The sequence below is a fragment of the Oncorhynchus mykiss genome, chromosome 2 (genome assembly GCF_013265735.2).
Source record: "Oncorhynchus mykiss isolate Arlee chromosome 2, USDA_OmykA_1.1, whole genome shotgun sequence".
Taxonomy (NCBI): domain Eukaryota; kingdom Metazoa; phylum Chordata; class Actinopteri; order Salmoniformes; family Salmonidae; genus Oncorhynchus; species Oncorhynchus mykiss.
This window is the reverse complement of record NC_048566.1, coordinates 97,717,952-97,789,142: the sequence shown is the minus strand read 5'-3', so window position 1 is coordinate 97,789,142 and position 71,191 is coordinate 97,717,952. Positions and strand designations below refer to the sequence as shown.

General features: G+C 45.4%; 2 protein-coding genes, 2 long non-coding RNA genes and 6 pseudogenes across 10 annotated transcripts; 5 read left to right on the top strand and 5 right to left on the bottom strand.

Annotated features, from left to right (window-relative positions):
- Positions 1-9,617: 9,617 nt before the first annotated feature.
- si:dkey-29p10.4 (tripartite motif-containing protein 16) lies at positions 9,618-22,575 on the bottom strand. The gene is made up of 11 exons (XM_036960337.1): positions 22,012-22,575; positions 20,296-21,256; positions 19,926-20,061; positions 19,611-19,706; positions 16,103-16,204; positions 13,618-13,764; positions 13,397-13,419; positions 12,085-12,230; positions 10,984-11,198; positions 10,266-10,388; positions 9,618-10,065 (listed from the first exon to the last, which is right to left on the bottom strand). The coding sequence occupies exons 1-11, from the start codon at positions 22,280-22,282 to the stop codon at positions 9,841-9,843; spliced, it is 2,445 nt and encodes an 814-aa protein (XP_036816232.1). The 5' UTR covers positions 22,283-22,575; the 3' UTR covers positions 9,618-9,840.
- A 5,767-nt stretch (positions 22,576-28,342) lies between these two features.
- LOC118943870 lies at positions 28,343-29,261 on the top strand. The gene is made up of 2 exons (XR_005039179.1): positions 28,343-28,394; positions 28,787-29,261. It is a non-coding gene; the product is annotated as an uncharacterized LOC118943870 (long non-coding RNA).
- LOC118944204 lies at positions 28,785-28,998 on the bottom strand (annotated as a pseudogene).
- A 2,218-nt stretch (positions 29,262-31,479) lies between the features above and the next one.
- On the top strand, positions 31,480-31,579 carry LOC118944211 (annotated as a pseudogene).
- Positions 31,580-33,415: 1,836 nt separating this feature from the next.
- On the top strand, positions 33,416-33,513 carry LOC118944208 (annotated as a pseudogene).
- Positions 33,514-34,870: 1,357 nt separating this feature from the next.
- On the bottom strand, positions 34,871-34,969 carry LOC118944218 (annotated as a pseudogene).
- A 7,357-nt stretch (positions 34,970-42,326) lies between these two features.
- LOC110512528 (mucin-5AC-like) lies at positions 42,327-56,948 on the bottom strand. 7 transcript variants are annotated; one of them, XM_036960217.1, is made up of 7 exons: positions 56,033-56,939; positions 54,323-55,283; positions 53,953-54,088; positions 50,175-50,300; positions 44,508-44,667; positions 44,306-44,377; positions 42,327-44,006 (listed from the first exon to the last, which is right to left on the bottom strand). In XM_036960217.1, exons 1-5 carry the CDS (start codon positions 56,301-56,303, stop codon positions 44,650-44,652), a joined length of 1,512 nt encoding a protein of 503 aa, XP_036816112.1. In that variant the 5' UTR covers positions 56,304-56,939; the 3' UTR covers positions 42,327-44,006; positions 44,306-44,377; positions 44,508-44,649. The 7 variants fall into 7 exon arrangements, with proteins under 7 accessions (XP_036816112.1, XP_036816119.1, XP_036816128.1 ...); XM_036960224.1 differs by having other exon boundaries at positions 42,327-44,003; XM_036960233.1 differs by having other exon boundaries at positions 50,205-50,300; positions 56,033-56,937.
- A 9,011-nt stretch (positions 56,949-65,959) lies between these two features.
- On the top strand, positions 65,960-67,151 carry LOC118943868. The gene is made up of 2 exons (XR_005039176.1): positions 65,960-66,283; positions 66,677-67,151. It is a non-coding gene; the product is annotated as an uncharacterized LOC118943868 (long non-coding RNA).
- LOC118944202 lies at positions 66,675-66,888 on the bottom strand (annotated as a pseudogene).
- A 2,218-nt stretch (positions 67,152-69,369) lies between the features above and the next one.
- On the top strand, positions 69,370-69,469 carry LOC118944209 (annotated as a pseudogene).
- The last annotated feature ends 1,722 nt before the right edge of the window (positions 69,470-71,191 follow it).

The following is a 71,191-nucleotide window of genomic DNA, read 5'->3' as shown; positions in this document are numbered from 1 at the left end:
GGAAGGTAGGATGGAGAAATTAATAGGAGGGAGGGAAGGTAGGATGAGGGGAGAAATGAATAAGAGGGAGGGAAGGTAGGATGGAGAAATGAATAGGAGAGAGGGAAGGTAGGATGAGGGGAGAAATGAATAGGAGGGAGGGAAGGTAGGATGAGGGGAGAAATGAATAGGAGGGAGGGAAGGTAGGATGAGGGGAGAAATGAATAGGATGGAGGGAAGGTAGGATGAGGGGAGAAATGAATAGGAGGGAGGGAGGGAAGGTAGGATGGATAAATGAATAAGAGGGAGGGAAGGTAGGATGAGGGGAGAAATGAATAGGAGAGAGGGAAGGTAGGATGAGGGGAGAAATGAATAGGAGAGAGGGAAGGTAGGATGAGGGGAGAAATGAATAGGAGGGAAGGTAGGATGAGGGGAGAAATGAATAGGAGGGAGGGAGGGAAGGTAGGATGGATAAATGAATAAGAGGGAGGGAAGGTAGGATGAGGGGAGAAATGAATAGGAGATAGGGAAGGTAGGATGAGGGGAGAAATGAATAGGAGAGAGGGAAGGTAGGATGAGGGGAGAAATTAATAGGAGGGAGGGAAGGTAGGATGAGGGGAGAAATGAATAGGAGGGAGGAAAGGTAGGATGGAGAAATTAATAGGCGTGTCACCCAATAACAGTCTCATCACATCCTCATCTGATTTCTGTTGACACTGTTCCACAGGTGGCCTCGGCCTCAGAGATGCCAGAGACCAGCTTTCGTGTCTGTGTGTGAGAGAGATATATATAGAGAGAGAGAGATAGAGACACTGTGGCACAGGTGAGGCCGGGTTAGTCAGATGCCAGGGACCAGAAGCTCACACGTTGCCATGCCAACACAGGGCAGTCAGGACACACACGTCAGAGCTGTGAAGGAATATCCCTCTTTTCCTAACTACGGCTACGTCCAAAATAACACCCTGTTCTCTACTTTTGTCCAAGGCCCATAGGACTCTTAGTTAAAAGTAGTGCACTATGTAGGGCAGGGATGGTTAACTCCAGTTGTCAAGGGCTAAAGTCACACGTTGTCCTCTATCCCTGGCTAACACACCATAATTAATACTAATTGCATTCTAAACCGATAGATCATAAATCAGATGATTATTGAAGTCAGGTGTGTTAGCTGGGGCTTGGGGCAAAAGTGTGAGACACTAAATCAGGCTTCCGAGGACTGGAGTCGCCCATCCCTGATGTAGGTTTTAGGGTGGCATTTGGGACGCATCCGAAGTAATGTTGTCTCGCGGCGAGGGGTGTGGTGGAGAGGGACAAAGAGAGCAGCAGGAACCTTGGTCCTACCAGACAGACTGCTATAATGAAGGACTTTAGCAGAGGTAGAAGAGACAAATGGGACAGAAGAGACAAGACAGAAGACAGAAGAGACAAGACAGAAGAGACAAGACAGAAGAGACAAGACAGGAGACAGAAGACAGAAGAGAGGAGACATAAGAGAGGAGACAGAAGAGAGACAGAAGACAGAAGAGACAAACAGGACAGAGGAGAGGAGACAGAAGAGACAAACAGGACAGGGGAGAGGAGACAGAAGACAGGAGAGACGAGACAGAAAAGAGGAGACAGAAGAGACAAGACAGAAGACAGAAGAGGCAAACAGGACAGAGGAGAGGAGACAGAAGAGGCAAACAGGACAGAGGAGACAGAAGACAGAAGAGACAAACAGGACAGGGGAGACAGAAGACAGAAGAGACAAACAGGACAGGGGAGACAGAAGACAGGAGAGACAAACAGGACAGAGGAGAGGAGACAGAAGAGAGAAGAGACAAACAGGACAGAGGAGAGGAGACAGAAGAGACAAACAGGACAGAGGAGACAGAAGACAGGAGAGACAAACAGGACAGAGGAGAGGAGACAGAAGAGACAAACAGGACAGGGGAGAGGAGACAGAAGACAGGAGAGACAAACAGGACAGAGGAGAGGAGACAGAAGAGAGAAGAGACAAACAGGACAGAGGAGAGGAGACAGAAGAGACAAACAGGACAGAGGAGACAGAAGACAGAAGAGACAAACAGGACAGGGGAGACAGAAGACAGAAGAGACAAACAGGACAGGGGAGACAGAAGACAGGAGAGACAAACAGGACAGAGGAGAGGAGACAGAAGAGAGAAGAGACAAACAGGACAGAGGAGAGGAGACAGAAGAGACAAACAGGACAGAGGAGACAGAAGACAGGAGAGACAAACAGGACAGAGGAGAGGAGACAGAAGAGACAAACAGGACAGGGGAGAGGAGACAGAAGACAGGAGAGACAAACAGGACAGAGGAGAGGAGACAGAAGAGAGAAGAGACAAACAGGACAGAGGAGAGGAGACAGAAGAGACAAACAGGACAGAGGAGACAGAAGACAGAAGAGACAAACAGGACAGGGGAGACAGAAGACAGGAGAGACAAACAGGACAGAGGAGAGGAGACAGAAGAGACAAACAGGACAGAGGAGACAGAAGACAGAAGAGACAAACAGGACAGGGGAGACAGAAGACAGGAGAGACAAACAGGACAGAGGAGAGGAGACAGAAGAGAGAAGAGACAAACAGGACAGAGGAGAGGAGACAGAAGAGACAAACAGGACAGAGGAGAGGAGACAGAAGAGAGAAGAGACAAACAGGACAGAGGAGAGGAGACAGAAGAGACAAGACAGGAGAGACAAACAGGACAGAGGAGAGGAGACAGAAGAGAGAAGAGGCAAACAGGACAGGGGAGACAGAAGACAGGAGAGACAAACAGGACAGAGGAGAGGAGACAGAAGAGAGAAGAGACAAACAGGACAGAGGAGAGGAGACAGAAGAGAGAAGAGACAAACAGGACAGAGGAGAGGAGACAGAAGAGACAAGACAGGAGAGACAAACAGGACAGAGGAGAGGAGACAGAAGAGAGAAGAGGCAAACAGGACAGAGGAGAGGAGACAGAAGAGAGAAGAGACAAACAGGACAGAGGAGAGGAGACAGAAGAGACAAGACAGGAGAGACAAACAGGACAGAGGAGAGGAGACAGAAGAGAGAAGAGGCAAACAGGACAGGGGAGACAGAAGACAGGAGAGACAAACAGGACAGAGGAGAGGAGACAGAAGACAGGAGAGACAAACAGGACAGAGGAGAGGAGACAGAAGAGAGAAGAGACCAGACAGAGGAGAATAAAACCTGAGAGAAAAACAGAAAGGAAGGTGATACACAGAGCAGGAAGAGGAAGAGGAAACAGTGGCTTCAGAGAGAACATTACAATAATGAAGTGTTCAACCATAGTACACTACTTCTGACCAGAGTCCCATGGATGCCATCTGGGACGAGGCCTGGCTGCAGGATGGCAGCCGACAGACAGCAGCTGTCTCAGACACAGAGCAGGGAGCGCACTGACACACACACACACCACACAGAGCTACGTGGCATCACAGCGGCCTACTAAGCGTCTCCTGGCAGCGCGGCACTGCGGTCTGTGAACACTCCCGAAGACACCACGCAGCTAACGGACACACTGGCTTTAATGAGCCACACGCAGTACAGCGCATTAGTAATGATTACGGTGCATCACTGTGCATCAACACACAAACTATTTACGAACGGTAGGAGTAATCATTGGATTGGCTGACGCATTGTGGATCACAATGAAGAAGGATGAGAAAACAATTAACATGGAACTCTACCAGGATAAGACAATTAACATGGAACTCTACCAGGATAAGACAATTAACATGGAACTCTACCAGGATAAGACAATTAACATGGAACTCTACCAGGATAAGACAATTAACATGGAACTCTACCAGGATAAGACAATTAACATGGAACTCTACCAGGATAAGACAATTAACATGGAACTCTACCAGGATAAGACAATTAACATGGAACTCTACCAGGATAAGACAATTAACATGGAACTCTACCAGGATAAGACAATTAACATGGAACTCTACCAGGACAAGACAATTAACATGGAACTCTACCAGGATAAGACAATTAACATGGAACTCTACCAGGATAAGACAATTAACATGGAACTCTACCAGGATAAGACAATTAACATGGAACTCTACCAGGATAAGACAATTAACATGGAACTCCACCAGGATAAGACAATTAACATGGAACTCAGTGGAGACTGCTACGGTCTAGTTCTAGTTAGTTCCTTTCTATCGTCTGGTTCTAGTTAGTTACTCTCTAACGTCAGGTTCTAGTTAGTTACTCTCTAACGTCAGGTTCTAGTTAGTTACTCTCTAACTCCTGGTTCTAGTTAGTTACTCTCTAACGTCTGGTTCTAGTTCGTTACTCTCTAACGTCTGGTTCTAGTTCGTTACCCTCTAACGTCAGGTTCTAGTTCTGTGGGGGGGGGGGGGGGGCAATGCAAATAGTCAGGGTAGCCATTTGACTAGATGTTCAGGAGCCTTATGTCTTGGGGGTAGAAGCTGTTAAGAAGCCTCTTGGACCTAGACTTGGTGCTCCGGTACCGCTTGCCGTGCGGTAGCAGAGAGAACAGTATATGACTGGGGTGGCTGGAGTCTTAGACAATTTTCAGGGCCTTCCACATGGAACCCATGTGCCTGATACCACTCCACTCATTCTGCTCCAGCCATTACCACGAGCCTGTCCTCCCCAATTAAGATGCCACCAACCTCCTGTGCTTCCAGGATAAAAATTGAATTAATTGTGACATTTTAAAAACTAAAAAAGTGTTGCCCTATAGGGCTGATAGAGAAATAGGTGCTGCCCTATAGGGCTGATAGAGAAATAGGTGCTGCCCTGAAGGGCTGATAGAGAAATAGGTGCTGCCCCGAAGGGCTGATAGAGAAATAGGTGCTGCCCTGAAGGGCTGATAGAGAAATAGGTGCTGCCCCGAAGGGCTGGTGGAGAAATAGGTGCTGCCCTGAAGGGCTGATAGAGAAATAGGTGCTGCCCTGAAGGGCTGATAGAGAAATCGATGCTGCCCACTGTTTTGTTAGTGTTCCAGGTTTCATACTGCTTGTATCTAAATCAAAACAGATAGTTGTATACGTCAGTTGTCTCTATAGGATACAATATGAGGTCCTAAACCTAGCATGAAAGAGCATCGTTGTAGCTTTGTGGACTTATATAGTAATAAAATAAACAACACCTCATGGCACAGTACTGACCAGAATAATAGTGAAGACATTAAAACTATGAAATAACACATATGGAATCATGTAGTAACCAAAAAAACAAAAAAAGTGTTAAACAAATCAAAATATATTTTTGATTTTTCAAAGTAGCCACCTTCTGCCTTGACAGTTTTGTACACTCTTGGCATTCTCTCAACCAGATTCATGAGGTAGTCACCTGAAATGCATTTCAATTAACAGGTGTGCCTGGTTGAAAGTTAATTTGTGGAATTTCTTTCCTTCTTAATGCATTTGAGGCCATCAGTTGTGTTGTGACAAGGTAGGGGGGTAAACAGAACATAGACCTATTTGGTAAAAGACCAAGTCCATATTCTGGCAAGAACAGCTCAAATAAGCAAAGAGAAACGACAGTCCATCATTACCTTAATGTTTAAAGTTTTTGTTATTTAACTAGGCAAGTCAATTAGGAACAAATTCTTATTTACAATGACGACCTACTCTCCCTACCCCGGACAAACCCGGACGACGCTGGGCCAATTGTGCGCCGCCCTATGGTACTCCCAATCAAGGCCAGATGTGATACAGCCTGGATTTGAACCAGGGACTGTAGAGGCGCCTTAAACCGCTGCGTCACTCGGGAGCCCTTTAACACAAGGTCAGTCAATACGGAAAATATCAAGAACTTAGAAAGTTTCTCCAAGTGCAGTCGCAAAAACCATCAAGTGCTCTGATGAAACTGGCTCTCATGAGGACCGCCACAGGAAAGGAAGACCCAGAGTTACCTCTGCTGCAGAGGATACGTTCATCAGAGTTACCAGCCTCAGAAATTGCAGCCCAAATAAATGCTTCACAGAGTTTAAGTAACAGACAGATCTCAACATCAACTGTTCAGAGGAGACTGCGTGAATCAGGCCTCATGGTTGAATTGCTGCAAAGCAAAAGGACACTAATAGGAAGGGACTTGTTGGGCCAAGAAACACGACATTAGATGGACAATAGACCGGTGGAAATCTGTCCTTTTGGTCTGGTGAGTCCAGATGAGATTTTTTGTTCCAACAACCGTGTCTTTGTGAGATGCAGAATAGGTGAACGGATGCTCTCTGCATGTGGTTCCCACAGTGAAGCATGGAGGAGGAGGTGTGATGGTGTGGGGGTGCTTTGCTGGTGACACTGTCAGTGATTTATTTAGAATTCAAGGCACACTTAACCAGCATGGCTAACACAGCATTCTGCAGCAATACTCCCATCCCATCCATCTGGTTTACGCATAGTGGGACTATCATTTGTTTTTGAACAGGACAATGACCCAACACAACCTCCAGGCTGTGTAAGGGCTATTTCACCAAGAAGGAGAGTTCTGCATCAATGACCTGGCCTCCACAATCACCTGACCTCAACCCAATTGAGTTGGTTTGGAATGAGTTGGAGCGCAGAGTGAAGCAAAAGCATTGTCCTAATAAATCGAATCAAATACCCAATACAAATAAAAAAACATTTTAGTTTGTTTTATAAATAATACGCATAGTATTTAAAAAACACGTCATGTACACAAACTCCAGACTGTGACGTGTGTATCGTTACATGGCAGATATCACCCCGTGTAAACAAATGTAGAGCAAGCAGGGTTTTACGCACGCCTCTAGGGAGAGGGAACGCAACACAGGGGTCTAGAACACAGAACCCTCCCTTGAGGTTCTTTAGAGAGCAACCAGGTCCAGTAGAGTAGCAGGACGAAAAACTGAATGTCACGGAAGAGGTACACTGAGAAAAACTTACCTGTGTGAAAGAGAGTATTTTTTAAAAAAAACTTTATTTAACTAGGCAAGTCAGTTAACTGCCTTGTTCAGGGGAAGAACGACGGATTTGTAAATTGTCAGCTCGGGATTTGAACTTGCAACCTTTCAGTTCCTAGCCCAACGCTCTAACCACTAGGCTAGCCTGCCGCCCCTCCACTCTAACCACTAGGCTACCTGCCACCCCTCCACTCTAACCACTAGACTACCTGCCGCCCCTCCACTCTAACCACTAGGCTAGCCTGCCGCCCCTCCACTCTAACCACTAGGCTAGCCTGCCGCCCCTCCACTCTAACCACTAGGCTACCTGCCACCCCTCCACTCTAACCACTAGACTACCTGCCGCCCCTCCACTCTAACCACTAGGCTACCTGCTCTAACCACTAGGCTACCTGCCGCCCCTCCACTCTAACCAGTAGGCTACCTGCCGCCCCTCCACTCTAACCACTAGGCTACCTGCCGCCCCTCCACTCTAACCACTAGGCTACCTGCCGCCCCTCCACTCTAACCACTAGGCTACCTGCCGCCCCTCCACTCTAACCACTAGGCTACCTGCTCTAACCACTAGGCTACCTGCCGCCCCTCCACTCTAACCACTAGGCTACCTGCCGCCCCTCCACTCTAACCACTAGGCTACCTGCCGCCCCTCCACTCTAACCACTAGGCTACCTGCTCTAACCACTAGGCTACCTGCCGCCCCTCCACTCTAACCACTAGGCTACCTGCTCTAACCACTAGGCTACCTGCCGCCCCTCCACTCTAACCACTAGGCTACCTTGCCGCCCCTCCACTCTAACCACTAGGCTACCTTGCCGCCCCTCCACTCTAACCACTAGGCTACCTGCTCTAACCACTAGGCTACCTGCCGCCCCTCCACTCTAACCACTAGGCTACCTGCCGCCCCTCCACTCTAACCCCTAGGCTACCTGCCGCCCCTCCACTCTAACCACTAGGCTACCTGCCGCCCCTCCACTCTAACCACTAGGCTACCTGCCGCCCCTCCACTCTAACCACTAGGCTACCTTGCCGCCCCTCCACTCTAACCACTAGGCTACCTTGCCGCCCCTCCACTCTAACCACTAGGCTACCTGCCGCCCCTCCACTCTAACCACTAGGCTACCTGCCGCCCCTCCACTCTAACCACTAGGCTACCTGCCGCCCCTCCACTCTAACCACTAGGCTACCTGCCGCCCCTCCACTCTAACCACTAGGCTACCTGCCGCCCCTCCACTCTAACCACTAGGCTACCTGCCGCCCCTCCACTCTAACCACTAGGCTACCTGCCGCCCCTCCACTCTAACCACTAGGCTACCTGCCGCCCCTCCACTCTAACCACTAGGCTACCTGCCGCCCCTCCACTCTAACCACTAGGCTACCTGCCGCCCCTCCACTCTAACCACTAGGCTACCTGCCGCCCCTCCACTCTAACCACTAGACTACCTGCCGCCCCTCCACTCTAACCACTAGACTACCTGCCGCCCCTCCACTCTAACCACACCCTCTATGATTTAGAGGAGCAGAGGAACACAAAGTTGTATCTGATGACACAGAGTCTGAGCTTGATAAACATATGAAGAATCTGGCAGACCAGTTTCATGGTGTCGGTGGCATCAAACCAACATCAAACCCAGAGAACTAGCCTACAAATTGGCACATCAAAACAAAATCCCAGACAACTGGTCAGGAAATGGAAGGGTAATTCAAATGTATTTATAAAGCCATGTTTACATCAGCAGATATCACAAAGTGCTGTACAGATACCCAACTTAAAACCTCAAACCGCAAGCAATGCAGATTATACTGAACAGAGATCTCTACACTGAGTATACAAAACATTAAGAACACCTTCCTAATATTGAGTTGCCACCCCCCCCCCTTTCCACTTCAGAACAGCCTCAATTCGTCAGGGCATGGACTCTACAAGGTGTTGAAGGCGTTCCACAGGGATGCTGGCCCCATGTTGACTCTACAAGGTGTTGAAGGCGTTCCACAGGGATGCTGGCCCATGTTGACTCTACAAGGTGTTGAAAGCGTTCCACAGGGATGCTGGCCCATGTTGACTCTACAAGGTGTTGAAAGCGTTCCACAGGGATGCTGGCCCCATGTTGACTCTACAAGGTGTTGAAAGCGTTCCACAGGGATGCTGGCCCCATGTTGACTCTACAAGGTGTTGAAAGCGTTCCACAGGGATGCTGGCCCCATGTTGACTCCCAATGCTTCCCACAGTTGTGTCAAGTTGTCTGGATGTCCTTTGGGTGGTGGACCATTCTTGATACACACAGGAAACTGTTGAGCGTGAAAAACCCAGCAGCGTTGCAGTTCTTGACCCAAACCGGTGCGCCTGACACCTACTACCATCCCCCGTACAAAAGCACTTAATTATTTTGTTTTGCCCATTCACCCTCTGAATGACACACATACACAATCCATGGCTCAAGACTTAAAAACTCTTCTTTAACCCGTCTCCTCCCCTTCATCTACACTGATTGAAGTGGATTTAACAAGTGACATCAATAAGGGAACATAGCTTTCACCTGGTCAGTCTATGTCATGGAAAGGACAGGTGTTCCTAATTTTTTGTCCACTCAGTGTATTGATGCTTCTCATTCCATCACATTTGAAAACAATGAAACATAAGAATATTTAAGATTATCTCTGCGTTGAGATTTCTCTTTGCGATCCTCTATTTGATTAACATTTATAAAAAGTTTTAAAAAAAAACGTTTTATTGCTTACACAAAAAAGGTATTTATGATCTATAGAAAACTTATCTTCCCCACTGTGCACTATTCTAGTGAGCCTGTCTGGAACAATTCCATTCTCTAGCCTCAGTCATCAGCGGTTTACAGAACAAAATAGTGGCGGATTGACCCCTTGTTATTGTTTGAATCACAGATTGCCTTTTAAAAAAAAAAAGATTTATAGAGAACTGAATTACCCGTGTAACTACTCTGACTTAACAGATTCTGCCTGGAACAGATCAGGGATGTTGAGCTGGGTTTTAGACACGGCTAGTGCAGGATACAATGGTTCACTGAACCTCTGTTTAAAACAATGGAGCAAGCTCAGAGCGCCCCCTTGTGCCACTTTATAGAACGACAGGCTACCTTCCTCGAAATCCAGCAACACCCCAACCCTTCCCAGTCCGCCGACCTCCACAGGGACAGCCACCTTCGGAATCAGAACGAGAGAGAGAGAGAGAGAGAGAGAGAGAGAGAGAGAGAAATGTATTGCAATGCGGCAACAACATCAACAAAAATGTTCCTAGGAATTTCTCTTGGTGTTGTACATAGACGCTTTCATAGAGATCTGATTCAATTCTATATGTGACTTTTACGGAAGCATCCACATCAGCGATCACATCCACATACCTTGTCGTGCAGGGCTTCTATCTTCCCCTTCTCACTCAGCAGGCACCAAGAATAGGGGTTGAAGCCGATACGGCAGGTGTCTTTCTGGCCCTTACGGCCGATCTGACCCTCGCAGACTCCCACCTGTAGATAAGCGCAGGGGACTATGACAACGCTGTACTAGATAGTGACATTTTATTTTGTGGGGGGGGGGGGGGGGGGGCATTTGATTTAGCTAAATAGTGCCAACGAAGGGTTTCCGTACATGTAAATCAATGATGTCCTCTTGACAGGGCTCAGTTAATGCAATAGGGAATGTGAAAATGTTGTGATGTGTTACTAACTATATGCTATGTGATGTTTTACCTAATCTCCTCTTGTAACATATTAGAATAATATGCCATTTAGCAGATGCTAAGAAACTAACGGTAATCTGCCTGTCTATAACCTCCTCTGACCTTAAACGGTGCACCCTCTGACCCTAAACGGTGCACCCTCTGACCCCTAAACGGTGCACCCTCTGACCCCTAAACGGTGCACCCTCTGACCCCTAAACGGTGCACCCTCTGACCCCTAAACGGTGCACCCTCTGACCCCTAAACGGTGCACCCTCTGACCCCTAAACGGTGCACCCTCTGACCCCTAAACGGTGCACCCTCTGACCCCTAAACGGTGCACCCTCTGACCCCTAAACGGTACACCCTCTGACCCCTAAACGGTACACCCTCTGACCTCTTACCTTCCATTTGCCCTCGTCTTCCTCCACCTCCACCTCCCAGTACGCACGGCCTCCCTGCAGGGGTTTAGAGGCCAGGACCTGGGGAAAGGAGCTAAAGCGAGCCCCCTGCTCCGGGTAGGCCTGCTGGACCTCGCTGTAAGACACCTTCCTGTTCTCCTCAGAGATGAGCAGCTTGGGGTGGGCTGTGTCCGGGTCCAGACGGGGGCTGGCGCCATCTGCACAGAACACACACGGGGGGCATGAGCAGAAGAGGTGTGTCAGTCAAAAAACGACCCATAGTCATTGGCATTGTGTCTAACAGAACTTGTCTGGGGTGCTGTGATTGATATAGACAGGCAGATTTTGAATGGTTTCGGATGGCAGATCACTAACCCCAATGCCTTAACCTAAACCCTAATGTTAATCCTAACCTTAACCTATTTTAATAGCCTTGGTTGAATATCCACTTCCTTTTGAGTAGGGAGCTGGTATGGTGTAAGGTAGCGTTTCCCAAACTAGGGATTTTTAAAACGGGATCGCGAGAGAAACTATGAAATTAAAATCGTGCTTGTTTAATAGAACGTCAGTCACCTCAGATAGCCGTGCTTTCTGTTTCCTTCCTACAAAACGTGTCTCAATCCTTTTTGAACGGTCGAAGCTACAACATACTATGACCCCTTTCACTGACAGATAAGACTCTGACGAACACGTACGTGTGTCTTCAGTGTCCTTCTACAGGGACCAAGCCGCGAAGGACAGAGTGGACAAGACCAGGCACTAAATCAGACTCGGGGTTTAAAGATCATTAACAACGTTCATTTCTAAACAGAAAATCAGGCAAAAATTATTTGCCCTTGTCTTCTGAACGTGCCAATACCTTTTCTGATGCATTTCAGTCACTTCCTTCCGATTTAAATACTGTCAAGTTCTGTCAGGATGATTTGTAACAGATGGTCATAGCCCGATTTTTAAATATTTTTTAAAGTAAACATTTGCCGTTGATTACGTCACTTTTTTCACAAGTTGGGGTCGCATATTTTATGGGCCGCAGGACAAAACAGTTTGGGAACCCTTGGTGTAGGTACTGTATGAGATGGAGGGGGGGGGGGGGGGGTCCCTTACAGAGCAGCCTGAAGGGGTCCCGGTCAGGCAGGGAGATGACCACTGAGACCAGCCGCCTCTCAGTCCACTGCTGTAGGCATCTCAGCCTGGCCCTGTCCACCTCCTGTGGAACCTCCAGCTCCTCCACAGAACAGCTCTCAGACACACTGGAGGGAGAGGAGACAGGATATGAGGTTTACTCTCAATAACTATTTTTATTCTGTAAATATACCGGAAACTAACTACAGCATCCGTACACGCCACAATGCTAGCTACAGCATCCGTACACGTCACAATGCTAGCTACAGCATCCGTACACGTCACAATGCTAGCTACAGCATCCGTACACGTCATAATGCTAGCTACAGCATCCGTACACGTCACAATGCTAGCTACAGCATCCGTACACGTCACAATGCTAGCTACAGCATCCGTACACGTCACAATGCTAGCTACAGCATCCGTACACGTCACAATGCTAGCTACAGCATCCGTACACGTCACAATGCTAGCTACAGCATCCGTACACGTCACAATGCTAGCTACAGCATCCGTACACGTCACAATGCTAGCTACAGCATCCGTACACATCATAATGCTAACTACAGCATCTGTACAAGTCACAATGCTAACTACAGCATCCGTACACGTCACAATGCTAACTACAGCATCACAATGCTAGCTACAGCATCCGTACACGTCACAATGCTAACTACAGCATCACAATGCTAGCTACAGCATCCGTACACGCCACAATGCTAGCTACAGCATCCGTACACGTCACAATGCTAGCTACAGCATCCGTACACGTCACAATGCTAGCTACAGCATCCGTACACATCATAATGCTAACTACAGCATCCGTACACGTCACAATGCTAACTACAGCATCACAATGCTAGCTACAGCATCCGTACAAGTCACAATGCTAACTACAGCATCACAATGCTAGCTACAGCATCCGTACACGTCACAATGCTAGCTACAGCATCCGTACACGCCACAATGCTAGCTACAGCATCCGTACACGTCACAATGCTAGCTACAGCATCACAATGCTACGACAGGAAATGCGGGCTGATCTACAGAAAAACGCAGGACACATATTTTCACCAAGGTAATAAATCTGTTGGGGAATAGTGGTCTAAGTAATTTATAAAATGATTGTATACTTATATAAAAAGAGCTTAGACAAAGTTTTCTACTTAACATACTGACTCAGTTCTGACTTGGTAGGACTTCACTTTTCTAGCTATTTCACTTTTCTAAACTTTGTTTCTTTCTTAGAAACTATATGAGAATTAGCCTATCGTCATGTATAATAGTTGCTTACCTTTTGGTTATCTTACTGTACTCCTGTGAAGAACAAAACAAAACATATAAGAAAACATGTGTTCCCGGTGACCATCGTCACGACAACAAGAGACAAGCCACTGTTCCATGTGTATTTAGGTCAGGGCAAGGTGCGGTAGGCACACAAACACTTTCCTTATAGTAGTACCCTTTAGTATGTGCCCTATGTTCCTACGGGAAGTAAGAGGATTGAGGAAGTACCATGATGAAGGACTGTTCCTGTACGCGTGCGGCGCCCCGGGTGTCAGCCAGCCCTTCCAGAGTATGAAGACCCCGTTGGAGGGAGGAGAGGGTTTCCTGCAGCTGTGTCAGCTGTTCCTCCAGTCCCCCCACCGCCCTGCTCTCCTCCTGGGCGGGCACACACACACACACACACACACACACACACACACACACATACACAATAAAAACACTGACTAATGCACTTTTTTACATTTTTAAACTACGTTTTAAGTGAGAAGTAGGCATTGGTCTGAGGTTGAAAAATTAAAAGGAAATTCACATGAGCACCACGATACAGTTTGAGAAGGTTTTGAATCCTAAGCAACCTGCATACACATCGATTAAATTACAATAGACCAACATAGCTACTGTAGCAGGTCAAAGCTGTGCTGTAAAACCTTGGTAGAGCATGGGTGGAGGAGGCAAATTTGTGCATTATACAAGATTTCCACATGAAAAGCCTGAGCCGCGCCACTGGAATGGCCTTGCATGGCAGAGTTGTTGACAAATATCCAACGCATGGCAGAGTTGTTGACAAATATCCAACGCATGGCAGAGTTGTTGACAAATATCCAACGCCTGACAGAGTTGTTGACAAATATCCAACGCCTGGCAGAGTTGTTGACAAATATCCAACGCCTGGCAGAGTTGTTGACAAATATCCAACGCCTGGCAGAGTTGTTGACAAATATCCAACGCATGGCAGAGTTGTTGACAAATATCCAACGCCTGGCAGAGTTGTTGACAAATATCCAACGCCTGGCAGAGTTGTTGACAAATATCCAACGCCTGGCAGAGTTGTTGACAAATATCCAACGCCTGGCAGAGTTGTTTCGTTTGGCAGTAAATCAGCACACAAGTAACATCCGGTTAACTTCGTCTAAGTTATATTTACAACGGCAGGGGGTGCACCGTTCCAGGAGGTACTGCAATACAATGTCTTTGTTAGTTTGGCACTGTTAAATCAGCACACATTCGGAATTAAAATGTCAAGAAGACAGGAGAAGCAGCGTACTGGAATGTATTGCGGATGTTAGAAACTGTGGAGTTTTTCTGATGCTACCAAGCATGCACTCTGCAGTCAGTGTACAACTGAGTCTCTGTTTACATGTCATGTTAGCTAGCCATTTGAAGTTTGGGGAAGGCCCTCTCCTGTTTCATCATGACAAGTCCATATAGAAATGGTTTGTCGAGTTCGGCGTGGAAGAACTTGACTGGCCTGCACAAAGCCCTGACCTCAACCCCAACGAACAACTTTGGGATTAATTGGAACGCCGACTGCGAGCCAGGCCTAATCGCCCAACATCAGTCCCCGCAGCAATGTTACAACATCTAATGGAAAGCTTTCCCAGAAGAGTGGAGGCTGTTATAGCAGCAAAAGGGGGGGGAACAACTCCATATTAATGCCCATGATTGTGGAATGAGATGTTGAGCGAGCAGGCTTTTGTCATTTAGTATTAACTGTGTTGTTGCCAAGCAACTGAGTTGAGACCCAGTGTTAGAACTGAGCTTTGGATTTAAAAAAAATAAACATGTTAGCAATGTCAGAAATGCTACAAATAGGTTGCACATCTTCGGTTCTTCATGGACAGAAATGAGCACGTGAGATCGATAAATTATATATTTAATCAAACTGTTGCCCCCTACAAACTTATTCAGTACGAAAGGTGGCAAGTCGATGGTCACTTTATGGACACCTAGATATTGAGCTAGGTCAGGGCAAGACATTGTCTTTTTTTGCCTAATGCTAACGACCTTGTTAAAAATCCAGTATGTGGTTCTAGGTAACACCCGGACGGTCACGTCCACCTCATGACTAGAGGCAGGGAGTGTGTTGTGTACCTTCAATCAGGACGATTTCCAGTTGTCACGGACATTGGTGTCATATTGGCTGTGATGTGTTGGTAGGGAGATTTGTCAAATCAAAGCCTACTTATGTTGAGCCGCTGCGCGACAACGGTGTTCCTACTTAAAGTACAGCCCATGTTTTTGTTCCAGCCCTGCACCGACTCACATGATTCACAACCCCCCCCCCCTCACGCTTTTAATGCAGTCGCAATTAAGGCTTTGACAACGGTGTTCCTACTTAAAGTACAGCCCATGTTTTTGTTCCAGCCCTGCACCGACTCACATGATTCACAACCCCCCCCCCCCCACCCCCCCCCCCTCACGCTTTTAATGCAGTCGCAATTAAGGCTTTGACAACGGTGTTCCTACTTAAAGTACAGCCCATGTTTTTGTTCCAGCCCTGCACCGACTCACATGATTCACAACCCCCCCACTCACGCTTTTAATGCAGTCGCAATTAAGATTTTGTTTCTCTTATTTTCAGCTTTAAGCCACCATTATCCTACTAGAAAACATGCATTTGCAGGTTTACAGCCCACCTCTGTTAACTTCCAAGCCCAGATTCATTGTTTGTTTTTTATGCTAGAGTTGAGCCTGGGTTCTCTTCCTTATTTACCCGAGTCACACACAGCAGGGCCGTGTCCTCCTCCTGCTGCAGGGCCTCACGCATGGTCTCGTACTGCTGCTGCACACCAGCACGCGCATCACCTAGCAACACCTGGGGAGAGGAGGAGTCAGGGTTGACACAGTGACAGTATGTAGACATAGTTGTATCCAAACACCTAACTTACAGATTCATCCAGTGTAGTAGTGTGTCTAATGCATATGGAGCATCATGGACCCTGGTCATGGACCCTGGACATGGATACCCCCACCCCCATTGACTCTGTACCGGTACCCCCTGTATATAGCCTCCACATTGACCCTGTACCGGTACCCCCTGTGTATAGCCTCCACATTGACCCTGTACCGGTACCCCCTGTATATAGCCTCCACATTGACCCTGTACCGGTACCCCCTGTACATAGCCTCCACATTGACTCTGTACCGTAATACCCTGTATATAGCCTCCACATTGACTCTGTACCGTAATACCCTGTATACAACCTCCACATTGACTCTGTACCGTAATACCCTGTATATAGCCTCCACATTGACTCTGTACCGTAATACCCTGTATATAGCCTCCACATTGACTCTGTACCGTAATACCCTGTATATAGCCTCCACATTGACTCTATACCGTAACACCCTGTATATAACCTCCACATTGACTCTGTACCGTAATACCCTGTATCTAACCTCCACATTGACTCTATACCGTAATACCCTGTATATAGCCTCCACATTGACTCTATACCGTAATACCTTGTATATAACCTCCACATTGACTCTGTACCGTAATACCCTGTATATAGCCTCCACATTGACTCTATACCGTAATACCCTGTATATAGCCTCCACATTGACTGTACCGTAATACCCTGTATATAACCTCCACATTGACTGTACCGTAATACCCTGTATATAACCTCCACATTGACTCTGTACCGTAATACCCTGTATATAGCCTCCACATTGACTCTGTACCGTATTACCCTGTATATAGCCTCCACATTGACTCTGTACCGTAATACCCTGTATATAGCCTCCACATTGACTCTGTACCGTAATACCCTGTATATAGCCTCCTCATTGACTCTGTACCGTAATACCCTGTATATAGCCTCCACATTGACTATGTACCGTAATACCCTGTATATAGCCTCCACATTGACTCTATACCGTAATACCCTGTATATAGCCTCCACATTGACTCTATACCGTAATACCCTATATATAGCCTCCACATTGACTCTATACCGTAATACCCTGTATACAACCTCCACATTGACTCTGTACCGTAATACCCTGTATATAGCCTCCACATTGACTCTGTACCGTAATACCCTGTATATAGCCTCCACATTGACTCTGTACCGTAATACCCTGTATATAGCCTCCACATTGACTCTATACCGTAATACCCTGTATATAACCTCCACATTGACTCTGTACCGTAATACCCTGTATCTAACCTCCACATTGACTCTATACCGTAATACCCTGTATATAGCCTCCACATTGACTCTATACCGTAATACCTTGTATATAACCTCCACATTGACTCTGTACCGTAATACCCTGTATATAGCCTCCACATTGACTCTATACCGTAATACCCTGTATATAGCCTCCACATTGACTGTACCGTAATACCCTGTATATAACCTCCACATTGACTCTGTACCGTAATACCCTGTATATAGCCTCCACATTGACTCTGTACCGTAATAACCTGTATATAGCCTCCACATTGACTCTATACCGTAATACCCTGTATATAACCTCCACATTGACTCTGTACCGTAATACCCTGTATATAGCCTCCACATTGACTCTATACCGTAATACCCTGTATATAGCCTCCTCATTGACTCTGTACCGTAATACCCTGTATATAGCCTCCACATTGACTCTGTACCGTAATACCCTGTATATAGCCTCCACATTGACTCTATACCGTAATACCCTGTATATAGCCTCCTCATTGACTCTGTACCGTAATACCCTGTATATAGCCTCCACATTGACTCTGTACCGTAATACCCTGTATAAAGCCTCCACATTGACTCTGTACCGTAATACGCTGTATATAGTCTCCACATTGACTATGTACCGTAATACCCTGTATATAGCCTCCACATTGACTATGTACCGTAATACCCTGTATATAGTCTCCACATTGACTATGTACCGTAATACCCTGTATATAGCCTCCACATTGACTCTGTACCGTAATAACCTGTATATAGCCTCCACATTGACTCTATACCGTAATACCCTGTATATAACCTCCACATTGACTCTGTACCGTAATACCCTGTATATAGCCTCCACATTGACTCTGTACCGTAATACCCTGTATATAGCCTCCACATTGACTCTGTACCGTAATACCCTGTATATAGCCTCCACATTGACTCTATACCGTAATACCCTGTATATAGCCTCCTCATTGACTCTGTACCGTAATACCCTGTATATAGCCTCCACATTGACTCTGTACCGTAATACCCTGTATATAGCCTCCACATTGACTCTGTACCGTAATACGCTGTATATAGTCTCCACATTGACTATGTACCGTAATACCCTGTATATAGCCTCCACATTGACTATGTACCGTAATACCCTGTATATAGTCTCCACATTGACTATGTACCGTAATACCCTGTATATAGCCTCCACATTGACTCTGTACCGTAATACCCTGTATATAGCCTCCACATTGACTCTGTACCGTAATACCCTGTATATAGCCTCCACACTGACTCTGTACCGTAATACCCTGTATATAGCCTCCACATTGACTCTGTACCGTAATACCCTGTATATAGCCTCCACATTGACTCTGTACCGTAATACCCTGTATATAGCCTCCACATTGACTCTGTACCGTAATACCCTGTATATAGCCCTGCTGTTGTCATTTACTGCTGCGCTTTAATTATTTGTTATTGTTATCTCATACTCTTTTTGTAGGTACTTTCTTAAAACTGCGTTGTTGGTAAAGGACTTGGTAGAGGTCTACTACACCTGTTGTATTCAGCATTTCACTGTGAGGTCTACTACACCTGTTGTATTCAGCATTTCACTGTGAGGTCTACTACACCTGTTGTATTCAGCATTTCACTGTAAGGTCTACTACACCTGTTGTATTCAGCATTTCACTGTGAGGTCTACTACACCTGTTGTATTCAGCATTTCACTGTAAGGTCTACTACACCTGTTGTATTCTGCATTTCACTGTAAGGTCTACTACACCTGTTGTATTCAGCATTTCACTGTAAGGTCTACCTACACCTGTTGTATTCAGCATTTCATTGTAAGGTCTACTACACCTGTTGTATTCAGCATTTCACTGTAAGGTCTACTACACCTGTTGTATTCAGCATTTCACTGTAAGGTGAACTGTAACATTTGATTTAGAGGGATACAGGGTGTGTACATTATTAGGCTTTTGCGTCAGGTCAGACCTAAAAAAAAAATACCTGGTCCAACTGAGGTCCTGTCCTTCTTACCTGGAATCTCTGTTTCTTCTCTGTCATCTCAGTCACTCTGCTGATTAAAGACTGTTCCGCTCCCTGCATCTTCTTCATCTCCTGTTTCAGGTTCCCCTGCAAGACAAAAACACAGTGCCGTCATCCTGCCGTCAATAGAAAACATGCTTTAGCTCTCTGGAACACGTATTTATACTATAACGCGTGTGATATGTTTATTCACCACTAACGATCCTTAGACAACATTAATACTACGGCTCATACAGCTGGGATGAGATCAGGTATTTTTGTGGTGTGCTGGTATGTGTGTTTGGTAAACACTCCTCTGTTTCTCACCCTCAGCTCCCTCTCGGCCTCTCTGATGCTGACGCAAGCGTGGTCCCGGTGCGACCCGATCACGGTACACACGGTACAGACACACACACTACACTGACGGCAGTAGATTCGGTTCATCTCCTGGTGTTCCGGGCACCTGATGACCATGTAAGTTATACTTCAGCTTGCTGCCAGTTGTTTAATGATTTGTCATATAATAAATTAAATAAAACAATCGTCAACTTTAAATGAAACGTTGAAACACAAAGTATTTACAGGAATTCAAGACTTTACTGCAAATACCGTCCAAAGTTGTTAGGAATTTCACTTTGTGCAGCTCAGAAAAGGAAATTCAATTGAGATTCTCCCCAAAATAAGAGTGAAACTTTACCTCCAGGGTGAGGTGTCCTCCACAGGGGGTACCAGGGTGTGGCTCTGGAAGACAGGGGACTCCAGGTGAGGCCGGAGGTGGTCGGAGCACATGGAGGCTCCACACACCAGGCAGGTCTTCACCGCAGGGAGAGAGCCCTGGCTGGGGCAATAGTGGCAGGGTAGGAAGGTCTCCCTAGAGGTTTGACGAGCCAGGCTGGGGGACAGGTTGGTACGTCCAGGGGACAGGTTGTTGGCAGCACGGGTAGGAGAGGTGGAGGTGCCGATTGGACCAGATCTGTTGGAGATCTCTGGAAGAGGCTCCCGCTCAGCTTCAACAGGCTTCTCCTTCGTAGGGGTGACTAAACGTAAATGGGTTGTTATGGTCGTTTCAGCAGGATTCTTGGCGGGTGTGTACGGATCTCTTGCAGGGGGTGGAGGTGGGTCCAGCTCAACGGTGGTGATTCTTCTTGGCGATGTGTTGGTCATGTGACCTGCTGCTGCTTCAGGTGATTTTCTAGGGTCATTCAGTGGTTCTCTTGTAAGAGGTTCTGTTGCAGCAGGGGGTTCGTCCAGCTCAATGGGTGGGTCTCTCCTAGGGGACCTAGACCTATCACGTGTCAGGTCCGGACCTCTGACGGCGACGGACGCAGTACTAGGCGGTTTGGTTGCTAAGGAGAATGGTGCTGCTGGCACCTCCTCCTCACTGGACAACTCGACGTCAGACGACGTGTTCTGATTGGCTGAAGAGGAGGAAGAGGAAGTGGCGGGTCTCTTACGGTCACCAGACCGTCCCCTGGAGTGGGAGGAAGAGGAGCTGCCAGTGGCTTGTCTCTTGTTGTCGTGAAGATGGCCTCCTGGGACAGGAGAACTGGCTGGTCTCTTCCCTAACAGACGCTTGGATTGAGAGATGGAGGCTCTCTTCCCAAGGGTCCAGCCCGCCGAATTGATCTCAATGACATCCTCTTCATTGGCTCTGCCTTCTATACCCAACACAACATACATAACACAAATAAATTAGTAGTGATTAGGCCTACTTAGGTTACATCAAAAGGACACAAACCTAGCTAAATCTAATTGTATTTGTCACAGCACAGAATACAACAGGTGTAGACTTTAAGCGAAATGCTTGCTTTACAAGCCCTTCCCAATGATGCAGAAATACAAAATGATGGGAAATATCATAAATATCATATTATTTTAAGATAGAATAAGGTCGATTGATTTTAAGGCAAGTCAATGGACTTCAGTAGACTTTGACCTGTGTCGTTACTCGTGTGCGTCAGTCAATATAGCGTAATATTGTTGTTAATGTTTCTATCATAGCCAAGTCATCATCACCATATTAAAACAATGTGTTAACGATGTGTTATTGTTTTAAACTGTAGGCCTAGTACCATTACACAGGTACATCTTCCCCAGCAGTAGCCTAACTTTGGAAATGTTCGTTCCCATGACTAGTCAGCGAACCTGGGGTGTATTTATTACGTCTTGGAACGGGAAACCGTTGACCGTTTATGAACCAAACAGAGCAAACGGAATGAAGCGTGGAGGGACCTATCAGAATTGGTCCAATATTAAATTCTCGTTTTCGTTGCAAAAGGTTTTCCGTTTGAAATAAACGGTTTGTGTTACAAAACGTTTTGTAACAGAATCGGCGTAATGAATAAACCCCTGTCTCGTTGTCCCCAGCCTAATTGCGCATGGGCAGAAGTGTCTGGTGAATTCGGGAAGTTACCTGTCGCTGAGCTGGTGCGTGTATGTGCAGGCGCTTCATGTCGCCACGGACTTGCGGTAGTGTCTCTCTTGAACCCCACCGGTAATGTCTTGTACTCCTCCTTGCACTCGGGGCAGTAGTATGGACCGGTGGGCGAACCACTCCATAACTCCTGTATACAGCAGTAGCAGAAAATATGTTTGCATCTCAGCGCAGTCGGATTCCGACATATACCGTGGCACAAAGGACACACCGAGGGCTCGCAGTCCGGGGTCGGCAACGACTGACCCATTTTGCCCAGTAAAAAACGATATTTGTTACGTTTTTTTTTGTCAACAACACGACAGGCTCGACCTCCAGGAAACGAAACCGTAAAATTAGGAGGAGCCAAGTGTTTGAATTACGTCCCCAGTGTAGTCCTGCACACTGCGCCCCACTCTTAAAGGTACAGGAAAACAATGTCTCCTCTGACCCAAATACATGTAGCTCGTTAGGTCGACAGATCAAACTACGCAGAGGTCTGCACTAGTGTCATCATTTGAAGAAAACATACACACGAGGAAAAAGCATGCGTACCTGTTGCCCTACCCGGCAGTTTCAGGATGGCTGTGATTGTGAGGTACCCAAGGGGTTAAAATCATACTGGCCTCTCACCATTTTAACGTCACATGAAATACATTTTGAATGGCTTGTAAACATAGATTGTGGAAGTTAATCTCTGAACATAGGTCTACTCTAACCTTTCAATTATTTCTTCATCTGGTTTACTAAACAATTCCAATACGTGTTCTGTGTTTCATTCATAGTTTAAATTCTCCAAAGTGGCCTGGGCTTCTGGAGCTCAGACGTGCAGTAGTACGTGTAGAAACAGATAGGTCGCGTTTTGAAGTGTCTGTCCTATAGCAGGCCACGTTTTGAAGTGTCTGTCCTATAGCAGGCCACGTTTTGAAGTGTCTATCCAATAGCAGGTCTCGTTTTGAAGTGTCTGTCCTATAGCAGGCCACGTTTTGAAGTGTCTGTCCTATAGCAGGCCCCGTTTTGAAGTGTCTGTCCTATAGCAGGCCACGTTTTGAAGTGTCTGTCCTATAGCAGGCCACGTTTTGAAGTGTCTGTCCTATAGCAGGCCACGTTTTGAAGTGTCTGTCCTATAGCAGGCCACGTTTTGAAGTGTCTGTCCTATAGCAGGCCACGTCGTGAAGTGTCTGTCCTATAGCAGGCCACGTCGTGAAGTGTCTGTCCTATAGCAGGTCTCGTTTTGAAGTGTCTGTCCTATAGCAGGCCACGTTTTGAAGTGTCTGTCCTATAGCAGGCCACGTTGTGAAGTGTCTGTCCTATAGCAGGCCACGTTTTGAAGTGTCTGTCCTATAGCAGGTTGCGTTTTGAAGTGTCTGTCCTATAGCAGGCCACGTTGTGAAGTGTCTGTCCTATAGCAGGCCACGTCGTGAAGTGTCTGTCCTATAGCAGGCCACGTTTTGAAGTGTCTATCCAATAGCAGGTCGCGTTTTGAAGTGTCTGTCCTATAGCAGGTCGCGTTTTGAAGTGTCTGTCCTATAGCAGGCCGTGTTTTGAAGTGTCTGTCCTATAGCAGGCCCCGTTTTGAAGTGTCTGTCCTATAGCAGGCCACGTTTTGAAGTGTCTGTCCTATAGCAGGCCCCGTTTTGAAGTGTCTGTCCTATAGCAGGCCGTGTTTTGAAGTGTCTGTCACGGACACTTTTTTTTTTCTTCTAAAACAGTTTATATGCAGAGTTGTGTCTATTGTTGCCCTCTTATTGGCTAGAATGGACCCACCCACCCACCATCCTGTCTCAGCCTCCAGTATTTATGCTGCAGTAGTTTATGTGTCGGGGGGCTAGGGTCAGTTTGTTATATCTGGAGTACTTCTCCTCTCCTATTCGGTGTCCTGTGTGAATCTAAGTGTGCGTTCTCTAATTCTCTCCTTCTCTCTTTCTTTCTCTCTCTCGGAGGACCTGAGCCCTAGGACCATGCCCCAGGACTACCTGACATGATAACTCCTTGCTGTCCCCAGTCCACCTGGCCGTGCTGCTGCTCCAGTTTCAACTGTTCTGCCTTATTATTATTCGACCATGCTGGTCATTTATGAACATTTGAACATCTTAGCCATGTTCTGTTATAATCTCCACCCGGCACAGCCAAAAGAGGACTGGCCATCCCACATATGCTCTCTCTAATTCTCTCTTTCTTTCTCTCTCTCGGAGGACCTGAGCCCTAGGACCATGCCCCAGGAATACCTGACATGATGACTCCTTGCTGTCCCCAGTCCACCTGACCGTGCTGCTGCTCCAGTTTAAACTGTTCTGCCTTATTATTATTCGACCATGCTGGTCATTTATGAACATTTGAACATCTTGGCCATGTTCTGTTATAATCTCCACCCGGCACAGCCAGAAGAGGACTGGCCACCCCACATAGCCTGGTTCCTCTCTAGGTTTCTTCCTAGGTTTTGGCCTTTCTAGGGAGTTTTTCCTAGCCACCGTGCTTCTACACCTGCATTGCTTGCTGTTTGGGGTTTTAGGCTGGGTTTCTGTACAGCACTTTGAGATATCAGCAGATGTACGAAGGGCTATATATATAAATTTGATTTGATTTGACCTGATCTTGCCTCCTCCCGACCACCTTCCATGTTTTAAGACACATTATTTTAGAGCTGTGACACACTGGTCTGGACAGGAGGCCTTTTGTAAAAAAGGCATCATTTGCTCAGAATTGGAGCCGACACATTGGTTGGTTCTCTCAACAACAACGACAGGACTTTGTGTTAGCCAGACTAACTCATAGGTGAGTCCCATACTGGCATGTTAAGTCAGGGAGCATTAATAAAGTGTTATAATGGCAGAGGGTTTCAACCACACTACCTCTTACAAATTGGATCTGACAGAACATTGTAACGACCCTGGGTTTATAAGCGAGGATATCGGACTCTGCCTCCCGAGCATTGCTTTTGCGTCACAGTCGATAGCGCGCTGGACTTCGGGCTAGAAGGTCGAGGGTTCGAGACCTGCTCCCTGCCTGTTTCATTACAATGTGAATGTTCTAAATATAAAACAAGGAAAGAAGACACCCCATGCTGAAATGTACAGAACCTGGTATTCCCAGGCAGTCAGCCGGCCAAGTACTAAACAAGCCCAACCCTGCTTAGCAGCCGAGGTCGGGCGGTTTCAGGCTAGTATGGCCGTAAGCAAAGGAGTAACTCTTTCTACACGATAAAAAGTTGATGAGTCCCTGGAATGAACCTCTTCCAATTCCTCTCTGTTTAACTTTTATTTCACCTTTATTTAACTCGGCAAGTCAGTTAAGAACAAATTCTTATTTACAATGACGGCCTACCAGAAGGTTAAAGGCCTCCTGCAGGGACGGGGGCTGGGATAAATATAAATCTAGGACAAAACACACATGACAAGAGAGACAACACAACACTACATAAAGAGAGACCAAAGATAACATAGCATGACAGAAACACATGACAACACAGCATGGTAGCAGCACATCATGGCAGAAACACATGACAACACAGCATGGTAGCAGCACATCATGGCAGAAACACATGACAACACAGCATGGTAGCAGCACAACATGCCAACACAACATGGTAGCAACACAACATGGCAGCACAACATGGTAGCAACACAACATTGCAGCAACACAACATGGTAGCAGCACAAAACAGGGTGCCAACATTGGGCAAATGACAACAGCACAAAGGACAAGAAGGTAGAGACAACAAAACATCACGCAAATTGAAATGTCTTTCAATATTGGCTTTACAGAAATATTTAAATAGAGATTGACAGCTTCTAGTGTAAAAAAAAAAAAAGCATGTAGAGGTCTAATTTTTATCATAAGTACACTTCAACTGTGAGAAACGGAATCTAAAACAATCCAGAATATCACATTGTATGATTTTGAAGTAATTAATTAGCGTTTTATTGCATGACATAAGTATTTGATACATCAGAAAAGCAGAACTTAATATTTGGTACAGAAGCCTTTGTTTGCAATTACAGAGATCATATGTTTCCTGTAGTTCTTGACCAAGTTTGCACACACTGCAGCAGGGATTTTGGCCCACTCCTCCATACAGACTCCTCCACTCCTCCAGATCCTTCAGGTTTCGGGGCTGTCGCTGGGCAATACGGACTTTCAGCTCCCTCCAAAGATTTTCTATTGGGTTCAGGTCTGGAGACTGGCTAGGCCACTCCAGGACCTTGAGATGCTTCTTACGGAGCCGCTCCTTAGTTGCCCTGGCTGTGTGTTTCGGGTCGTTGTCATGCTGGAAGACACAGCCATGACCCATCTTCAATGCTCTTACTGAGGGAAGGAGGTTGTTGGCCAAGATCTCGCGATACATGGCCCAATCCATCCTCCCCTCAATACAGTGCAGTCGTCCTGTCCCCTTTGCAGAAAAGCATCCCCAAAGAATGATGTTTCCACCTCCATGCTTCACGGTTGGGATGATGTTCTTGGGGTTGTACTCATCCTTCTTCATCCAAACACGGCGAGTGGAGTTTAGACCAAAAATATATATTTTTGTCTCATCAGACCACATGACCTTCTCCCATTCCTGCTCTGGATCATCCAGATGGACATTGGCAAACTTCAGACGGGCCTGGACATGCGCTGGCTTGAGCAGGGGGACCTTGCGTGTGCTGCAGGATTTTAATCCATGACTGCATAGTGTGTTACTGATGGTTTTCTTTGAGACTGTGGTCCCAGCTCTGACCAGGTCCTGCCGTGTAGTTTGGGGCTGATCCCTCACTTTTCTCATGATCGTTGATGCCCCACTAGGTGAGATCTTGCATGGAGCCCCAGACCGAGGGTGATTGACCGTCATCTTGAACTTCTTCCATTTTTCTAATAATTGCGCCAACAGTTGTTGCCTTCTCACCAAGCTGCTTGCCTATTGTCCTGTAGCCCATCCCAGCCTTGTGCAGGTCTACAATTTAACCCTGATGTCCTTACACAGCTATCTGGTCTTGGCCATTGTGGAGAGGTTAGAGTCTGTTTGATTGAGTGTGTGGACAGGTGTCTTTTATACAGGTAACAAGTTCAAACAGGTGCAGTTAATACAGGTAATGAGTGGAGAACAGGAGGGCTTCTTAAAGGAAAACTAACAGGTCTGTGAGAGCCGGAATTCTTACTGGTTGGTAGGTGATCAAATACTTATGTCATGCAATAAAATGCAAATGAATTACTTAAAAATCATACAATGTGATTTTCTGGATTTTTGTTTTAGATTCTGTCTTTCACAGTTGAAGTGTACAAAGCATGTAGAGGCCTGTAATTTTTTTAAAGTAGGAAAACCTGAAAAATCGTCAGTGTATCAAATACTTGTTCTCCCCACTGTACATCAGATAACATGGACTGCCACTCATACAGGTAAAGACACCAGTACATAACTTACACACATTACAGAGTTAATACTGTATATTGTTATTGTGTATATATTTCCAATCAGCCATTTTATTTTTTTAACAACTTTATTACTTAGCTATTTGTGGATATTTTTATTTAGGAGAGCTTGCAAGTAATCATTTCACTGTACCGTTTACACCCTGTATCCTGTGCACGTGACAAATAAATGTTGATTTGATGATCAACTCACCATTCATATCAGCTGTCATAGTCAATAGAATAGGTGACTGACTTGACCAACACTATCTAGTCATCATTGACATTGACTAAGGGGCAGTATTTTCATTTTTGGAAAAATAACGTTCCTGTAATAAACGGGATATTTTGTCAGGACAAGATGCTAGAATATGCATATAATTGACAGCTTAGGATAGAAAACACTCTAAAGTTTCCAAAACTGTAAAAATATTGTCTGTGAGTAAAACAGAACTGATGTTGCAGGCGAAAGCCTGAGAAAAATCCAATCCGGAAGTGCCTCATGTTTTGAAAGCGCTGCGTTCCAATGCGTCCCTATTGAGCAGTGAATGGGCTATCAACCAGATTACTTTTTCTCCGTATTCACCAAGGTGTCTACAGCATTGTGACGTAGTTTTACGCATTTAGCGGCTACATTGCGCAAGTGGTCACCTGATGCTGCCAGAGTGACTCTCGGGTAAAATACAGAGGTAGCCATTACTCCAATCTGTCCTACTGAAAAACGAATTGTCCCGGTGGATATATTATCGAATAGATATTTGAAAAACATCTTGAGGATTGATTATAAACAACGTTTTCCATGTTTCTGTCGATATTATGGAGCTAATTTGTAATATTTTTCGGCGTTTTCAGTGACCGCAATTGCCGGGCGATTTCTCAGCCAAACATGAAGAAAAAACGGAGCTATTTCTCCTACAAAAATAATCTTTTTGGAAAAAAGGAACATTTTCTATCTAACTGGGAGTCTCCTTAGTGAAAACATCCGAAGCTCATCAAAGGTAAACGATTTAATTTGATTGCTTTTCTGATTTCCGTGACCAAGTTACCTGCTGCTAGCTGGACAAAATGCTATGCTAGGCTATCGATAAACTTACACAAATGCGTGTCTATCTTTGGCTGTAAAGAATATTCTGAAAATCTGAGATGACCGGGTGATTAACAAAAGGCTACGCTGTGTCTCAATATATTTCACTTGTGATTTTCATGAATATTAATATTTTCTAGGGAAATTTATGTCCGTTGCGTTATGCTAATTAGTGTCAGTCGATAATTACTCTCCCTCTTGTGGGATGGGGAGTCACTAGTTAACTACCTCAAATGTAATATCCATCATGATTCTAATAAAAGAACCACCCGGTTAACTTGGTCTACTTTTCCTTTACAACGGCAGGGGGTGCACCGTTCCTGGAGGTACTGCAATACCAGGTCGATGCGTGGAGTGGACGGAGCAAGCCCCTATTCCATCTCCCTATTCCAAAAATCCCTTTAATATACGGTCTACATTTTGAAAATCCATTTACTGTTTTGCAACAGCTCTGTGTCTTATGGACTCTGTTCTAAAAACTCGACAACCTTGTTCCAAGAAAAATGCTTGTAGACGATTGAGAAACTGTAATAGGTTGTTTCCGGATTTAAATAGTACAAGATTACAGTACCATGAGGGACAAAAATGCTGACAGCACCTGGTATTCCCAGGCAGTCTCCCATCCAAGGACTAACCAGGCCTGACCTTGCTTAGCTTCCGAGACCGGGCGTATTGTATTGTAATGTGTATATGATGCACGTAAACACTTCACTGTACCGTTTACACCCTGTATCCTGTGCATGTGACGAATAAACGTTGATGTGATGATCAACTCACCATTCATATCAGCTATCATAGTCAATATACAGTGGGGCAAAAAAAGTATTTTGTCCGCCACCAATTGTGCAAGTTCTCCCACTTAAAAAGATGAGAGAGGCATGTAATTTTCATCACAGGTACACTTCAACTATGACAGACAAAATTAGAGAAAAAAATCCAGAAAATCACATTGTAGGATTTTTTTATGAATTTATTAGCAAATTGTGGTGGAAAATAAGTGGGAGAACTTGCACAATTGGTGGCTGACTAAATACTTTTTTGCCTCACTGTATCTCTGCAGTTTTCTCTTCTCTTTGCCAAAATTCATCATCAAAATTCATCATCTCTCCCATGTCTTATTCGACTAGTAGTTGTTCTGAAATGTTTATTGCTTGCCAACATTTTACTCCCTCATCTATGTTTAATGTGACACACATGCATCAATTATTCCTTTCGGGTTGCCTATCCTGACGTGACGTTTGTAGTATAGAAAGTATTTGACTCAGATATGTGCCACAGAAAGTATTTGACTCTAGCCACAAAATGAAGTAAATTAGAAGTGGGGGGAGAATTTCTGCCAAAATACTTGGAACCATTTCCCTGTTTGACTGCTAGGTGTTATGGGTATTATGACTCATACTGTGGTACTCTATTGTAGGCTGTGGCAGTTAGTGGTTATGATATGAAGGTTTGGCTTGGTAAGGTTTTTTTTCGCCTGGTCAGACAGCTGATGTGTTGTGCACTGAAGTCCACAAGTGAAGGTTAAAGGTGAGAGGAGGAGAGCACGTAGGTGCCAGAAGGAATTATCCCACGATCAAAGGGATCGTGCTGTTTTGAAAATGATCTGTGTTTGCGTGTGATCAGGGGTGTATTCATTCCGTTGATTCTGTTGAAAAACGTTTCTTAAAGCGAAAGCAAACGGAACCAAACGGGGATAAACATACCTGAATTTGTCCAATGGAAACTCTCATTTGCAAATGTTGGACTAATGATTACACTCTAGATCAGCTAGATGAAGGCAAGATTGAACAAGGCGGTATTGAATGTGTCAATAATGTCTGTCATCTTGATTACTCAAAAGTCTCTCAACCTGTGTTCACCTACGTTGTAAACTTTCATTCATAGGCTAGGTTGTAGCAACCTCATGATGGGTACAAGGACAGTATCATGTAGTAGCCTAAACCTAACTTTCAGTATGAATCAAACCAGTGTAGTTTTTATTCATCAATATAAAGTATTTTCTGCATAATGGCAATTAAAGTGCATGATATGAAGTTTGCTGTAGTGACCGACTAAGCTTAATTGTAAAAGTATGCCTCAACAGAGCCATGTTTGCAAAAGTGTATTATGCGAAGCACACATTTAGTTAGGCAGCCAGGACCGTAGGACGCATTGTCGGTCTAGCTCTCACTGCAGTCCAGTGCCATGGACATCTTTGAAGTTTGGCCTCTAGTAATTCAGGTGGGCAACTTTATAAAGGCCTCCTCACAATGACCTTATCATGCAAGGCTCTACAGACAGATAAAAAAATACACAGGCTATTTTTGCGTTGATGGTGTATGTATTGAAGTCAACTGGGGCGGCAAATAGCCTAGTAAGAGCATTGGGCCAGTAACTGAGAGGTTGCTGGATCAAATCCCTGAGCTGACAAGGTACAAATCTATTGTTCTGCCCCCTGAACAAGGCAGTTAATCCACTGTTCCTAGGCCATCATTGAAAATAAGAATTTGTTCTGAATTGACTTGCCTAGTTAAATATATTTTTCAAGTGGTTCAACATTCAAATGCGTTTTGATTGACCACATAGGAGAGGCGACGGTCGGTGGAAGTCTGGCGCCACCAAGTGGACAATTATTTTAGTTCCCTTGTGGCATCAACGCTTCCTGAGATATTATATAAAAGATAACATGTTATGTCAGTATTAATTATTTCTCCAACCCCTATTTGCTAGATTATTATTCCAATTTAGCTGTAAATCTGGTTTGAACTCAATAAGGATTTGTCTCGTTTCAGATTGGAGGGCGGATGTCCACGTCACTTTGGAACCTACCAATGTGTTACATTGTAACAGTGAAAAGTGTATTTTCCCGACGTTGATCAAATCCCAGTCTATGCCACCATTTTTTTTAAATAGCATCATCTTTGATATTTGTTGTAAAGTGTACAGAGCTCATTTAGGTGTAACCTTTACCGGATTTAACGTGTCTGAGAACGGCACCTTCCTCCCGAAAGCATTGCGGTATCGCTTCTCGGCCTTTTGGCTAAGATCAAGTGTAGTATCTGTTCTTATCAGTTCCCTGGCGGCTCTGCACTCCCAGAGCATGTGCCTCACCGACTCTTCTTGGCCGCAGCCTGGTCGGGGGCACGCGGATGTCCTCGCCATGCCCCGTGAGTGCATAACGGCCCTGACCGGGAGGATCTCGTGGGCGACCATCCAGGACAGGTCCCGATGCCGATTCAGGAGAGCAGGATGGGCCACGTTGCGCCAAACCGTTGTGGGCTCACCTATAGCGAGCCCGCGCACTGGACACACTGGTTCCCGATCCTGCACAAGAGAGAGAAGAGAGCGGTGTTTTGTTAAAACCGTGACTGTTTCTTTTTCCAGTTTAAAATGTCTTAAAAACTTCTGGAGCTGGACGTAGTGCGGGGGTAGCAGGAAAGAGACTGGGGCTCGCAGGTCGACTGGGATCAGCCTCAGAGTCCTGAGGTAAGATCCCAGCCAGAACCGTGCGAGGGCCTGGGTCTTGTTGTTGACCGGGGAGGTGGCAAGAGTCAGATGTAACGCTGTGTAGCGGCTGCCCAGGAACAAGTAGAGGTCAGGCAAGCCTTTCCCCCCCTTGGACCTGGGCCTCTTGACCACCTCCCTCCTCAGCCTCTCCCACTTGCATCCCCACAGGAAGTAAAACAGCGTCCGCTCCAGGTCTAAAATGCTCCTTCGAGGGGGGATAAAAACAGAACTGATTAATAAAAGCACAGGTAAAATCACAGCTTTAATGATTAAAACCTTGCCCTCAAAAGTCAGCTGTCGTAGTCCCCAAAAACCCAGTCTCTGTCTTACCGTCCCCAGGATTCCGCTCCAGTTACCGCTCCCTCCTCCCCCCCGGTCAAACTTTACCCCCAGTACCCTTATGTCCGTCAGTTTAACTGTCAGAGGTAGTCTGGTCAAGTCTGGGTCTGCCCACGGTCCGAAGAATTGGGCCTCTGTCTTGTCTCTGTTCAGTCTCGCCCCAGAGGCTCGTCCGTACCAGTCAGTCCTGTCCAGAGTCCTGTCGACGGATAAAAGGTCGGTGCATAAAATGTTGACGTCGTCCATGTAAAAGACGCACTTGGCGGTCATCCCCCCACTCCCCGGGATACCCACCCCACTGATCCCTTGGTCCCTTCTCAAGACCTGTGCCAGTGGTTCAATACAGGCCACGAACAGAAGGGGAGATAACGGACAGCCCTGACGGACGCCGCAGTGTACTCCCACTGCTTTTGACAGATGCCCATTTACAAGGATTTTGCTGGTGATGTCCCCGTACAGCAGTCCCACCCAAGCTAAGAACCTGTCCGGGAAACCCATTTTTTGCAGTACCTTAAAGAGGTACTGGTGCGAGACCCGATCAAAGGCTTTTTCAAAATCTAAATTTAGGACTACAAGCCGCATGTTTCTGTCTCTCGCATAACAGATGGCATCTCGGATCAGTATCAGGCTGTCCGTGATCTTCCTTCCGGGCACGGCACAGGTTTGGTCCGGGTGGATCACCTCCCCTAAAACAGAAGACATTCTGAGTGTTAAAACCTTGGTAAAAAGTTTACAATCAAAGTTTAAAAGGGTAATCGGTCTCCAGTTTTTCAGGTCCGTCCTGTGGAAGGAAGCAGGCCCCCTGATCACCTCGTGTCTGCCAGCAGGGGAGGACCTAACACCTCAGCTCGTGCTGTATGGGGTGGGCCGAAGGCCCATTCCATCGAAGGCCTTCACCAAGCTCTGGCCCACCCTCACGTGCCTGAAGGAAGCACTGTGGTCCTCCCGTAACCTGCTGGTAGCGAAAAACGTAGAGACCACCCCCCAGGCAGTGGCCATGGTAGCCACGGAAGCCCTGGGGTGGTACGGAAGGAAGGGGGCCTCGACCCCAGGCGACGGGTCCCCCACAACATCAGTTTAATATCTGATACGTCCCCTATCTGGGGACCATATATTAAATTGATTTTTGGAATAGGGAGATGGAATAGGGGCTTGCTCCGTCCACTCCACGCATCGACCTGGTATTGCAGTACCTCCAGGAACGGTGCACCCCCTGCCGTTGTAAATATAAATTGGACGAAGTTAACCGGATGTTAGTTTTATTAGAATCATTACGTTTGAGCAAGTCTGTCAATGATGCCTAGAAAGTGGTGAAGCCACTCGGCCCTGACGCTTTTATGCCGTTTGTATGTGTATAAAATGATGTACAAACATACAGATGAGCTGTTTTCAAAGGAAATGCAACAAAACTTCCAGAAAACACCTGTTCTTACTTGCACCAACGAAACGAGACAAATCCTTATTGAGTTAAAACCAGATTTACTGCTAAACTGGAATAAAAATCTATCAAATAGGGGTGTGGGAAACCATTTGCAGATAACAATATTGACATAACATTTGATATTTTACAAAATATCTCAGGTAAAATAATTGTCCACTTGGTGGCGCCAGACTTCCACCGACCGTCGCCTTGTTCAAGCTATGTGTTCAATCAAAATGCATTTTAATGTTGAACCACTCGACTTCATTACATAGTACATCATCAACACAAATAATGTATGAAATAAAAATAGTCTATATATTTTTTTAAATCTGTCTGTAGAGCCTTGCATGATAAGGTCATTGTAGGGAGGCCTTTATAAAGTTGCCCTCCTAAATTACTAGAGGCCAAACTTCAAAGATGTCCATGGCACTGGACTGCAGTGAGAGCTAGACCGACAATGCGTCCTACGGTCCTGGCTGCCTAACTAAATGTGTGCTTCGCATAATACACTTTTGCAAACATGGCACTTTTGAGGCACACTTTTAAAATTAGGCTTAGTCAGTCACTACAGCAAACTTCATATCATGCACATAAAATACCGATAGGCCTATTGGGTTGGAGAGCATCTATCTACTCACGAAATACTGTATATCGATGAATAAAACATGCACTGCTTTGTTTCATACTGAAAGTTGTCATAATTCAAGTTCCATCCATGAAATATTGGTATGTGGAGAAAAAGTGTCCAATAGTGGTTGAACTATAATCCTACAAATCTACTTTCATTCTCACTAATCGTGGAACTGTATGACAACAGTCCAGTCGTCGTGAACCGTGCGCCAGGCTCCAGGTTTAACCTGCTACATAAGTTCCATAATGATTACAATAGGCTACATGTCCAAAATGATCGCTAAAATAAATGTATGTGGGTATTACTGACAGACGGCTCCAGATCGTTGCTGATACTAATTGTAAAATAAAAGCCTGGGCGTATAATCGAACCCTTCTAAAGCGCATGTTTTCTGCTCGGCAGGTTTAGCCCTACAGAAGCCTGTAGCTTGGGGCTCCAAATGTCATACAAGCGAATCATGACGGCACACAATCAGAATTCTGAATAATGGCACAGTTATGTATAACCTACTAGACCGTGGAAAAATCCATTTCATATATTGTCCCCAGATAGAGGACATATCAGATATTAAACTGATAAGAACAGATTTATTTTATTTTGGAAAAATGGTTATTGTCGCAGGGTTTCTTAAAATAGCTCATACTTTTAACATAATCATTTGTACGCTTTAAAACGACATAATATGCATAAAAAACTGCATTGAAACATTATATGTTAAAAGTACATGTTATTAAAACACCCTAAGAAAGAAGTACTTTTAAACATGTCCAATCTGTAAAAGCCATTTCAAATGTGCACATTATAATTCAAACAAGAGTATACCTTTTAAAGACATGTAAACGGTTTAAAAGTCCCTTTATTAAAAAAGAGGTCTCTCCTTTGTGCAGGAACGAGGTGAGTCCTTATCAAACTTGCCTCCTCCTGCTCTTCCGAATCAACTCCGCCCCATCCTTCAGGGCCCAGAAGAGATCCCTCCCCTAGGCGCTGCAGCACTGTCAGGCCGGGACCTTAGATGTTGTGGGTGATACCTTGTCTGGGTTTGAGGCTCTATTTTGTCCATACCACCTCAGGGCTTCCGTAGCTATCAAGGCCACTGTCTGATGGGTGGTCTCCATGCGTTTCCCTACCAACAAGTTGTCAGAGGACCGCAGTGCGTCCTTCAGACACGTGAGGGTGAGCCAGAGCTTGGTGGAATCGGCCTTCGGTCCACCCGTTACAGCAGGAGCTGAGGTGTTGTGTCCTGAGCTGAGGCGTGGTGTCCTGAGCTGAGGCGTGGTGTCCTGAGCTGAGGCGTGGTGTCCTGAGCTGAGGCGTGGTGTCCTGAGCTGAGGCGTGGTGTCCTGAGCTGAGGCGTGGTGTCCTGAGCTGAGGCGTGGTGTCCTGAGCTGAGGAGTGGTGTCCTGAGCTGAGGCGTGGTGTCCTGAGCTGAGGCGTGGTGTCCTGAGCTGAGGCGTGGTGTCCTGAGCTGAGGCGTGGTGTCCTGAGCTGAGGCGTGGTGTCCTGAGCTGAGGCGTGGTGTCCTGAGCTGAGGCGTGGTGTCCTGAGCTGAGGCGTGGTGTCCTCCCCTGCTGGCAGACACGAGGAGATCAGGGGGCTTCTTTCCACAGGTCTCTGGTTTATTTCATTGCAGTTACTCTTCTCTTCCTTATAGTTTCTTAATGTTTGGTATCTGTTTTGATATTTACATTTACATTAGTGGTACATATAGAGAGGAGACTGGGACAGGCCTTTCTCCAGTATTAACACTAAAGCTCACCACACCTCCTCCTCTTCCTCCTCCTAACTCACGATGGAGGTATAGGACTAGAATAACCTCATCAGGCCTTTCTCCAGTATTACCACTAAAGCTCACCACACCTCCTCCTCTTCCTCATCTTCGTCCAACCTCTTCATCCTCTTCTTTTGTTTCCTCCTCTCGACTCATTTATTTAACTAGGCAAGTCAGTTAAGAACTAATTCTTATTTACAATGACAGCCTACCGACCGGGCAAAACCCGGACGACACTGGGCCAATTGTGCGCCGCAGTATGGGACTCCTAATCACGGCCGGTTGTGATACAGCCTGGAATCGAACCAGGGTTTGGAGTGACGCCTCTAGCCTTAGACCGCTGCGCTACTCGGGAGCCCAACAATACCCAATCACTTACCTACCAATTTAAATCAACCTTTTAAGTATAATTCCTCTTGTATTCCCTGAACATCCAAACATAGAAGTGGATAATAGCTTTCAGACAGACAGGCTGTGGCCTGCAAAACTGTGCTTTTATCTGCGAGATATTGAATCTCAATCGTCTTACTAATAACTTTTAGAATTCTAATTGAATGGAGAAGCAGCCTACATCCTCTTGATTTTTATCATCTTAGTTGTATCTCGTGTGAAGTTTCAGACGCATGTGATTGTAACTGAGACATCCAAGATGTCAGTGGATTGACCGAATGAAGACAGACTTTGTTTTACTGTACCAGTGCTTGTGAATAAAAAAAATCTTTGAGGAACTATTTCTTCACAATTTTTTTACAGAAGGATGTTCAGAGAACAACCAGCCCATTGTTGGACCAGGCTTTATTCTCACTTTCTACTGGTTCTCTTATGTAGGTGTAGCAGACTGTCTCAGAGGAGAGTACCACGTTGCAGGTGTAGCAGACTGTCTCAGAGGAGAGTACCACGTTGCAGGTGTAGCAGACTGTCTCAGAGGAGAGTACCACGTTGCAGGTGTAGCAGACTCTCAGAGGAGAGTACCACGTTGCAGGTGTAGCAGACTGTCTGAGAGGAGAGTACCACGTTGCAGGTGTAGCAGACTGTCTCAGAGGAGAGTACCACGTTGCAGGTGTAGCAGACTGTCTCAGAGGAGAGTACCACGTTGCAGGTGTAGCAGACTGTCTCAGAGGAGAGTACCACGTTGCAGGTGTAGCAGACTGTCTGAGGAGAGTACCACGTTGCAGGTGTAGCAGACTGTCTCAGAGGAGAGTACCACGTGTAGCAGACTGTCTGAGAGGAGAGTACCACGTTGCAGGTGTAGCAGACTGTCTCAGAGGAGAGTACCACGTTGCAGGTGTAGCAGACTGTCTCAGAGGAGAGTACCACGTTGCAGGTGTAGCAGACTGTCTCAGAGGAGAGTACCACGTTGCAGGTGTAGCAGACTGTCTCAGAGGAGAGTACCACGTTGCAGGTGTAGCAGACTGTCTCAGAGGAGAGTACCACGTTGCAGGTGTAGCAGACTGTCTGAGAGGAGAGTACCACGTTGCAGGTGTAGCAGACTGTCTGAGGAGAGTACCACGTTGCAGGTGTAGCAGACTGTCTCAGAGGAGAGTACCACGTTGCAGGTGTAGCAGACTGTCTCAGAGGAGAGTACCACGTTGCAGGTGTAGCAGACTGTCTCAGAGGAGAGTACCACGTGTAGCAGACTGTCTCAGTGGAGAGTACCACGTGTAGCAGACTGTCTCAGAGGAGAGTACCACGTTGCAGGTGTAGCAGACTGTCTCAGAGGAGAGTACCACGTTGCAGGTGTAGCAGACTGTCTCAGAGGAGAGTACCACGTTGCAGGTGTAGCAGACTGTCTCAGAGGAGAGTACCACGTGTAGCAGACTGTCTCAGTGGAGAGTACCACGTTGCAGGTGTAGCAGACTGTCTCAGAGGAAAGTACCACGTTGCAGGTGTAGCAGACTGTCTCAGAGGAGAGTACCACGTTGCAGGTGTAGCAGACTGTCTCAGAGGAGAGTACCACGTTGCAGGTGTAGCAGACTGTCTCAGAGGAGAGTACCACGTTGCAGGTGTAGCAGACTGTCTCAGAGGAGAGTACCACGTTGCAGGTGTAGCAGACTGTCTCAGAGGAGAGTACCACGTTGCAGGTGTAGCAGACTGTCTCAGAGGAGAGTACCACGTTGCAGGTGTAGCAGACTGTCTGAGAGGAGAGTACCACGTTGCAGGTGTAGCAGACTGTCTCAGAGGAGAGTACCACGTTGCAGGTGTAGCAGACTGTCTCAGAGGAGAGTACCACGATGCAGGTGTAGCAGACTGTCTCAGAGGAGAGTACCACGTTGCAGGTGTAGCAGACTGTCTCAGAGGAGAGTACCACGTTGCAGGTGTAGCAGACTGTCTCAGAGGAGAGTACCACGTTGCAGGTGTAGCAGACTGTCTCAGAGGAGAGTACCACGTTGCAGGTGTAGCAGACTGTCTGAGAGGAGAGTACCACGTTGCAGGTGTAGCAGACTGTCTGAGAGGAGAGTACCACGTTGCAGGTGTAGCAGACTGTCTGAGAGGAGAGTACCACGTTGCAGGTGTAGCAGACTGTCTCAGAGGAGAGTACCACGTTGCAGGTGTAGCAGACTGTCTCAGAGGGGAGTACCACGTTGCAGGTGTAGCAGACTGTCTCAGAGGAGAGTACCACGTTGCAGGTGTAGCAGACTGTCTCAGTGGAGAGTACCACGTTGCAGGTGTAGCAGACTGTCTCAGAGGAGAGTACCACGTGTAGCAGACTGTCTGAGAGGAGAGTACCACGTTGCAGGTGTAGCAGACTGTCTCAGAGGAGAGTACCACGTTGCAGGTGTAGCAGACTGTCTCAGAGGGGAGTACCACGTTGCAGGTGTAGCAGACTGTCTCAGAGGAGAGTACCACGTTGCAGGTGTAGCAGACTGTCTCAGTGGAGAGTACCACGTTGCAGGTGTAGCAGACTGTCTCAGAGGAGAGTACCACGTTGCAGGTGTAGCAGACTGTTTGAGAGGAGAGTACCACGTTGCAGGTGTAGCAGACTGTCTCAGAGGAGAGTACCACGTTGCAGGTGTAGCAGACTGTCTCAGAGGGGAGTACCACGTTGCAGGTGTAGCAGACTGTCTCAGAGGAGAGTACCACGTTGCAGGTGTAGCAGACTGTCTCAGAGGAGAGTACCACGTTGCAGGTGTAGCAGACTGTCTCAGAGGAGAGTACCACGTTGCAGGTGTAGCAGACTGTCTCAGAGGGGAGTACCACGTTGCAGGTGTAGCAGACTGTCTCAGAGGAGAGTACCACGTTGCAGGTGTAGCAGACTGTCTCAGAGGAAAGTACCACGTTGCAGGTGTAGCAGACTGTCTCAGAGGAGAGTACCACGTTGCAGGTGTAGCAGACTGTCTCAGAGGAGAGTACCACGTTGCAGATACACAGTGACGTGCTAAAGTATTCACCCCCTTGGCATTTCTCCTATTTTGTTGCCTTACAACCTGGATGATCAGTGGAAACAGGAGGCACTTGAGCTTAATTTCGAGTCTCATAGCAAAGGGTCTGAATACTTCTGTTTTTTATACACTGATCAAAAAATAAAGGGAACACTTAAACAACACAATGTAACTCCAAGTCAATCACACTTCTGTGAAATCAAACTGTCCACTTAGGAAGCAACACTGATTGACAATAAATGTCACATGCTGTTGTGCAAATGGAATAGACAACAGGTGGAAATTATAGGCAATTAGCAAGACACCCCCAATAAAGGAGTGGTTCTGCAGGTGGTGACCACAGACCACTTCTCAGTTCCTATGCTTCCTGGTTGATGTTTTGGTCACTTTTGAATGCTGGCGGTGCTTTCACTCTAGTGGTAGCATGAGACGGAGTCTACAACCCACACAAGTGGCTCAGGTAGGTTTCCTCTAGAGCAGTGATGTTTTGGGGCAGTTGCTGGGCAACACGGACTTTCAACTCTCTCCAAAGATTTTCTATGGTGTTGAGATCTGGAGACTGGGCAACGAAGCCACTCCTTCGTTGTCCTGGCGGTGTGTTTGGGATGATTGTCATGCTGACAGACCCAGCCACGTTTCATCTTCAATGCCCTTGCTGATGGAAGGAGGTTTTCACTCAATCTCACGATACATGGCCCCATTCATTCTTTCCTTTACACGGATCAGTTGTCCTGGTCCCTTTGCAGACAAACAGCCCCAAAGCATGTTTCCACCCCCATGCTTCACAGTAGGTATGGTGATCTTTGGATGCAACTCAGCATTTTTTGTCCTCCAAACACTACGAGTTGAGTTTTTACCAAAAAGTTATATTTTCAGTTTCATATGACATTCTCCCAATCTTCTTCTGGATCATCCAAATGCTCTCTAGCAGACTTCAGACGGGCCTGGACATGTACTGGCTTAAGCAGGGGGACACGTCTGGCACTGCAGGATTTGAGTCCCTGGCGGCGTAGTGTGTTACTGATGGTAGGCTTTGTTACTTTGGTCCCAGCTCTCTGCAGATCATTCACTTGGTCCCCCCGTGTGGTTCTGAGATTTTTGCTCACCGTTCTTGTGATCATTTTGACCCCACGGGGTGAGATCTTGCGTGGAGCCACAGATCGAGGGAGATGATCAGTGGTCTTGTATGTCTTCCATATACTAATAATTGCTCCCACAGTTGATTTCTTCAAACCAAGCTGCTTACCTATTGCAGATTCAGTCTTCCCAGCCTGGTGTAGGTCTACAATTTTGTTTCTGGTGTCCTTTGACAGCTCTTTGGTCTTGGCCATAGTGGAGTTTGGAGTGTGACTGTTTGAGGTTGTGGACAGGTGTCTTATATACTGATAACAAGTTCAAACAGGTGCCATTAATACAGGTAACGAGTGGAGGACAGAGGAGCCTCTTAAAGAAGAAGTTACAGGTCTGTGAGAGCCAGAAATCTTGCTTGTTTGTAGGTGACCAAATACTTATTTTCCACCATAACTTGCAAATAAATAATTAAAAATCCTACAATGTGATTTTCTGGATTTTTTTCTCATTTTGTCTGTCAGAGTTGAAGTCTACCAATGATGAAAATTACAGACCTCTCATCTTTTTAAGTGGGAGAACTTGCACAATTGGTGGCTGACTAAATACTTTTTTGCCCCACTGTACATACAAAACCATGCTCTTTCCATGACAGACTGACCAGGTGAATCCAGGTGAAAGCTAACCCTAACCCTAATAACCCTAACCCTTATTGATGTCTCTTGTTAAATCCACTTCGATCGGTGTAGATGAAGGGGAGGAGACCGGGTTAAAGAGGAAGGGGAGGAGACCGAGTTAAAGAGGAAGGGGAGGAGACCGGGTTAAAGAGGAAGGGGAGGAGTCGGGTTAAAGAGGAAGGGGAGGAGATCGGGTTAAAGATGAAGGGGGGGAGACCGGGTTAAAGATGAAGGGGGGGAGACCGGGTTAAAGATGAAGGGGGGGAGACCGGGTTAAAGAAGGATTTTAAAGCTTTGAGACAATGGAGACTTGGGTTTGTTTCATTCAGAGGGTGAATGGGCAAGACAACAAATATGCCTTTGAACAGGGGTATGTTAGTAGGTGCCAGGTGCACCGGTTTGTGTCAAGAACTGCAACGCTTCTGGGTTTTTCCAAGCTCAACAGTCTCCCATGTGAATCAAGAATGGTCCACCACCCAAAGGACATCCAGCCAACTTGACACAACTGTGGGAAGCATTGGAGTCAACATGGGCCAGCATCCCTGTGGAACGCTTTCAACACCTTGTAGAGTCAACATGGGCCAGCATCCCTGTGGAACGCCTTCAACACCTTGTAGAGTCAACATGAGGCCAGCATCAAATTCAGGAAGGTGTTCCTAATGTTTTGTACACTCAGTTTACAGGCCTAAATAGTGATAAAGCAGGATCATTTGCATCTGTTAAATCTACCCTTCAGAATGACTTCGATAGCAACAGTGAATCTATTTAGTTTTCTAGTGGAGACCTTTCGACAATCATTCTCACGATAGCTCATTGGTACCAACAGTCAGTGACAACTAACATAGCTATTTTTCCAGTAGGATGTGCTGCCAAGCCTATTGTTTTCTTTCATCTGATCGTGGATATGACATCGATGATCTGACATTGTTTTAAAGGAACTCATTCACCACTCTTCCCCGGTATGCTCTGGGCACAATTAGCAGATCAACCCATAAATAACATTAAAATACTTCATATTTGTTTTGCCAAAATTATCCAAATTCTAAAATGCATAAAAAAAAATACTTTTTTAAAACAGTGATTTTATTAAATTAGGTGGATAAAATAAGACAACTTTAATCTTTAATATTGTTTATATTACCAATCCTGAAAATGTGCTGTGAAAAAGAAAAACAAGTGATAATAACCCAGTACAACCTTCTTTCCTAAATACATTTGGTCTGTTTCTCACCTCACTTGATACAAGCCGTGCAAAGTTATGCCAAGGAGACCTAGACTGATTGTTGCTTCAACTCAGTGGAAGCGATTATACTGGGTTTCTCAGTGTAGCAGTGCTGCTCTAGGATCAGTTTAGCCTTTTCTGATCATAATGAATAAGAAGGGGGGGAGCATCTGATTCTAGATCAGCGTATCTACTCAGATGTTTTGTGAACATAGGCCCAGGATGAAATGGTCAGCGCCGTGTTTTCTACTTGACCCTACGACTATTTATTGAAATGCTACATAACAGATTATTTTCAGCGCCATCATTCCTCCATTAAAATACACGAACAGTTAAGACTATGGTTACATCATATTCATTTCAGCAGTATATGGGCCTCTGTTCACACATTGACTTGTGTGGCTTCAATACTTCCTAGCCTTAAATTACTTTATCGTAACATTTTGTATTATTCTCCTAGAAAATGTAAATAATGTAGGGGGAAGAATGTTCAGGGCGATATTACCCTCCTTACAACTAGAAGTAATCAATCTTTAAACATTCTAGAAACACGGAATTTAGGAATTCACCCCCCAAAAAAATATTTGTAGACTATGTGACCATGCAAACCGAGTCCTGAATTTATCTAACATGTTCATCTCAATGTTGCTTTTCTCAACTGGTCCTAAACTCCTTGACTTATTTGGACATTTTCTCCTGAAAAATACTATGATGTCAAGGATCAATATATATGTGTAATATGTGAAGAGCACCGAACTGACATTTGGAGAACTAAATTCTTTACATAACAATGTAGTATTATATTTCAGAATGCCAATAGCCATCCTTTGAGTAAAACAAATATTTAATTTATACTTGAGAAAAATAGTAATAATCTGATTTGCACGGAACACAAAATGTATTTTCCTTCGTCAAACAGTAACAATTAAATGTTGTTTGACAGATCATTTCTTTTAAAAGATCAAATTAAATTCATTCTAGGATTGGGGAAAAAAAACAAGTTTGATGCTGGGTTTTCGCATCATTATGGGAGGTGAAACATTTTGGTATCTAGAACACAGTCTTATTGGTCAGTCAGTTTCGAGGAATCGTTGAAGGAATTTCTAACGAGGAGAGACAACCTGTTGAAATCAGACGTTCCTCGTCAAACCATTCAACACTTCTTTTCAGAATCGAGTTTGTGTGCGGCTGGCGACATAAGGGTGGTTATCATTGGATGGCTCTGGGCAGTAGAATAGGTCATAGGTCATGCTCTGAGGGGGCTGGGTGGAGCAGAGCGGAGGGGGAATGGGGACAGACAGTGGAACCCTACTAAATGCCACCCTATCCCCTATATAAAGGGTTCTACATAGGGAACAGGGTGTCGTTTGAGATACAGAAATCGGGTTGGTGTCACGTCACATGAAGTCCTCGTAGTCTTGTGCGTAACCTCCATCGAACTCTCCGTAGTCCGATAGGTCATCCTTCATCTTGGACTTCATCCCTCCGGCAGCAACCAGACCTTTCTTTTTCTTCTTCCCTTTATTCAGCTGCTGTTGGAAATAAAGACGGATTCGTTTTGTCTTATGACAGTCATTCATTTTATCATCATGTCCATTAGGGCACGCCTCAGTCTGTTTTCTTCCGTTTGATGCCTAATGAACATGACCCGGACTGAATACCGGTCTAAGTAGACCATGGATACTGGTGATAAATGTCTCTGTATGTAACCATTTTAAAAGCTTGCTTTTGGTTTATTTGTAAATAAAGCATGTCAGTTTTGTCACTGATTTAAAAAAAAAAAACTTTTGTCTGTCATTTTGAAAAAGAAAATAATAATAAACCCACTAACCTTTTCTTGTTTCTGTTTTTCACTTAGTAAGACTGTGGGAGTTGCTGACTTTCTTCAAGTCCTCTACCTCCACTGTAACATAAGAGATGCACAGTTAAAACAGTATTTCATATAATACAGGAACAGCCCCACTGACCGTTGAGATGCATGACCAATAACATCGGTTACTTTTCAAACGGTATATTATTAAATCAATACTTACATGAGAGACAGAGGTCTCGAAACAAGGACTCTAGGAAGCCGGAATAGTGTATTGAAGTCTCAAAAGGTGATTTCTTGTCTTAACAACTTTTCAAACTCTGTGAACTCATCTTTAGAAGACTGGCTTATGGCATCAATTCCTTTTACGTTGTTGACGACACCTGATTTGAGAAGGAAAAAATGATTTGAGCACCAATGATATGAAGCTTTCCACAGGCAACTGGTGTTGACAATGTCTAAAACTCTTGATGCTTAAACCAGACATTTTGCAATATAAATGGCAGATTCTCTGTAAAGCTTTCTATGAATCTGTAATACGTGTAGACTGTCAGCCTTAAATATTTATCATTCAACATACACTACATGACCAAAAGTATGTGGACACCTGCTTGTTGAACATCTCATTCCAAAATCATGGGCATTAATATGTAGTTGGTCCCTCTTTTTCTGCTATAACAGCCTCCATCCTTCTGGGAAGGCTTTCCACTAGATGTTGGTACATTGCTGTTATAACAGCCTCCACTCTTCTGGGAAGGCTTTCCACTAGATGTTGGTACATTGCTGTTATAAAAGCATTGCTGCAGGGGGACTTGATTCCATTCAGCCACAAGAGCATTAGTGAGGTCGGGCACTGATGTTGGGCGATTAGGCCCGCAGTCAGCATTCCAATTCATCCCGAAGGCTTTCGATGGGATTGAGGTCAGGTCTCTGTGCAGTCAAGTTCTAAACACACTGATCGACTAACCATTTCTGCATGGACCTCGCTTTGTGCACGGGGGTATTCATGCAGAAAGAGCCTTCCCATATATTACCTCAATTATCTCGACACTGGTGCCCCCGCACATTGACTCTGTACCGTAACACCCTGTATATAGTCTCCACATTGACTCTGTACCGTAACACCCTGTATATAACCTCCACATTGACTCTGTACCGTAACACCCTGTATATAGTCTCCACATTGACTCTGTACCGTAACACCCTGTATATAACCTCCACATTGACTCTGTACCGTAACACCCTGTATATAGTCTCCACATTGGCTCTGTACCGTAATACCTTGTATATTGTCTCCACATTGACTCTGTACCGTAATACCCTGTATATAGCCTCCACATTGACTCTGTACCGTAATACCCTGTATATAGCCTCCACATTGACTCTGTACCGTAATACCCTGTATATAGCCTCCACATTGGCTCTGTACCGTAATACCCTGTATATAGCCTCCACATTGACTCTGTACCGTAATACCCTGTATATAGCCTCCACATTGACTCTGTACCGTAATACCCTGTATATAACCTCCACATTGGCTCTGTACCGTAATACCCTGTATATAGTCTCCACATTGACTCTGTACCGTAATACCCTGTATATAGCCTCCACATTGACTCTGTACCGTAATACCCTGTATATAGCCTCCACATTGACTCTGTACCGTAATACCCTGTATATAGCCTCCACATTGACTCTGTACCGTAATACCCTGTATATAACCTCCACATTGGCTCTGTACCGTAATACCCTGTATATAGCCCTGCTGTTGTCATTTACTGCTGCGCTTTAATTATTTGTTATTGTTATCTCATACTCTTTTTGTAGGTACTTTCTTAAAACTGCATTGTTGGTAAAGGACTTGGTAGAGGTCTACTACACCTGTTGTATTCAGCATTTCACTGTGAGGTCTACTACACCTGTTGTATTCAGCATTTCACTGTAAGGTCTACTACACCTGTTGTATTCAGCATTTCACTGTGAGGTCTACTACACCTGTTGTATTCAGCATTTCTCTGAGGTCTACTACACCTGTTGTATTCAGCATTTCACTGTGAGGTCTACTACACCTGTTGTATTCAGCATTTCTCTGTGAGGTCTACTACACCTGTTGTATTCAGCATTTCTCTGTGAGGTCTACTACACCTGTTGTATTCAGCATTTCACTGTGAGGTCTACTACACCTGTTGTATTCAGCATTTCACTGTGAGGTCTACTACACCTGTTGTATTCAGCATTTCACTGTAAGGTCTACTACTCCTGTTGTATTCAGCATTTCACTGTAAGGTCTACTACACCTGTTGTATTCAGCATTACACTGTAAGGTCTACTACACCTGATGTATTCAGCATTTCACTGTAAGGTCTACTACACCTGTTGTATTCAGCATTTCACTGTAAGGTCTACTACACCTGTTGTATTCAGCATTTCACTGTAAGGTCTACTACACCTGTTGTATTCAGCATTACACTGTAAGGTCTACTACACCTGATGTATTCAGCATTTCACTGTAAGGTCTACTACACCTGTTGTATTCAGCATTACACTGTAAGGTCTACTACACCTGATGTATTCAGCATTTCACTGTAAGGTCTACTACACCTGTTGTATTCAGCATTTCACTGTAAGGTCTACTACACCTGATGTATTCAGCATTTCACTGTAAGGTCTACTACACCTGTTGTATTCAGCATTTCACTGTAAGGTCTACTACACCTGTTGTATTCAGCATTTCACTGTAAGGTCTACTACACCTGTTGTATTCAGCATTTCACTGTAAGGTCTACTACACCTGTTGTATTCAGCATTTCTCTGTGAGGTCTACTACACCTGTTGTATTCAGCATTTCACTGTAAGGTCTACTACACCTGTTGTATTCAGCATTTCACTGTGAGGTCTACTACACCTGTTGTATTCAGCATTTCACTGTAAGGTCTACTACACCTGTTGTATTCAGCATTTCACTGTGAGGTCTACTACACTATATTGTAATTATTCGCCTACCTCCTCATGCCTTTTGCACACAATGTATATAGACTATTTTTTCCCCCTTTTGTTTCTACTGTGTTATTGACTTGTTTATTGTTTACTCCATGTGTAACTCTGTGTTGTCTGTTCACACTGCTTTGCTTTATCTTGGCCAGGTCGCAGTTGTAAATGAGAACTTGTTCTCAACTAGCCTACCTGGTTAAATAAAGGTGTTCTCAACTAGCCTACCTGGTTAAATAAAGGTGTTCTCAACTAGCCTACCTGGTTAAATAAAGGTGTTCTCAACTAGCCTACCTGGTTAAATAAAGGTGTTCTCAACTAGCCTACCTGGTTAAATAAAGGTGTTCTCAACTAGCCTACCTGGTTAAATAAAGGTAAAATAAAATAAAAAACACCTGTTGTATTCAGCATTTCACTGTGAGGTCTACTACACCTGTTGTATTCAGCATTTCACTGTGAGGTCTACCTACTACACCTGTTGTATTCAGCATTTCACTGTAAGGTCTACTACACCTGTTGTATTCAGCATTTCACTGTGAGGTCTACTACACCTGTTGTATTCAGCATTTCACTGTGAGGTCTACTACACCTGTTGTATTCAGCATTTCACTGTGAGGTCTACTACACCTGTTGTATTCAGCATTTCACTGTAAGGTCTACTACACCTGTTGTATTCAGCATTTCACTGTGAGGTCTACTACACCTGTTGTATTCAGCATTTCTCTGAGGTCTACTACACCTGTTGTATTCAGCATTTCACTGTGAGGTCTACTACACCTGTTGTATTCAGCATTTCACTGTAAGGTCTACTACACCTGTTGTATTCAGCATTTCACTGTAAGGTCTACTACACCTGTTGTATTCAGCATTTCACTGTGAGGTCTACTACACCTGTTGTATTCAGCATTTCTCTGAGGTCTACTACACCTGTTGTATTCAGCATTTCACTGTGAGGTCTACTACACCTGTTGTATTCAGCATTTCACTGTAAGGTCTACTACACCTGTTGTATTCAGCATTTCACTGTGAGGTCTACTACACCTGTTGTATTCAGCATTTCACTGTGAGGTCTACTACACCTGTTGTATTCAGCATTTCACTGTAAGGTCTACTACACCTGTTGTATTCAGCATTTCTCTGTAAGGTCTACTACACCTGTTGTATTCAGCATTTCACTGTGAGGTCTACTACACCTGTTGTATTCAGCATTTCACTAAGGTCTACTACACCTGTTGTATTCAGCATTTCACTGTGAGGTCTACTACACCTGTTGTATTCAGCATTTCACTGTGAGGTCTACTTCACCTGATGTATTCAGCATTTCACTGTGAGGTCTACCACACCTGTTGTATTCAGCATTTCACTGTAAGGTCTACTTCACCTGATGTATTCAGCATTTCACTGTAAGGTCTACTTCACCTGATGTATTCAGCATTTCACTGTGAGGTCTACCACACCTGTTGTATTCAGCATTTCACTGTGAGGTCTACTACACCTGTTGTATTCAGCATTTCACTATAAGGTCTACTACACCTGTTGTATTCAGCATTTCACTGTAAGGTCTACTACACCTGTTGTATTCATCATTTCACTGTGAGGTCTACTACACCTGATGTATTCAGCATTTCACTGTAAGGTCTACTACACCTGTTGTATTCAGCATTTCACTGTAAGGTCTACTACACCTGTTGTATTCAGCATTTCACTGTAAGGTCTACTACACCTGTTGTATTCAGCATTTCACTGTGAGGTCTACTACACCTGTTGTATTCAGCATTTCACTGTGAGGTCTACTACACCTGTTGTATTCAGCATTTCACTGTGAGGTCTACTACACCTGTTGTATTCAGCATTTCACTGTGAGGTCTACTACACCTGTTGTATTCAGCATTTCACTGTGAGGTCTACTACACCTGTTGTATTCAGCATTTCACTGTGAGGTCTACCTACACCTGTTGTATTCAGCATTTCACTGTGAGGTCTACTACACCTGTTGTATTCAGCATTTCACTGTAAGGTCTACCTACACCTGTTGTATTCAGCATTTCACTGTGAGGTCTACTACACCTGTTGTATTCAGCATTTAACTGTAAGGTCTACTACACCTGTTGTATTCAGCATTTCACTGTAAGGTCTACTACACCTGTTGTATTCAGCATTTCACTGTGAGGTCTACTACACCTGTTGTATTCAGCATTTAACTGTCAGGTCTACTACACCTGTTGTATTCAGCATTTCACTGTGAGGTCTACTACACCTGTTGTATTCAGCATTTCACTGTCAGGTCTACTACACCTGTTGTATTCAGCATTTAACTGTAAGGTCTACTACACCTGTTGTATTCAGCATTTCACTGTAAGGTCTACTACACCTGTTGTATTCAGCATTTCACTGTGAGGTCTACTACACCTGTTGTATTCAGCATTTCACTGTGAGGTCTACTACACCTGTTGTATTCAGCATTTCACTGTGAGGTCTACTACACCTGTTGTATTCAGCATTTCACTGTGAGGTCTACTACACCTGTTGTATTCAGCATTTCACTGTGAGGTCTACTACACCTGTTGTATTCAGCATTTTACTGTAAGGTCTACTACACCTGTTGTATTCAGCATTTCACTGTGAGGTCTACTACACCTGTTGTATTCAGCATTTCACTGTGAGGTCTACTACACCTGTTGTATTCAGCATTTCACTGTAAGGTCTACTACACCTGTTGTATTCAGCATTTCACTGTAAGGTCTACTACACCTGTTGTATTCAGCATTTCACTGTAAGGTCTACTACACCTGTTGTATTCAGCATTTCACTGTAAGGTGAACTGTAACATTTGATTTAGAAGGATACAGGGTGTGTACATTATTAGGCTTTTGCGTCAGGTCAAACCTAAAAAAAAAAATACCTGGTCCAACTGAGGTCCTGTCCTTCTTACCTGGAATCTCTGTTTCTTCTCTGTCATCTCAGTCACTCTGCTGATTAAAGACTGTTCCGCTCCCTGCATCTTCTTCATCTCCTGTTTCAGGTTCCCCTGCAAGACAAAAACACAGTGCCGTCATCCTGCCGTCAATAGAAAACATGCTTTAGCTCTCTGGAACACGTATTTATACTATAACGCGTGTGATATGTTTATTCACCACTAACGATCCTTAGACAACATTAATACTACGGCTCATACAGCTGGGATGTGATCAGGTATCCCCCCCAGAAACCTCCTTTTACTCTCTGTTCCAGACGTTCTAGACGACCAATTCTTATTGCTTTTAGTCGCACCCTTATTCTACTCCTCCTATGTTCCTCTGGCGATGTAGAGGTGAATCCAGGCCCTGCAGTGCCTAGCTCCACTCCTATTCCCCAGGCGCTCTCTTTTGACGACTTCTGTAACCGTAATAGCCTTGGTTTCATGCATGTTAACATTAGAAGCCTCCTCCCTAAGTTTGTTCTATTCACTGCTTTAGCACACTCTGCCAACCCGGATGTTCTAGCTGTGTCTGAATCCTGGCTTAGGAAGACCACCCAAAATTCAGACATTTTAATTCCAAACTACAACATTTTCAGACAAGATAGAACTGCCAAAGGGGGCGGTGTTGCAATCTACTGCAAAGATAGCCTGCAGAGTTCTGTCCTATTATCCAGGTCTGTACCCAAACAATTTGAACTTCTACTTTTAAAAATCCACCTCTCTAAAAACAAGTCTCTCACCGTTGCCGCCTGCTATAGACCACCCTCTGCCCCCAGCTGTGCTCTGGACACCATATGTGAACTGATTGCCCCCCATCTATCTTCAGAGCTCGTGCTGCTAGGCGACCTAAACTGGAACATGCTTAACACCCCAGCCATCCTACAATCTAAACTTGATGCCCTCAATCTCACACAAATTATCAATGAACCTACCAGGTACCTCCCCAAAGCCTTAAACACGGGCACCCTCATAGATATCATCCTAACCAACTTCCCCTCTAAATACACCTCTGCTGTCTTCAACCAAGATCTCAGCGATCACTGCCTCATTGCCTGCATCCGTAATGGGTCAGCGGTCAAACGACCTCCTCTCATCACTGTAAAACGCTCCCCGAAACACTTCAGCGAGCAGGCCTTTCTAATCGACCTGGCCGGGGTATCCTGGAAGGATATTGACCTCATCCCGTCAGTAGAGAATGCCTGGATATTTTTTTAAAATGCCTTCCTAACCATCTTAAATAAACATGCCCCATTCAAGAAATTTAGAACCAGGAACAGATATAGCCCTTGGTTCTCCCCAGACCTGACTGCCCTTAATCAACACAAAAATGTCCTATGGCGTTCTGCATTAGCATCGAACAGCCCCCGTGATATGCAGCTGTTCAGGGAAGCTAGAAACCATTATACACAGGCAGTTAGAAAAGCCAAGGCTAGCTTTTTCAAGCAGAAATTTGCTTCTTGCAACACTAACTCAAAAAAGTTCTGGGACACTGTAAAGTCCATGGAGAATAAGAACACCTCCTCACAGCTGCCCACTGCACTGAAGATAGGAAACACTGTCACCACTGATAAATCCACCATAATTGAAAATTTCAATAAGCATTTTTCTACTGCTGGCCATGCTTTCCACCTGGCTACTCCTACCCCTGTCAACAGCACTGCACCCCCAACAGCAACTCGCCCAAGCCTTCCCCATTTCTCCTTCTCCCAAATCCATTCAGCTGATGTTCTGAAAGAGCTGCAAAATCTGGACCCCTACAAATCAGCCGGGCTAGACAATCTGGACCCTTTCTTTCTAAAATTATCTGCCGAAATTGTTGCCACCCCTATTACTAGCCTGTTCAACCTCTCTTTCGTGTCGTCTGAGATTCCCAAAGATTGGAAAGCAGCTGCGGTCATCCCCCTCTTCAAAGGGGGGGACACTCTTGACCCAAACTGCTACAGACCTATATCTATCCTACCATGCCTTTCTAAGGTCTTCGAAAGCCAAGTCAACAAACAGATTACCGACCATTTTGAATCTCACCATACCTTCTCTGCTATGCAATCTGGTTTCAGAGCTGGTCATGGGTGCACCTCAGCCACGCTCAAGGTCCTAAACGATATCTTAACCGCCATCGATAAGAAACATTACTGTGCAGCCGTATTCATTGATCTGGCCAAGGCTTTCGACTCTGTCAATCACCACATCCTCATCGGCAGACTCAACAGCCTTGGTTTCTCAAATGATTGCCTCGCCTGGTTCACCAACTACTTCTCTGATAGAGTTCAGTGTGTCAAATCTGAGGGTCTGTTGTCCGGACCTCTGGCAGTCTCTATGGGGGTGCCACAGGGTTCAATTCTTGGACCGACTCTCTTCTCTGTATACATCAATGAGGTCGCTCTTGCTGCTGGTGAGTCTCTGATCCACCTCTACGCAGACGACACCATTCTGTATACTTCCGGCCCTTCTTTGGACACTGTGTTAACAACCCTCCAGGCAAGCTTCAATGCCATACAACTCTCCTTCCGTGGCCTCCAATTGCTCTTAAATACAAGTAAAACTAAATGCATGCTCTTCAACCGATCGCTACCTGCACCTACCCGCCTGTCCAACATCACTACTCTGGACGGCTCTGACTTAGAATACGTGGACAACTACAAATACTTAGGTGTCTGGTTAGACTGTAAACTCTCCTTCCAGACCCATATCAAACATCTCCAATCCAAAGTTAAATCTAGAATTGGCTTCCTATTTCGCAACAAAGCATCCTTCACTCATGCTGCCAAACATACCCTTGTAAAACTGACCATCCTACCAATCCTCGACTTTGGCGATGTAATTTACAAAATAGCATCCAATACCCTACTCAACAAATTGGATGCAGTCTATCACAGTGCAATCCGTTTTGTCACCAAAGCCCCATATACTACCCACCATTGCGACCTGTACGCTCTCGTTGGCTGGCCCTCGCTTCATACTCGTCGCCAAACCCACTGGCTCCATGTCATCTACAAGACCCTGCTAGGTAAAGTCCCCCCTTATCTCAGCTCGCTGGTCACCATAGCATCTCCCACCTGTAGCACACGCTCCAGCAGGTATATCTCTCTGGTCACCCCCAAAACCAATTCTTTCTTTGGCCGTCTCTTTCCAGTTCTCTGCTGCCAATGACTGGAACGAACTACAAAAATCTCTGAAACTGGAAACACTTATCTCCCTCACTAGCTTTAAGCACCAACTGTCAGAGCAGCTCACAGATTACTGCACCTGTACATAGCCCACCTATAATTTAGCCCTATCAACTACCTCTTTCCAAACTGTATTTATTTTATTTATTTATTTTGCTCCTTTGCACCCCATTATTTTTATTTCTACTTTGCACATTCTTCCATTGCAAAACTACCATTCCAGTGTTTTACTTGCTATATTGTATTTACTTTGCCACCAAGGCCTTTTTTTTTTGCCTTTACCTCCCTTCTCACCTCATTTGCTCACATTGTATATAGACTTGTTTATACTTTATTATTGACTGTATGTTTGTTTTACTCCATGTGTAACTCTGTGTTGTTGTATCTGTCGAACTGCTTTGCTTTATCTTGGTCCAGGTCGCAATTGTAAATGAGAACTTGTTCTCAACTTGCCTACCTGGTTAAATAAAGGTGAAATAAAATAAAAATAAATAAAAAGGTATTTTTGTGGTGTGTTGGTATGTGTGTTTGGTAAACACTCCTCTGTTTCTCACCCTCAGCTCCCTCTCGGCCTCTCTGATGCTGACGCAAGCGTGGTCCCGGTGCGACCCGATCACGGTACACACGGTACAGACACACACACTACACTGACGGCAGTAGATTCGGTTCATCTCCTGGTGTTCCGGGCACCTGATGACCATGTAAGTTATACTTCAGCTTGCTGCCAGTTGTTTAATGATTTGTCATATAATAAATTAAATAAAACAATCGTCAACTTTAAATGAAACGTTGAAACACAAAGTATTTACAGGAATTCAAGACTTTACTGCAAATACCGTCCAAAGTTGTTAGGAATTTAACTTTGTGCAGCTCAGAAAAGGAAATTCAATTGAGATTCTCCCCAAAATAAGAGTGAAACTTTACCTCCAGGGTGAGGTGTCCTCCACAGGGGGTACCAGGGTGTGGCTCTGGAAGACAGGGGACTCCAGGTGAGGCCGGAGGTGGTCGGAGCACATGGAGGCTCCACACACCAGGCAGGTCTTCACCGCAGGGAGAGAGCCCTGGCTGGGGCAATAGTGGCAGGGTAGGAAGGTCTCCCTAGAGGTTTGACGAGCCAGGCTGGGGGACAGGTTGGTACGTCCAGGGGACAGGTTGTTGGCAGCACGGGTAGGAGAGGTGGAGGTGCCGATTGGACCAGATCTGTTGGAGATCTCTGGAAGAGGCTCCCGCTCAGCTTCAACAGGCTTCTCCTTCGTAGGGGTGACTAAACGTAAATGGGTTGTTATGGTCGTTTCAGCAGGATTCTTGGCGGGTGTGTACGGATCTCTTGCAGGGGGTGGAGGTGGGTCCAGCTCAACGGTGGTGATTCTTCTTGGCGATGTGTTGGTCATGTGACCTGCTGCTGCTTCAGGTGATTTTCTAGGGTCATTCAGTGGTTCTCTTGTAAGAGGTTCTGTTGCAGCAGGGGGTTCGTCCAGCTCAATGGGTGGGTCTCTCCTAGGGGACCTAGACCTATCACGTGTCAGGTCCGGACCTCTGACGGCGACGGACGCAGTACTAGGCGGTTTGGTTGCTAAGGAGAATGGTGCTGCTGGCACCTCCTCCTCACTGGACAACTCGACGTCAGACGACGTGTTCTGATTGGCTGAAGAGGAGGAAGAGGATGTGGCGGGTCTCTTACGGTCACCAGACCGTCCCCTGGAGTGGGAGGAAGAGGAGCTGCCAGTCGCTTGTCTCTTGTTGTCGTGAAGATGGCCTCCTGGGACAGGAGAACTGGCTGGTCTCTTCCCTAACAGACGCTTGGATTGAGAGATGGAGGCTCTCTTCCCAAGGGTCCAGCCCGCTGAATTTATCTCAATGACATCCTCTTCATTGGCTCTGCCTTCTATACCCAACACAACATACATAACACAAATAAATTAGTAGTGATTAGGCCTACTTAGGTTACATCAAAAGGACACAAACCTAGCTAAATCTAATTGTATTTGTCACAGCACAGAATACAACAGGTGTAGACTTTAAGCGAAATGCTTGCTTTACAAGCCCTTCCCAATGATGCAGAAATACAAAATGATGGGAAATATCATAAATATCATATTATTTTAAGATAGAATAAGGTCGATTGATTTTAAGGCAAGTCAATGGACTTCAGTAGACCTGTGTCGTTACTCGTGTGCGTCAGTCAATATAGCGTAATATTGTTGTTAATGTTTCTATCATAGCCAAGTCATCACCACCATATTAAAACAATGTGTTAACGATGTGTTATTGTTTTAAACTGTAGGCCTAGTACCATAACACAGGTACATCTTCCCCAGCAGTAGCCTAACTTTGGAAATGTTCGTTCCCATGACTAGTCAGCGAACCTGGGGTGTATTTATTACGTCTTGGAACGGGAAACCGTTGACCGTTTATGAACCAAACAGAGCAAACGGAATGAAGCGTGGAGGGACCTATCAGAATTGGTCCAATATTAAATTCTCGTTTTCGTTGCAAAAGGTTTTCCGTTTGAAATAAACGGTTTGTGTTGCAAAACGTTTTGTAACAGACTCGGCGTAATGAATAAACCCCTGTATCGTTGTCCCCAGCCTAATTGCGCATGGGCAGAAGTGTCTGGTGAATTCGGGAAGTTACCTGTCGCTGAGCTGGTGCGTGTATGTGCAGGCGCTTCATGTCGCCACGGACTTGCGGTAGTGTCTCTCTTGAACCCCACCGGTAATGTCTTGTACTCCTCCTTGCACTCGGGGCAGTAGTATGGACCGGTGGGCGAACCACTCCATAACTCCTGTATACAGCAGTAGCAGAAAATATGTTTGCATCTCAGCGCAGTCGGATTCCGACATATACCGTGGCACAAAGGACACACCGAGGGCTCGCAGTCCGGGGTCGGCAACGACTGACCCATTTTGCCCAGTAAAAAACGATATTTGTTACGTTTTTTTGTCAACAACACGATAGGCTCGACCTCCAGGAAACGAAACCGTAAAATTAGGAGGAGCCAAGTGTTTGAATTACGTCCCCAGTGTAGTCCTGCACACTGCGCCCCACTCTTAAAGGTACAGGAAAACAATGTCTCCTCTGACCCAAATACATGTAGCTCGTTAGGTCGACAGATCAAACTACGCAGAGGTCTGCACTAGTGTCATCATTTGAAGAAAACATACACACGAGGAAAAAGCATGCGTACCTGTTGCCCTACCCGGCAGTTTCAGGATGGCTGTGATTGTAAGGTACCCAAGGGGTTAAAATCATACTGGCCTCTCACCATTTTAACGTCACATGAAATACATTTTGAATGGCTTGTAAACATAGATTGTGGAAGTTAATCTCTGAACATAGGTCTACTCTAACCTTTCAATTATTTCTTCATCTGGTTTACTAAACAATTCCAATACGTGTTCTGTGTTTCATTCATAGTTTAAATTCTCCAAAGTGGCCTGGGCTTCTGGAGCTCAGACGTGCAGTAGTACGTGTAGAAACAGATAGGTCGCGTTTTGAAGTGTCTGTCCTATAGCAGGCCACGTTTTGAAGTGTCTATCCAATAGCAGGCCACGTTTTGAAGTGTCTGTCCTATAGCAGGCCAGGTTTTGAAGTGTCTTGTCCAATAGCAGGCCACGTTTTGAAGTGTCTGTCCTATAGCAGGCCACGTTTTGAAGTGTCTGTCCTATAGCAGGCCACGTTTTGAAGTGTCTATCCAATAGCAGGCCACGTTTTGAAGTGTCTTGTCCTATAGCAGGCCACGTTTTGAAGTGTCTTGTCCTATAGCAGGCCACGTTTTGAAGTGTCTGTCCTATATAGCAGGCCACGTTTTGAAGTGTCTGTCCTATAGCAGGCCACGTTTTGAAGTGTCTGTCCTATAGCAGGCCACGTTTTGAAGTGTCTGTCCTATAGCAGGCCACGTTTTGAAGTGTCTGTCCTATAGCAGGCCACGTTTTGAAGTGTCTGTCCTATAGCAGGCCACGTTTTGAAGTGTCTGTCCTATAGCAGGCCACGTCGTGAAGTGTCTGTCCTATAGCAGGCCACGTCGTGAAGTGTCTGTCCTATAGCAGGCCACGTCGTGAAGTGTCTGTCCTATAGCAGGCCACGTCGTGAAGTGTCTGTCCTATAGCAGGTCTCGTTTTGAAGTGTCTGTCCTATAGCAGGCCACGTTTTGAAGTGTCTGTCCTATAGCAGGTCGTGTTTTGAAGTGTCTGTCCTATAGCAGGCCACGTTTTGAAGTGTCTGTCCTATAGCAGGCCGTGTTTTGAAGTGTCTGTCCTATAGCAGGCCACGTTTTGAGGTGTCTATCCAATAGCAGGCCACGTTTTGAAGTGTCTGTCCTATAGCAGGCCACGTCGTGAAGTGTCTGTCCTATAGCAGGTCTCGTTTTGAAGTGTCTGTCCTATAGCAGGCCACGTTTTGAAGTGTCTGTCCTATAGCAGGTCGTGTTTTGAAGTGTCTGTCCTATAGCAGGCCACGTTTTTAAGTGTCTGTCCTATAGCAGGCCGTGTTTTGAAGTGTCTGTCCTATAGCAGGCCACGTTTTGAAGTGTCTGTCCTATAGCAGGCCACGTTTTGAAGTGTCTGTCCTATAGCAGGCCACGTTTTGAAGTGTCTGTCCTATAGCAGGCCACGTTTTGAAGTGTCTGTCCTATAGCAGGCCACGTTTTGAAGTGTCTGTCCTATAGCAGGCCACGTTTTGAAGTGTCTTGTCCAATAGCAGGCCACGTTTTGAAGTGTCTTGTCCAATAGCAGGCCACGTTTTGAAGTGTCTGTCCTATAGCAGACCACGTTTTGAAGTGTCTGTCCTATAGCAGGCCACGTTTTGAAGTGTCTATCCAATAGCAGGCCACGTTTTGAAGTGTCTTGTCCTATAGCAGGCCACGTTTTGAAGTGTCTTGTCCTATAGCAGGCCACGTTTTGAAGTGTCTGTCCTATATAGCAGGCCACGTTTTGAAGTGTCTGTCCTATAGCAGGCCACGTTTTGAAGTGTCTGTCCTATAGCAGGCCACGTTTTGAAGTGTCTGTCCTATAGCAGGCCACGTTTTGAAGTGTCTGTCCTATAGCAGGCCACGTTTTGAAGTGTCTGTCCTATAGCAGGCCACGTTTTGAAGTCTCTGTCCTATAGCAGGCCGTGTTTTGAAGTGTCTGTCCTATAGCAGGCCACGTTTTGAAGTGTCTATCCAATAGCAGGCCACGTTTTGAAGTGTCTGTCCTATAGCAGGCCACGTCGTGAAGTGTCTGTCCTATAGCAGGTCTCGTTTTGAAGTGTCTGTCCTATAGCAGGCCACGTTTTGAAGTGTCTGTCCTATAGCAGGTCGTGTTTTGAAGTGTCTGTCCTATAGCAGGCCACGTTTTGAAGTGTCTGTCCTATAGCAGGCCGTGTTTTGAAGTGTCTGTCCTATAGCAGGCCACGTTTTGAAGTGTCTATCCAATAGCAGGCCACGTTTTGAAGTGTCTGTCCTATAGCAGGCCACGTTTTGAAGTGTCTGTCCTATAGCAGGCCACGTTTTGAAGTGTCTGTCCTATAGCAGGCCACGTTTTGAAGTGTCTGTCCTATAGCAGGCCACGTTTTGAAGTGTCTGTCCTATAGCAGGCCACGTTTTGAAGTGTCTGTCCTATAGCAGGCCACGTTTTGAAGTGTCTTGTCCTATAGCAGGCCACGTTTTGAAGTGTCTGTCCTATATAGCAGGCCACGTTTTGAAGTGTCTATCCAATAGCAGGCCACGTTTTGAAGTGTCTGTCCTATAGCAGGCCACGTTTTGAAGTGTCTTGTCCTATAGCAGGCCACGTTTTGAAGTGTCTGTCCTATAGCAGGCCACGTTTTGAAGTGTCTGTCCTATAGCAGGCCACGTTTTGAAGTGTCTGTCCTATAGCAGGCCACGTTTTGAAGTGTCTGTCCTATAGCAGGCCACGTTTTGAAGTGTCTGTCCTATAGCAGGCCACGTCGTGAAGTGTCTGTCCTATAGCAGGCCACGTCGTGAAGTGTCTGTCCTATAGCAGGCCACGTCGTGAAGTGTCTGTCCTATAGCAGGCCACGTCGTGAAGTGTCTGTCCTATAGCAGGTCTCGTTTTGAAGTGTCTGTCCTATAGCAGGCCGTGTTTTGAAGTGTCTGTCCTATAGCAGGCCACGTTTTGAAGTGTCTGTCCTATAGCAGGCCGTGTTTTGAAGTGTCTGTCCTATAGCAGGCCACGTTTTGAAGTGTCTGTCCTATAGCAGGCCACGTCGTGAAGTGTCTGTCCTATAGCAGGTCTCGTTTTGAAGTGTCTGTCCTATAGCAGGCCACGTTTTGAAGTGTCTGTCCTATAGCAGGTCGTGTTTTGAAGTGTCTGTCCTATAGCAGGCCACGTTTTGAAGTGTCTGTCCTATAGCAGGCCGTGTTTTGAAGTGTCTGTCCTATAGCAGGCCACGTTTTGAAGTGTCTATCCAATAGCAGGCCACGTTTTGAAGTGTCTGTCCTATAGCAGGCCACGTTTTGAAGTGTCTGTCCTATAGCAGGCCACGTTTTGAAGTGTCTATCCAATAGCAGGCCACGTTTTGAAGTGTCTGTCCTATAGCAGGCCGTGTTTTGAAGTGTCTGTCCTATAGCAGGCCCCGTTTTGAAGTGTCTGTCCTATAGCAGGCCACGTCGTGAAGTGTCTGTCCTATAGCAGGCCACGTTTTGAAGTGTCTGTCCTATAGCAGGTCGCGTTTTGAAGTGTCTGTCCTATAGCAGGCCACGTTGTGAAGTGTCTGTCCTATAGCAGGCCACGTCGTGAAGTGTCTGTCCTATAGCAGGCCACGTTTTGAAGTGTCTATCCAATAGCAGGTCGCGTTTTGAAGTGTCTGTCCTATAGCAGGTCGCGTTTTGAAGTGTCTGTCCTATAGCAGGCCGTGTTTTGAAGTGTCTGTCCTATAGCAGGCCCCGTTTTGAAGTGTCTGTCCTATAGCAGGCCTCGTTTTGAAGTGTCTGTCCTATAGCAGGCCACGTTTTGAAGTGTCTGTCCTATAGCAGGCCGTGTTTTGAAGTGTCTGTCCTATAGCAGGCCCCGTTTTGAAGTGTCTGTCCTATAGCAGGCCACGTTTTGAAGTGTCTGTCCTATAGCAGGCCCCGTTTTGAAGTGTCTGTCCTATAGCAGGCCACGTCGTGAAGTGTCTGTCCTATAGCAGGCCACGTTTTGAAGTGTCTGTCCTATAGCAGGTCGCGTTTTGAAGTGTCTGTCCTATAGCAGGGCACGTTGTGAAGTGTCTGTCCTATAGCAGGCCACGTCGTGAAGTGTCTGTCCTATAGCAGGCCACGTTTTGAAGTGTCTGTCCTATAGCAGGTCGCGTTTTGAAGTGTCTGTCCTATAGCAGGCCACGTTGTGAAGTGTCTGTCCTATAGCAGGCCACGTCGTGAAGTGTCTGTCCTATAGCAGGCCACGTTTTGAAGTGTCTATCCAATAGCAGGTCGCGTTTTGAAGTGTCTGTCCTATAGCAGGTCGCGTTTTGAAGTGTCTGTCCTATAGCAGGCCGTGTTTTGAAGTGTCTGTCCTATAGCAGGCCCCGTTTTGAAGTGTCTGTCCTATAGCAGGCCACGTTTTGAAGTGTCTGTCCTATAGCAGGCCCCGTTTTGAAGTGTCTGTCCTATAGCAGGCCGTGTTTTGAAGTGTCTGTCCTATAGCAGGCCCCGTTTTGAAGTGTCTGTCCTATAGCAGGCCTTGTTTTGAAGTGTCTGTCCAATAGCAGGTCGCGTTTTGAAGTGTCTGTCCTATATCAGGTCGCGTTTTGAATTGTCTTTCCTATAGCAGGCCGTGTTTTGAAGTGTCTGTCCTATAGCAGGCCCCGTTTTGAAGTGTCTGTCCTATAGCAGGCCCCGTTTTGAAGTGTCTGTCCTATAGCAGGCCACGTTTTGAAGTGTCTGTCCTATAGCAGGCCCCGTTTTGAAGTGTCTGTCCTATAGCAGGCCGTGTTTTGAAGTGTCTGTCCTATAGCAGGCCCCGTTTTGAAGTGTCTGTCCTATAGCAGGCCGTGTTTTGAAGTGTCTGTCCAATAGCAGGTCGCGTTTTGAAGTGTCTGTCCTATAGCAGGTCGCGTTTTGAAGTGTCTGTCCTATAGCAGGCCGTGTTTTGAAGTGTCTGTCCTATAGAAGGCCCCGTTTTGAAGTGTCTGTCCTATAGCAGGCCTCGTTTTGAAGTGTCTGTCCTATAGCAGGCCGTGTTTTGAAGTGTCTGTCCTATAGCAGGCCACGTTTTGAAGTGTCTGTCCAATAGCAGGCCACGTTTTGAAGTGTCTGTCCTATAGCAGGCCGTGTTTTGAAGTGTCTGTCCTATAGCAGGCCGTGTTTTGAAGTGTCTGTCCTATAGCAGGCCTCGTTTTGAAGTGTCTGTCCTATAGCAGGCCGTGTTTTGAAGTGTCTGTCCTATAGCAGGCCACGTTTTGAAGTGTCTGTCCTATAGCAGGCCGTGTTTTGAAGTGTCTGTCCTATAGCAGGCCACGTTTTGAAGTGTCTGTCACGGACACTTTTTTTTTTTTCTAAAACAGTTTATATGCAGAGTTGTGTCTTGTTGCCCTCTTATTGGCTAGAATGGACCCACCCACCCACCATCCTGTCTCAGCCTCCAGTATTTATGCTGCAGTAGTTTATGTGTCGGGGGGCTAGGGTCAGTTTGTTATATCTGGAGTACTTCTCCTCTCCTATTCGGTGTCCTGTGTGAATCTAAGTGTGCGTTCTCTAATTCTCTCCTTCTCTCTTTCTTTCTCTCTCTCGGAGGACCTGAGCCCTAGGACCATGCCCCAGGACTACCTGACATGATGACTCCTTGCTGTCCCCAGTCCACCTGACCGTGCTGCTGCTCCAGTTTAAACTGTTCTGCCTTATTATTATTCGACCATGCTGGTCATTTATGAACATTTGAACATCTTGGCCATGTTCTGTTATAATCTCCACCCGGCACAGCCAGAAGAGGACTGGCCACCCCACATAGCCTGGTTCCTCTCTAGGTTTCTTCCTAGGTTTTGGCCTTTCTAGGGAGTTTTTCCTAGCCACCGTGCTTCTACACCTGCATTGCTTGCTGTTTGGGGTTTTAGGCTGGGTTTCTGTACAGCACTTTGAGATATCAGCAGATGTACGAAGGGCTATATAAATAAATTTGATTTGATTTGACCTGATCTTGCCTCCTCCCGACCGCCTTCCATGTTTTAAGACACGTTATTTTAGTGGTGAGACACACTGGTCTGGACAGGAGGCCTTTTGTAAAAAAGGCAGCATTTGCTCAGAATTGGAGCCGACACATTGGTTGGTTCTCTCAACAACAACAACAGGACTTTGTGTTAGCCAGACTAACTCATAGGTGAGTCCCATACTGGCATGTTAAGTCAGGGAGCATTAATAAAGTGTTATAATGGCAGAGGGTTTCAACCACACCACCTCTTACAAATTGGATCTGACAGAACATTGTAACGACCCTGGGTTTATAAGCGAGGATATCGGACTCTGCCGCCCGAGCATTTCTTTTGCGTCACAGTCGATAGCGCGCTGGACTTCGGGCTAGAAGGTCGAGGGTTCGAGACCTGCTCCCTGCCTGTTTCATTACAATGTGAATGTTCTAAATATAAAACAAGGAAAGAAGACACCCCATGCTGAAATGTACAGAACCTGGTATTCCCAGGCAGTCAGCCGGCCAAGTACTAAACAAGCCCAACCCTGCTTAGCAGCCGAGGTCGGGCGGTTTCAGGCTAGTATGGCCGTAAGCAAAGGAGTAACTCTTTCTACACGATAAAAAGTTGATGAGTCCCTGGAATGAACCTCTTCCAATTCCTCTCTGTTTAACTTTTATTTCACCTTTATTTAACTCGGCAAGTCAGTTAAGAACAAATTCTTATTTACAATGACGGCCTACCAGAAGGTTAAAGGCCTCCTGCAGGGACGGGGGCTGGGATAAATATAAATCTAGGACAAAACACACATGACAAGAGAGACAACACAACACTACATAAAGAGAGACCAAAGATAACATAGCATGACAGAAACACATGACAACACAGCATGGTAGCAGCACATCATGGCAGAAACACATGACAACACAGCATGGTAGCAGCACATCATGGCAGAAACACATGACAACACAGCATGGTAGCAGCACAACATGCCAACACAACATGGTAGCAACACAACATGGCAGCACAACATGGTAGCAACACAACATTGCAGCAACACAACATGGTAGCAGCACAAAACAGGGTGCCAACATTGGGCAAATGACAACAGCACAAAGGACAAGAAGGTAGAGACAACAAAACATCACGCAAATTGAAATGTCTTTCAATATTGGCTTTACAGAAATATTTAAATAGAGATTGACAGCTTCTAGTGTAAAAAAAAAAAAGCATGTAGAGGTCTAATTTTTATCATAAGTACACTTCAACTGTGAGAAACGGAATCTAAAACAATCCAGAATATCACATTGTATGATTTTGAAGTAATTAATTAGCATTTTATTGCATGACATAAGTATTTGATACATCAGAAAAGCAGAACTTAATATTTGGTACAGAAGCCTTTGTTTGCAATTACAGAGATCATATGTTTCCTGTAGTTCTTGACCAAGTTTGCACACACTGCAGCAGGGATTTTGGCCCACTCCTCCATACAGACTCCTCCACTCCTCCAGATCCTTCAGGTTTCGGGGCTGTCGCTGGGCAATACGGACTTTCAGCTCCCTCCAAAGATTTTCTATTGGGTTCAGGTCTGGAGACTGGCTAGGCCACTCCAGGACCTTGAGATGCTTCTTACGGAGCCGCTCCTTAGTTGCCCTGGCTGTGTGTTTTGGGTCGTTGTCATGCTGGAAGACACAGCCATGACCCATCTTCAATGCTCTTACTGAGGGAAGGAGGTTGTTGGCCAAGATCTCGCGATACATGGCCCAATCCATCCTCCCCTCAATACAGTGCAGTCGTCCTGTCCCCTTTGCAGAAAAGCATCCCCAAAGAATGATGTTTCCACCTCCATGCTTCACGGTTGGGATGATGTTCTTGGGGTTGTACTCATCCTTCTTCATCCAAACACGGCGAGTGGAGTTTAGACCAAAAATATATATTTTTGTCTCATCAGACCACACGCTTCTCCCATTCCTGCTCTGGATCATCCAGATGGACATTGGCAAACTTCAGACGGGCCTGGACATGCGCTGGCTTGAGCAGGGGGACCTTGCGTGTGCTGCAGGATTTTAATCCATGACTGCATAGTGTGTTACTGATGGTTTTCTTTGAGACTGTGGTCCCAGCTCTGACCAGGTCCTGCCGTGTAGTTTGGGGCTGATCCCTCACTTTCCTCATGATCGTTGATGCCCCACTAGGTGAGATCTTGCATGGAGCCCCAGACCGAGGGTGATTGACCGTCATCTTGAACTTCTTCCATTTTTCTAATAATTGCGCCAACAGTTGTTGCCTTCTCACCAAGCTGCTTGCCTATTGTCCTGTAGCCCATCCCAGCCTTGTGCAGGTCTACAATTTAACCCTGATGTCCTTACACAGCTATCTGGTCTTGGCCATTGTGGAGAGGTTAGAGTCTGTTTGATTGAGTGTGTGGACAGGTGTCTTTTATACAGGTAACAAGTTCAAACAGGTGCAGTTAATACAGGTAATGAGTGGAGAACAGGAGGGCTTCTTAAAGGAAAACTAACAGGTCTGTGAGAGCCGGAATTCTTACTGGTTGGTAGGTGATCAAATACTTATGTCATGCAATAAAATGCAAATGAATTACTTAAAAATCATACAATGTGATTTTCTGGATTTTTGTTTTAGATTCTGTCTTTCACAGTTGAAGTGTACAAAGCATGTAGAGGCCTGTAATTTTTTTAAAGTAGGAAAACCTGAAAAATCGTCAGTGTATCAAATACTTGTTCTCCCCACTGTACATCAGATAACATGGACTGCCACTCATACAGGTAAAGACACCAGTACATAACTTACACACATTACAGAGTTAATACTGTATATTGTTATTGTGTATATATTTCCAATCAGCCATTTTATTTTTTTAACAACTTTATTACTTAGCTATTTGTGGATATTTTTGTTTAGGAGAGCTTGCAAGTAATCATTTCACTGTACCGTTTACACCCTGTATCCTGTGCACGTGACAAATAAATGTTGATTTGATGATCAACTCACCATTCATATCAGCTGTCATAGTCAATAGAATAGGTGACTGACTTGACCAACACTATCTAGTCATCATTGACATTGACTATTTTCATTTTTGGAAAAATAACGTTCCCGTAGTAAACGGGATATTTTGTCAGGACAAGATGCTAGAATATGCATATAATTGTCAGATTAGGATAGAAAACACTCTAAAGTTTCCAAAACTGTAAAAATATTGTCTGTGAGTAAAACAGAACTGATGTTGCAGGCGAAAGCCTGAGAAAAATCCAATCCGGAAGTGCCTCATGTTTTGAAAGCGCTGCGTTCCAATGCGTCCGTATTGAGCAGTGAATGGGCTATCAACCAGATTACTTTTCCTCCGTATTCACCAAGGTGTCTACAGCATTGTGACGTAGTTTTACGCATTTAGCGGCTACATTGCGCAAGTGGTCACCTGATGCTGCCAGAGTGACTCTCGGGTAAAATACAGAGGTAGCCATTACTCCAATCTGTCCTACTGAAAAACGAATTGTCCCGGTGGATATATTATCGAATAGATATTTGAAAAACATCTTGAGGATTGATTATAAACAACGTTTGCCATGTTTCTGTCGATATTATGGAGCTAATTTGTAATATTTTTCGGTGTTTTCAGTGACCGCAATTGCCGGGCGATTTCTCAGCCAAACGTGAAGAAAAAACGGAGCTATTTCGCCTACAAAAATAATATTTTTGGAAAAAAGGAACATTTTCTATCTAACTGGGAGTTTCCTTAGTGGAAACATCCGAAGCTCATCAAAGGTAAACGATTTAATTTGATTGCTTTTCTGATTTCCGTGACCAAGTTACCTGCTGCTAGCTGGACAAAATGCTATGCTAGGCTATCGATAAACTTACACAAATGCTTGTCCTATCTTTGGCTGTAAAGCACATTCTGAAAATCTGAGATGACCGGGTGATTAACAAAAGGATAAGCTGTGTCTCAATATATTTCACTTGTGATTTTCATGAATATGAATATTTTCTAGGGAAATGTATGTCCGTTGCGTTATGCTAATTAGTGTCAGTCGATAATTACTCTCCCTCTTGTGGGATGGGGAGTCACTAGTTAACTACCTCAAATGTAATATCCATCATGATTCTAATAAAAGAACCACCCGGTTAACTTGGTCTACTTTTCCTTTACAACGGCAGGGGGTGCACCGTTCCTGGAGGTACTGCAATACCAGGTCGATGCGTGGAGTGGACGGAGCAAGCCCCTATTCCATCTCCCTATTCCAAAAATCCCTTTAATATACGGTCTACATTTTGAAAATCCATTTACTGTTTTGCAACAGCTCTGTGTCTTATGGACTCTGTTCTAAAAACTCGACAACCTTGTTCCAAGAAAAATGCTTGTAGACGATTGAGAAACTGTAATAGGTTGTTTCCGGATTTAAATAGTACAAGATTACAGTACCATGAGGGACAAAAATGCTGACAGCACCTGGTATTCCCAGGCAGTCTCCCATCCAAGGACTAACCAGGCCTGACCTTGCTTAGCTTCCGAGACCGGGCGTATTGTATTGTAATGTGTATATGATGCACGTAAACACTTCACTGTACCGTTTACACCCTGTATCCTGTGCATGTGACGAATAAACGTTGATGTGATGATCAACTCACCATTCATATCAGCTATCATAGTCAATATACAGTGGGGCAAAAAAAGTATTTTGTCCGCCACCAATTGTGCAAGTTCTCCCACTTAAAAAGATGAGAGAGGCATGTAATTTTCATCACAGGTACACTTCAACTATGACAGACAAAATTAGAGAAAAAAATCCAGAAAATCACATTGTAGGATTTTTTTATGAATTTATTAGCAAATTGTGGTGGAAAATAAGTGGGAGAACTTGCACAATTGGTGGCTGACTAAATACTTTTTTGCCTCACTGTATCTCTGCAGTTTTCTCTTCTCTTTGCCAAAATTCATCATCAAAATTCATCATCTCTCCCATGTCTTATTCGACTAGTAGTTGTTCTGAAATGTTTATTGCTTGCCAACATTTTACTCCCTCATCTATGTTTAATGTGACACACATGCATCAATTATTCCTTTCGGGTTGCCTATCCTGACGTGACGTTTGTAGTATAGAAAGTATTTGACTCAGATATGTGCCACAGAAAGTATTTGACTCTAGCCACAAAATGAAGTAAATTAGAAGTGGGGGGAGAATTTCTGCCAAAATACTTGGAACCATTTCCCTGTTTGACTGCTAGGTGTTATGGGTATTATGACTCATACTGTGGTACTCTATTGTAGGCTGTGGCAGTTAGTGGTTATGATATGAAGGTTTGGCTTGGTAAGGTTTTTTTTCGCCTGGTCAGACAGCTGATGTGTTGTGCACTGAAGTCCACAAGTGAAGGTTAAAGGTGAGAGGAGGAGAGCACGTAGGTGCCAGAAGGAATTATCCCACGATCAAAGGGATCGTGCTGTTTTGAAAATGATCTGTGTTTGCGTGTGATCAGGGGTGTATTCATTCCGTTGATTCTGTTGAAAAACGTTTCTTAAAGCGAAAGCAAACGGAACCAAACGGGGATAAACATACCTGAATTTGTCCAATGGAAACTCTCATTTGCAAATGTTGGACTAATGATTACACTCTAGATCAGCTAGATGAAGGCAAGATTGAACAAGGCGGTATTGAATGTGTCAATAATGTCTGTCATCTTGATTACTCAAAAGTCTCTCAACCTGTGTTCACCTACGTTGTAAACTTTCATTCATAGGCTAGGTTGTAGCAACCTCATGATGGGTACAAGGACAGTATCATGTAGTAGCCTAAACCTAACTTTCAGTATGAATCAAACCAGTGTAGTTTTTATTCATCAATATAAAGTATTTTCTGCATAATGGCAATTAAAGTGCATGATATGAAGTTTGCTGTAGTGACCGACTAAGCTTAATTGTAAAAGTATGCCTCAACAGAGCCATGTTTGCAAAAGTGTATTATGCGAAGCACACATTTAGTTAGGCAGCCAGGACCGTAGGACGCATTGTCGGTCTAGCTCTCACTGCAGTCCAGTGCCATGGACATCTTTGAAGTTTGGCCTCTAGTAATTCAGGTGGGCAACTTTATAAAGGCCTCCTCACAATGACCTTATCATGCAAGGCTCTACAGACAGATAAAAAAATACACAGGCTATTTTTGCGTTGATGGTGTATGTATTGAAGTCAACTGGGGCGGCAAATAGCCTAGTAAGAGCATTGGGCCAGTAACTGAGAGGTTGCTGGATCAAATCCCTGAGCTGACAAGGTACAAATCTATTGTTCTGCCCCCTGAACAAGGCAGTTAATCCACTGTTCCTAGGCCATCATTGAAAATAAGAATTTGTTCTGAATTGACTTGCCTAGTTAAATATATTTTTCAAGTGGTTCAACATTCAAATGCGTTTTGATTGACCACATAGGAGAGGCGACGGTCGGTGGAAGTCTGGCGCCACCAAGTGGACAATTATTTTAGTTCCCTTGTGGCATCAACGCTTCCTGAGATATTATATAAAAGATAACATGTTATGTCAGTATTAATTATTTCTCCAACCCCTATTTGCTAGATTATTATTCCAATTTAGCTGTAAATCTGGTTTGAACTCAATAAGGATTTGTCTCGTTTCAGATTGGAGGGCGGATGTCCACGTCACTTTGGAACCTACCAATGTGTTACATTGTAACAGTGAAAAGTGTATTTTCCCGACGTTGATCAAATCCCAGTCTATGCCACCATTTTTTTTAAATAGCATCATCTTTGATATTTGTTGTAAAGTGTACAGAGCTCATTTAGGTGTAACCTTTACCGGATTTAACGTGTCTGAGAACGGCACCTTCCTCCCGAAAGCATTGCGGTATCGCTTCTCGGCCTTTTGGCTAAGATCAAGTGTAGTATCTGTTCTTATCAGTTCCCTGGCGGCTCTGCACTCCCAGAGCATGTGCCTCACCGACTCTTCTTGGCCGCAGCCTGGTCGGGGGCACGCGGATGTCCTCGCCATGCCCCGTGAGTGCATAACGGCCCTGACCGGGAGGATCTCGTGGGCGACCATCCAGGACAGGTCCCGATGCCGATTCAGGAGAGCAGGATGGGCCACGTTGCGCCAAACCGTTGTGGGCTCACCTATAGCGAGCCCGCGCACTGGACACACTGGTTCCCGATCCTGCACAAGAGAGAGAAGAGAGCGGTGTTTTGTTAAAACCGTGACTGTTTCTTTTTCCAGTTTAAAATGTCTTAAAAACTTCTGGAGCTGGACGTAGTGCGGGGGTAGCAGGAAAGAGACTGGGGCTCGCAGGTCGACTGGGATCAGCCTCAGAGTCCTGAGGTAAGATCCCAGCCAGAACCGTGCGAGGGCCTGGGTCTTGTTGTTGACCGGGGAGGTGGCAAGAGTCAGATGTAACGCTGTGTAGCGGCTGCCCAGGAACAAGTAGAGGTCAGGCAAGCCTTTCCCCCCCTTGGACCTGGGCCTCTTGACCACCTCCCTCCTCAGCCTCTCCCACTTGCATCCCCACAGGAAGTAAAACAGCGTCCGCTCCAGGTCTAAAATGCTCCTTCGAGGGGGGATAAAAACAGAACTGATTAATAAAAGCACAGGTAAAATCACAGCTTTAATGATTAAAACCTTGCCCTCAAAAGTCAGCTGTCGTAGTCCCCAAAAACCCAGTCTCTGTCTTACCGTCCCCAGGATTCCGCTCCAGTTACCGCTCCCTCCTCCCCCCCGGTCAAACTTTACCCCCAGTACCCTTATGTCCGTCAGTTTAACTGTCAGAGGTAGTCTGGTCAAGTCTGGGTCTGCCCACGGTCCGAAGAATTGGGCCTCTGTCTTGTCTCTGTTCAGTCTCGCCCCAGAGGCTCGTCCGTACCAGTCAGTCCTGTCCAGAGTCCTGTCGACGGATAAAAGGTCGGTGCATAAAATGTTGACGTCGTCCATGTAAAAGACGCACTTGGCGGTCATCCCCCCACTCCCCGGGATACCCACCCCACTGATCCCTTGGTCCCTTCTCAAGACCTGTGCCAGTGGTTCAATACAGGCCACGAACAGAAGGGGAGATAACGGACAGCCCTGACGGACGCCGCAGTGTACTCCCACTGCTTTTGACAGATGCCCATTTACAAGGATTTTGCTGGTGATGTCCCCGTACAGCAGTCCCACCCAAGCTAAGAACCTGTCCGGGAAACCCATTTTTTGCAGTACCTTAAAGAGGTACTGGTGCGAGACCCGATCAAAGGCTTTTTCAAAATCTAAATTTAGGACTACAAGCCGCATGTTTCTGTCTCTCGCATAACAGATGGCATCTCGGATCAGTATCAGGCTGTCCGTGATCTTCCTTCCGGGCACGGCACAGGTTTGGTCCGGGTGGATCACCTCCCCTAAAACAGAAGACATTCTGAGTGTTAAAACCTTGGTAAAAAGTTTACAATCAAAGTTTAAAAGGGTAATCGGTCTCCAGTTTTTCAGGTCCGTCCTGTGGAAGGAAGCAGGCCCCCTGATCACCTCGTGTCTGCCAGCAGGGGAGGACCTAACACCTCAGCTCGTGCTGTATGGGGTGGGCCGAAGGCCCATTCCATCGAAGGCCTTCACCAAGCTCTGGCCCACCCTCACGTGCCTGAAGGAAGCACTGTGGTCCTCCCGTAACCTGCTGGTAGCGAAAAACGTAGAGACCACCCCCCAGGCAGTGGC

Bases quoted from the DNA above. Each gene is read 5' to 3' on its own strand.
- si:dkey-29p10.4 (XM_036960337.1), bottom strand. From the start codon at position 22,282: ATGGGTCAGTCGTTGCCGACCCCGGACTGCGAGCCCTCGGTGTGTCCT. The intron at 21,257-22,011 runs GTAACTTCCCGA...TGTTGGGTATAG, and splicing joins ACGCACCAGCTCAGCGACAG to AAGGCAGAGCCAATGAAGAG. The intron at 13,420-13,617 runs GTACTTCCTCAA...TGTTCTTCACAG, and splicing joins AGGAACAGTCCTTCATCATG to GAGTACAGTAAGATAACCAA.
- LOC110512528 (XM_036960217.1), bottom strand. From the start codon at position 56,303: ATGGGTCAGTCGTTGCCGACCCCGGACTGCGAGCCCTCGGTGTGTCCT. The intron at 55,284-56,032 runs GTAACTTCCCGA...TGTTGGGTATAG, and splicing joins ACGCACCAGCTCAGCGACAG to AAGGCAGAGCCAATGAAGAG. The intron at 50,301-53,952 runs GTGAGAAACAGA...TTTGTCTTGCAG, and splicing joins AGGCCGAGAGGGAGCTGAGG to GGGAACCTGAAACAGGAGAT.